This window comes from Spea bombifrons, chromosome 4 (assembly GCF_027358695.1).
Source record: "Spea bombifrons isolate aSpeBom1 chromosome 4, aSpeBom1.2.pri, whole genome shotgun sequence".
Taxonomy (NCBI): Eukaryota; Metazoa; Chordata; class Amphibia; order Anura; family Pelobatidae; genus Spea; species Spea bombifrons.
The window spans coordinates 8,550,997-8,604,794 of NC_071090.1; the positions used below are offsets into that span (position 1 = coordinate 8,550,997).

The window sequence follows — 53,798 nt, forward strand, 5'->3', positions numbered from 1 at the left end:
TCATTATTAGTGTTGTGTAAAGATTACCGGGTATAAACATTGCACATCTATACCCAGATCCAAGCCGACAAAACATCACCTCTAATAACTATACATGGTCACTGGGTGCCAGAGACAACGCTGAAAGCCGAGTTGATGAGGACTACTCCCTATATTTAAAGGAATGCTGGCATATGATGCAAAAGTGTGGAAAACCGAGTCTCTCGATGAACCCGACATACCGGTATTCTCGCTTTCAGTGGGTGTTGGCTGCCTCTTCCTTATAATCACTGTTAGTGCCGGTTGTTCATTGAGAGCTGCAGCCGTGGATGTGCTAACAAGGTGAGAGCAGGAGATCTCTGCTGAACAAAGTGAAGTTGAAGTCACTACCTCACTGCAGTTAGGTAACAAAATGATCTTTTTCTGATGATGTATTATTGTTGGTTTTCTGGATTTTTTTCTTCTATATGGTGCTGTGTCCCAAAATCCTCCCCCACTGTCTGACTCGTATTGTACTTTTGCAATTTCTTTTAATATTTTATAAATTTTATAGTTTCGATTAAGTATGTCTTAATGGAAAATAAGATTAGAGGGTAATACCCACCATCTTTTTCTTTTTAACTAGTTTTAATGTTATTATTATTTAATGTTTTCGGGCAGCCATATATTAACCATAGAAATGTGTTCTAGCTGTGTTATTTTAGCCCGATCTATGAACAAACACCCCGACTCCTTATTATACTGCCTTGTAGTAACCAATAGAATGCTTCAGTGTTAATCGTTCCGACTAATGAAAGTTTATGGAGGAACGGACTTCATTAGCATTGCCATAAAGCATCAGCTCAGTGTGGTGTTTGAGCAGGGAAAGTGGCTCAAAATATCACATGACTGACAACAATGGCGGCCTCCAGGTCTGCAGATAAAGGGAGTTGCATACATGATTTTATGCACAAGTAAAAAATATTTTTGCCATGAGACTCCCCCTTTAAGAAAACCAAGAATTTAAAATAACAAACAACCAGTTAAACTCTGCAATCAGTCCTTGGTCTCATTTTAGATTCAGGATAGCATTATGCCCATCCCATGTATGTTTAAATCCCCTCGCTGGATTAGCCTCTAACACCTCTCATGGGAGGCTGTTCCATGTATCTACCACCTTAGAAGGGTCAATCCATGTTTGAAGAATTACACAAACTCACAGTGACGCTTGCCTTGCAATCCTACTATGAGTGGAAGTAGGGGGCCGTAACACAATAGCCCTACTCTTCCTGCGATTAAATAAATGTCTTGGGAAGAAGTAGCAATTTAAAAAAAAAAGATGTGATAGCAAGATGGCAGCTTCCACATAGAGCACAATGAAAGATAACAGAGATATTTTTTTCTATTTAAATAGTAGTAGTAAAACACCAGAATTACATGTTTTAAAAGGAAGAATTAAAATTTCTGTTTGTTTTTTTTACACTAAACACTAAAAGGAGTTTAGGAATTACGGATCATGAATGAAATGATTATTTGCTTAATAATTTCTTATAGTATTCATCTCAGGAACCAAGAAATAGTTTCTTTCTCACCAAGGTTTTTCTTGGCTTACTTGGCTGCGAATTTAGCACGTTGTTTTCTTCTCGAAGGCCATGAATGACTCCAAATACCATTGAAATGGTAAAAGCCAATGCGTTTCACGATGGGTGTTTATCAATAATATTTATTAAGCAGTTACAGGTTTCAGAGACAGGTTTCTAAAGATGGGTTTCTAAACATAAGAGTAAACATTACATATAGTTAAATATTTTTAAGTAGTAATGTCTCTGCCCCCCCCCCCCCGGAAGGGGTTTGTTGAGTTAACCACAAGTTTCCATCATTTCAAATTGCTTCAAGGGCATTTTGACACAATGACCTCACCACAATGGGCCAACGCCAATCATCTTCTCCTGCAAGAAAGTCAGCGCCGGTCCCGTAATAACACATAGTTATTGGTGGGAGTGAGATTTCTTGAAAGACACCTCACTAATCGAACTATGCATTGTACAGGGCCAACTCGACTCTTCTTGCAGAAGAAGCTCATTGGAGTTGGCTCATCATAGTGAGGCCATTTGGTGGAAAATATTCAGGTCTCCGGCAAACTCATGGTTTAGAAGATGTGGCCATGAGAAAACTTCTTTTACTTGAATGGAACCATAACAGGCCTACATTTTCTCTTGCAGGTTTTTGCTAAACTGGAAAAATGTCGGGTGTAATGAAATGTGAGTAAATCTGCTAATGTTTTTCTAGATTCTAAGCTTTAACGAGCAGGGCCCTCCTCACCATCTGTAACTTCAAATGTGGTTGAAAAAAGATTTAATCCCTACCTTCCCTCCTGACACATTAACCCTTTTATAAGAACCTCTATAGGGTGCTTTGAGCAGGGCCCTCCTTGCCTATTGACTCTGTGAAGTCCAGACTGTTATGTGATTCACTTCCTGTTTACCCATTGTCATTGCCTTCCCTCCGAAGTCTCCGGTTCTCCAGGTCAACACTGAATCCTCCGGTTCGCGGCAGCTGGGTCTTGACAGGCCCTATTCCCCACCCATTTACCCTTTAAATGGGGGTGTATCCCACAATGCGGGAACGCCCAATGACATCGCCCTGATGCCCCAACGTCAGCGGGACCATCCCAAGTGGCAGTCCTGGCTACCTCCCGCAAGGGTAGGCTTTGGGTAGCTTGCTGCCGGGCAAATCCAGCCACTGGCCACGTGCTACAGCAGCAGATCGAGTGATAGTGTGACACTGTCAGCCACCAGCCCACCAGGGATCTGCCTAGTATGCCATATGGCCAGTTGGGGGCCTGGGTTATATCTTATTGAGTGAACGTTGCTAGGTTTGATCTCAACATGCATACTATAATTTTAGAATGAATTGCTTTGCTTAATGAATGTTCCCCGAATGTTCTAGGGTTTGGAAAAGACGACGATAAAGACAAAGACAAAGATAAACACCAAGAGATAAAGGGAGAGGACAAGAAAGACAAGAAGAAAAAGAAAGACAAGAAGGTGAACATATTAACTTCCTAATATCCTATATCCTTACGGGTTAATTTGCTAAATAAACCTGTGAAATGGTGTTTACATTTTAAAATATGTACTTCCTGTTCCCAGGTTTATTCCTCCCTGATTTGTAATATCTACTCCATTGTTTAATCACTGATTTTTGTTGAATGAGGCGGGATAGCGTAGCGGGAAATAATTTTAAGACAGAACATGGATTAGTTTAGCCACCTAGTGCCACAAATGGCAGCTTTCCTAATTTCCTACCTTTAACCAAAATGTCTCCAAAAGGAAGCGTTTTCTGCTGTTATGACTATGAAGCATTTGCGTTGCCTCCTACGCATCTCCAGTGACCATAGGGTGGCAGACTAAGAGGTCATGTGCCTAGATTCTACTTTACTGAAAGGGTACTACTCTACAATAGTACCCCTGGGGGGTTACACATAGCACAGGTTCAGGTATTCTGTTATAGAGCACTGGGGTAAACTACAGAACGGGGCAGTAATCTGATCTTTGCATCTTTTCTTCATTCCCAGGAAGGAGATACGTCCAGTTCCAGCTCAGACAGCGATTCTGATGTAAGATGGTAACTGGCGTTGGTTGGTGTAGCATGCGCTAAATGGGCAACACATTAACAAACCTATACGGAACGAGCTTTCCTACTACCGCAGCCAAATAGCGGCATGGTAGGAAGGTATCTTCTCTGACTCATGGGGAGGACAATACTGGCTATTTCATTTTTTTAACCGACACATTTGGGCTGGCACCGTCTGGCCGGGGGGGGGGGGCAAGCCAATTCAATAGCCCTGTGATATAATTGCCTTTAATAAAGATGGCAAACGATATGTTCAACGCACCCGATCCAGTCGTATCCATAACACTGAAAGCAGGGCCGGCCCTACAATGGAGCCGACTGGGGCAATTGCCCCAGGCGGCACTTTAGAAGGGGCGGCACTTTGCCGCCCCAAGCGCTTTTTTTTTGGTTTTTTTTGAAGCGGAGGAGAGAGAGAGAGGGGCACCGAGTGGTTTTCGCTTACCCGCTCGGCGCCCCTCTCTCTCTCTCTCTCCTCTGCGGCGAGCCTCCCTGTTCGGTCTCGGTGCCAGCTTGTAATGCAGAGCGCCGGAAGTGACGTCAATTTCCGGCGCTCAGCATTACAAGCCGGCACCGTGGCAGAGCAGGGAGACTCGCCGCAGGACTGTTTAAAGGTAAGTACCGGGGGGGGGTTAGATTATGGCGTCGGCGAAGTTTAAAATGAAGCCCCCCCCGGCGTCGGCGCGGGGGGCAGCATTTTAAACTTCGCCCCAGGCGGCGTTAAGTCTTCGGCCGGCCCTGACTGAAAGGATTGTGTGTTGGAATGAAATGCCACAAGTGTATGTGGTCATGGCCCCCAATATGTCCAAATCAGAGCAGCCCAGCCCCTGTTAATGACCCCCTTCTGCTGCAGATGACAAAGACGATAGCAGACTTTTAAACATCACATCATAGTGAGAGATAAAAATATTATTATTATTATTAGTAGTAGTAATATTGATATAATAATAATTATATTGTTACAAAAATGTAACGTAGTGCAGGCTCCCTTTCTGGATTTAATAACAAAAAATGGATACAGCTGTATTAGCCCAAGAGAAAATGGAGTCCAATCGTAGTTGATATTTGGATCAACATAGAAGTAAAGTCATGCAGTAAGAAAAAAAAATATATATAGCTGTATTATTCCAAGAGAAATGGAGCCGTTGGTCAATTGATACATTTTATTAGGGTGAAATAGAAAGGTCTAAAGAGGTCAGATGGAATTGTCCTCAGATCACGTCTGAGGAAGAGACCTCTGAGATTTACGTCACTTATTTTAATATCAATTTCTGATGTATCTTACAGGGAGGAAAGAAGAAAAAAGACAAGCATTAGAAGAACAAAAGTGATACAATGGAGCTGGAACATGCATTTAACAAACCTCCATTATACTTAGTAATGCGCTTCTGCATGTGTGTTTGTAAATGGTCTGCAATGTATATACTGATCTTTACTTAAAGGTCATGGGTTTTCAGAATAAAACCTTAAACAAACTTGTTGAAGTATTCCAATATCTTATGAAATATACTGAGTACCTGTATATATACACTCTATACAATCGTCTACGGCCTAGGGCTGAATATTGAGCAGCACCATAGGCTGGTACAAATGATCTATCAAAAAAAGACTGAGGGATCTATCAGGAAATAACATGGGGGCTCAATATAGAAAACAGAGGGGGGGATATTATAGAAACATTTCCATAAATAAAGGCATTTCACAATGTATCAGAGGGAAGTTCGTGAAATCAAGGAGCTGAAACCACAACTCTCCTGACGAGTCTTCTGTTGGTGAATAACTACAAACAGCAGACTAAAGTAGAGGACTGCATTGGGATGCGGGTCCTGCGGGACCCACCAAAAAACTCGGGTGGTCTTTCGGTCGCTGCGGGCGGTCAGGCACTGTACCTGCGGGTCCCAGCAATCCCGTGCACTCCCGCAAGGCTGCCTTCGCGTTGCTCCCTCACAACATCTCTTCTCTTGTTCCGCCAAAGGAAGTCAGCGGAGTCACGTGATTTTACGTCATGTCACATGACTCTGCTCAGCTCCTGGGTGGAACAAGAGAAGAGATGCTGTAAGAGAGCAACACGAAGGCAGCCTTGCGGGACTGCGTGGAAAATCTGCAGTACAGGTAAGGGGGTGGGAGTGATTGGCCACATATGTTGCAGGAGCGGGCGAGAGTGGAACACACACATTGCGGGAGCGGGCAGTAATGATCACAAAATCAGCGGGATTAAAAAACTAAAGGCCCTAACTCTAAACAGGATGACAAACTGGCTCTGGCACTTGAAGGCCACCAAATAACATTTGTGCAGAGATCAGCAGGTTATGTTTGGCTGCGCGTAACGTTATTGTAGTTTTGAAGTGTGCGGTCTCGCGTATCAATCGGGCAGTCACACAATAGTGGGATATAGGTTATGGCGGTATGGGTAATTATGAGGCCCTATGGGCCACTGGGACACCAGCATTTGCTACCCCCACCCATTGTTTCTATTACCCTTCATTGAACCAGTTCCCCACCTTTGTGTATAGAATATTTTTTGAAGTTGCCAACTTGCTCTCAGGTCCAGGAAACCTTTTATAGTTAAAATCTGCATATTTTTAGGTATAATCGTAACGCAGAAGGAAACATAACAAACCTGATGTACAATTGCTGAGTAAAGATACCACAACAATTAAATAGTTAAAAAAAATCCCAGGCTGAATAATTTATTGGTCTTCCAGCGCCATCTAGTGTAAAAAAAAAATCACTACACAAAGAAACAAATTCATTTTGGAAATTATTGCAATACTGTATTTTTCATATTATTTTGAAAAATGCCAAATTTTGTTCCAGGAGGAATATACAGACTTTATTGCATATCCGAGGCCTTTCAGGCAAAGTTTTTGGGGTAATTCTATCTCTTAGATCGGCAGCAGATCTTTATTCCAGGGACTTTGTTGACATTAAAGACATAAAGCTCAAGTACAGGTAATTTATTGCAGCTAACAAATTGCAACTGGATAACACGGGCTTGTTAGGGAGTCATTGTTGGTCCTTGTGATCACCGAATAAATAGCACTGTGGGTTGTAGTTTTGAAAGCAACTTCCGATACAGCGATGGGCGAGAGGGGCAGTAAAAGCTACTGTCCTTCCACATGTTATTTTATTTTCCAGCAGACCCTACCACTTCTCTGTGGCTTACCTTTGGAGGCAGTTGTTTTTGTTCAGTCCCACAGGCCACGGTTCCAAATAAATATTTCCGAGTAAAGGGACACTTCTGTAGTAGTTGTCAATGTACATATGATACCCATTATTAAGACGGGTTGAGATGAGGTTCCAGGCAATTTTTACCACTTATCCCCACAGAGCCGGCATAGCCTGGGTAATTTAAGTGCAAGTCACCCCCCCCCACCCCATAAATCCAAAAAGAAAAGGAATGTCCGTCTCTTTAACAAAGCTTGTACAGCTTGACCGTTACCTTGCCCTCTTGGAACTTATATGTTGTTTAAATATCAGCTTTCCTTTGTATTACATTAACCCCTTAATGACAAGACTGTACACGTTTGGGCAAAGGCTGTTTTAACATTTTTGCGGTCATTTTGTGCATCCACACACATTATATACACATTATACCACAAACATTACATATCATATATTATATATTTTTGAAAATTAAACCCCAGGGTATTTCAAATACTGATATTTTAATTTTTTCCATGCACACATTTTATCACCAGCCTTTCTCAACATTTGCAGTAGTATGTTTTGTGTTTTTTTCCACACACATTTAGGTATGAATTTGCAGCTCGTGGTATATGTTACTGTCAAAAAACAGCACAATTTGTGTTCAGCAACACTGAGTACAGTGATACCCCCATGCATAGGGGTTTGTTGGGCTGTCTGGGAGGTAAAAGGCCATCTTGGCAAGGTTTGCATTTTTCTTTGAGTTTCAACATCAGTCTGTGCTGCCAGGCCCAGTAGACTTGGTTTATTGTGAATCTAGTGATAAGCCAATATGTGTGTGTAGTAGATACATGGATCGGTTACCCTTTCAGTCAGAAATGGTACGAGGGTGGAGTGGCGAGAGTTAACGGAGTTTAAATAAGATGCGGTGTGAACCCAATGAACCGTACATGAGGTTTACTCCAGTCGATTAGTATCTTTGTGTTATTATGGGAGTCCTTTTGCCTAAACCATTCCAAGTTGGCAGATGTGACACCTCTCCTAGCCAGAAATGCACCGTTATAATCTCAGCCCCTTTTCTACTAAAGGTTATATTTAAAAGATTAAATCTATATTAAGGGATCTGGGGTCCTCATATGTATATTTGAGGTGCCCACATTTTTCCTAGCAGCATGACAAGGTTGGGTTATCTCCAATCATTTAATAGATAAACTAAAGTCTTTTTTTTAACTCTTTCCATGTGATAATGTTTGTGAAGATATAGTGCTAATTTTAGGACTTACTCATATCTGCATGTATATGGAGAATATGGAGGCAGAGACACAAACAGTGTGCCATGCAGTATACATTTATCGGCCAATCACAGTGATTGTATGACATAGGTGGTTGCTAATTGGTTCCTACAGACTGCCTTGGCTATGAGACAGTCTCCTGCAGTGGATTCTATACCATCAATATAGGTTTTTGGGCACAATTTGTGTGTGATAACATAGAACATGATTGATATTGTTACTGTTTAATAACTATGATTAATAACTCATTGTTAACTGAAATAAACTATGTGAGAAGTGGCACGTGGCAAATAGATAGAAAAATAGTGGCTCTCCAGCTGTCATGGGACTATGATTTCCTTGAGTTCAGTCAGTATCTTTAAGGAAGAGAAGCATGCATATGGTCATCTGAGATTATGAGCTTTGTAGTTCTACAACAGCCAGAGGACTGCTGTCTTTCTCAGGTAAGCATACAGCAGGACAATGTCCTTTTCTAAACTTTGCTCATACCTCTTCTACTCTTTGTTTTCTCAAAAACTGTTTTATTTGTGTTTTTCTCAAACACTATCTTGATTATTTTTGTATCCTATAAATTAAATCCAATAATGATCAAAATTACCTGATTCCATAATCTCACTACACAAAATAATCTCCCTTTTTAATGTAAACAAATTGAGTAAATGAGACAAATAAAACCAACATTAGACAATATAGAATTAGAAACTTCACATTTATTTAGAAAAATTAAACAGAATAAGAAACATTTTGCAGTTTCCGGATAAGAACATTAGGAAGTTAAGAGACAACATGACAGTCAGAAATATGGCCAAAACAAGGGCTACATCTGGACTCACAAAGGGTCATCCTTCAGCACTCAGGAGAGGAAAAACCCCCATTATGGAGGAAACCTCTGGGGAACCATGGCATGAAGGACTGCCCTTCCCTCTGGGCTTAAGTAGTTAAATGTAAAATGCCCTTAATTGTTCTTCAATTAAAATTACCTTTAACAGTGTGTTTCTTTCAAATTATTATTATTATTATTATATTTTAGATTCTGCAGCGCTGAAAATTTTACAGATAACGACAAGTACAATACAGCAATTGACATACAGATACAAGAGAAATAAAGGGCCCTGTTCCAGCAGGAACTTACAATCTATGCTTTAACAGAATGGAATTATTTGACAAGTTTATGTTCCCTTCCTTACCATCTGCACCCCCACCAAAAAAACAATAATGGAAGAAATGTTGAGACCCCTTGCAAAAGATTTGTCTACACATGTTGCTGTTATAATCATTTACAACCTTGTGACATAACCACCAACTGACAAGGTCACCAACAATGAAATGGATCTTTTGCAGAGGCACAAATGGTACATGTAAATCTAATCAGCTACAACCCCCTGAGCTAGAACCCTCAAATTGCAAGGTAAGCATAAATAGAAAGGATGTTTGGCAGAGGCACCAGTCTTTAAAAAATGGTACATGAGTCAATCCTCTAATTCATTAGAACATTGTTAGCTAGACTCCTGAATCTCAAGGTTAGCAAACAATGTTGATACCCTTGTCTGAGGCACCATACTGAAACATATAGTACGTTAGTTAATGCTCTAATTAAATAGACCCTACTTAGCTACACCAATAAATCTCAAGGTCTTTGAGAGGCAATAGTCTTACAAAAAACAATCAAGAGTTGCTACTCATATCAGATTTATCCTCCTGAAGTAAGACCTTCAAATCGCAAGCTTAGCAGCAATGGAATCAATCATGACACCTTTTGATGAGGCATTTGTCTCTAATAAACTACATACAAGTTCTAATTTATCAATTAGAACCTAATTTGCTACAGATATTAAATCTCAATATTGGAAGCAATGGAATAACTTATGATACCCTTTGTGGAGGCACCAATCTCTAACAAACAGTACACAAGTTCATGCTCTAATTAATTAGAACCTCCTTAACTAGACCCCCAAAACTCAAGGATAGCAACGATGGAGTAGATATTGATACCCTCTGAGAGGCAACCTTCTCCACCAAAAACAGTATGCCAGTTGCTGCTCCTATCAGGTACAACAATCTGAGCTTGGACTCTCAAATTAAAAGGTAAGCATAAATGGAAGGACTCATGTCATGCTCCAAAAATGGTACACAAGTAAGTGTTCTAGTCATTTACCAGCTCTTTAGCTAGAAACCCTTAATCTTAACGTCAGCAACAACTGAATGAAACTTGATGCCCTTTGAAAGTCAACAGTATTCTCAAAAATGGTACATTAGTTGCTGCTCCTATGAGACACACATCTTGAGGTTGCTTCTTAATGTCAGAAGCAATGGAATGACTCATGATACCCTTTGTGGAGGCATCAGTCTTTAACATAGGGTACACAAGTTAATGCTCTATTTAATTAAAACCCACTAGCTAGTTGTCTAACTCTCAAGGATAGCAACAATGGAGTGGATTTTGATACCCTTTGAGAGGAAAAAGTATCCACAAAAATGTTACAAAGGTTGCTGCTCCTATCAGATACAATGTCCTAAACTAGGACCCTGAAATCTAAATGTCAGCAGCAATGGAATGACTGATGATACCCTTCATGGAGGCATAAGTTTCCAAAAACTGGATCAGATGTTGCTGCTCTCATCATTCAAAACCTATGTAGCTAGAATGCTTAAATCTCAAGGCCAGCAGCAATTGAGTTGATCGGCATACCCTTTGCAGAGGCACTCGTCTCTAATAAATGGCACACGATATGCTGCTTTACTCAGACTAAACCTCCTGAGCTAGAATCCCCAAATTTGAAGATCAGTAATAATAGAAATAATGTTGATAAAGAAGACTTTTGCCTCTGCCAAGGTTAACAAGTGGTACATGACTTAATGATCTAATCAACTATACCCTCCTTAGCTAGATCCCGAATTATAAAGGATAGCAACAATGGATTGGATAAATGGTACCTAATTTGCTGATCTACTCATTTAGAACATTTAGATAGACTTCCTATCTCTCAAGGTCAGAAACAATAGAGTAGATCATGATACCTTTTGGTGAGGCCCAAGTCTAAGACTACTGATGGAGATTGCATTAAACATGGGCATAACATTGAACATGGATATATAATTAAACATGGACATAACATAAGACATGGAGATAGCATTACACATGGACATAGCATTAAATATGGATATACCATTAAACACGGATATACATTAAACATGGACAAAGCATTAAACATGGACATAGCATGGACATATCACTAGACATGGTTATAGCACTAAACATGGACATGTCATTACATGCACATTGCATTAAACATGGATATAACATTAAACATGGACATGTCATTACACATAGAGATAACATAAAACATGGACATTGCATTAAACACGGATGTAGCATTAAACATGGACATCACATTACACATGGATATTGCTTTAAATATGGATATAATATTACACACAGAAATAACATTAAACATGAACATTGCATTAAACATGGACATAGCAATACACATGGATATAGCATTACACATAGAGATAGCATTAAACATAGACACAGCATGACACACAGAGATAACATTAAACATGGACAGAGCATTACACATGGGTTTAGCATCAACTATTAATTATAGCCTTACACATGGACATAGAACGACTTATGGAGATAGCATTAAACATGGATATAGCTTTAAACATGGACAGAGAATTACACATTGACATATCATTACACATCGACATAGAATTACATATGGATATAGTATTAAACATGGAGTTACCATTAAAAATGGAGATAGCATTAAACATGTAAATAGCACTACTAATGGAGATAGCACAACAAATGGATATAGCATTAAAGATGGGCATTGCATTAGACACAGAGATAACATAAAACATGGACATAGCATTAAACATGCACATAACATTACACATAGAGACAACACTAAACATTTAGATAGCATTATACATGGACGTTACACATAGACATAACATTAAACATGGACATATCATTACAAATAGAGAAAACATTAAACTTGGACATAGCATTAAACATGCATTTATCATTAAACATAGACATAGAATTACACATAGAGATAGAATTAAACATGGACATAGCATTACACTTGAAAATACCATTAAACATGGAGATAACATTAAACATGGATATAGCATTAATCATTGACATAGCATTACACATGGAGATAACATTAAACATGGACATAGCATTAAACATGGATATAGCATTAAACATGGACATGACATTCAACATGGAAATAGCATTAAACATGGATATAGCATTAAACATGGATATAGTATTACTCATGGATACAGCATTAAACATGGCCAAAGCACTACTCATGGGGAAAGCATTAAACATGGACATAGCAATAAACATGGACATTACATTAAAAATGCATATAGTATTAAACATGGGGATAGCATAAACCATGGGGATAGCATAAACCATGGACATAGCACTACTAATGGAGATAGCAGTAAACATGGATATAGCAATAAACATGGACATAGCATTAACATAGAGATAACATTAAACATGGACATAGCATTAAACATGGACATAGCATTACACATGGATATTGCTTTAAATATAGATATAGCATTAAACATGGACATAGGATTAAACATGGAGATATCATTAAACATGGATTTAGCATTACACATGGACTTTGTATTACACATGGATATCGGATTAAACAGAGATAGCATGACACATGGATATATCATTAAATATGGACAAAGCATTACACATAGAGAAGCATTAAAAATGGACGTAGAATTACACATAGAGATATCATTGATATAATGGATATAGTATTAAACATAGAGAAGGCATTAAACATGGATATAGCACTAAACATGGACATAGCATAACATAGAGATATCATTAAAGATGGACATACTATTAAAAATTGATATAGCACTACACATGGACATGGCATTAAACATGGACATAGCATTACACATGGATATAGCATTACAAATTGATATAGCATTAAACATGGATAAAACATTCAATATGGAGATAGCATTAAACATGGACATAGCGTTACATATGGACATAGCATTAAATATAGAGATAACATTATACATGGACATAGCATTACACATGGATATAGCATTACAGGTGGAGATAGCATTACACATGGATATAGTATTAAACATGGATATATCATTAAACATGGACATAGCATTAAACATGGATATAGCATTAAATATAGACATAGCACTACTAAAGGAGATAGCATTAAATATGAACATAGCATTAAACATGGACATAGCATTAAACATGGACATAGCATTAAACATGGACATAGCATTAAATATGGATATAGCATTAAATATGGATATAGCATTAAACATGGACATAGCATTAAATATGGATATAGCATTAAATATGGACATAGCAATAAACATGGACATAACATTACACATAGAGATAGCATTACACATAGAGATAGCATTACACATGGATATGGCATTAAACCTGGATATAGCATCAAACATGGTCAAAGCACTACTCATGGAGATAGCATTAAAATGGACACAGAATTACACATGGATATAGCATTAAACATGGATAAGGCCCCTGGGAATCAGCGTAGCTAAGAGGACAGGGAGCATGTATGTGTGTGGGTGAGTTCATGCTTGGGGAATGTGTTTTTAATTGGGGTATGTAAATGTAGGGGCAGGAGTTCCCTCCTCCTCTGGTGAGGAGGCTTTTTCTACTCCCCCTTTTATACGGCACCTGGGGTTGGGGCCCCTGCCGGCGGTCCATGGTCCCTCTGCTGTCCAGGGACATCTCATCTCCCCTCTTTAGTCTGCGCAGGCTGGTGCTGGTGTGCTGCAGGAAGATTTTTTGCTGCGGGGAGTGACTCGCCGACGGTAGTGGACACGGAGGTGGAGGTAGCGGATGTGGCTCGTGGGGCGGCCTACATGTGCTGGTTGGGCCCACTGGGCCCGCACGTGAGGCAGGAGACTAAGAAGAGGATTTGGAAGTGGGAGTTCCTAGAAATGTTCTCCCTTTTGCCATTGGAGGAGGCTACTCCGCCAGCTACGGATATAAGGACCGGCAGGCTGCGGATGTTTAGTTGTAGGGTTTTTCAGAGAGTTTTGTATACCCTTTGTGGATGCCCCTTTTTCAGTTAATTATAGGAATTTGCGTTCTGTTGCAGAGATTCCCGATGTCGTGAGAGAGGTGGAGTTGGGGCGCATGGCGGGACCTTTTGCTGTTCAGCCTTTGGCGAATTTGTGAGTGTCCCCGCTCAGGTTGTCAGTTCGACGGGCAGTTTTATGTTGATATGAGCCTCCCTATGGGTTGTTCAATATCATGTTCTTATTTTGAGTGTTTTAGCACCTTTTGCGAATGGGTGGTGTGGGAGGAGGCAGGTTTGGCCTCTGTCCTGCATTATCTGGATGATTTCTTGTGTATTGGGTCCAGGGATTCCGGGGACTGTCTTCATCTCCTGCGTACTGTGCAGGGTGTGATGCGACGTTTTGGAGTCCCCCTTGCGGTCGATAAGATGGAGGGGTCGACTACTTGCCTGAGTTTCCTTGGAATCGAGACCTATTCTGTGGCAATGGAGTGCCGTACCGAAGAGGGGGTCCCGTGTCTGGTGAAACTGTGGGCCCTTGGGTTGGACGAGTGACGGAGTGGATCCGTGGTTCAGTTTCAAAAGCCACTTGGGGGAGGTATGGTAAGGTGTGGGACGAGTGGGCAGTGTTTGAGGGAGACTGTGGCGGTTTCCCGTCTAACGCTGCTCGGGTCCGCGGTTTGCTTTCCCTCCTGTGGCAGTGGGACTCGGCTGCGATGTCCCCGTTGGCGGCAACCGCTCGCCTGTCGGGTCTTAGTTTTTTATGTAAGTTAATGGGGCTAGCGGATTTTACCAAGGATTTCCTTGTTCGCCAGGCCGTAAAGGGCTGGCGGAAGGGTACGGTGACTAGGGATGCTCGGAGGCCGGCTGGTCCAGTTATGTGCGGTGTTGGGATCCGTTTGTGTTTCGGATTTTGAAGTTCGGTTATTTAGGGCGGCTTTTAGTTTGGTGTTTTTTGGGGTCATGCAGATACGGGAATTAGTTAGCCCTAGTAAGCGTGTGCCTGGTGGAGTTTTGGTGGACGATGTGGAATTCGGGGCCGGGGGTCTGTGCTTTCGCATTCGTCAATCTAAGACGGATGTGTTGGGGAAGGGGGCTTTGGTTCGGTTCCATTGAGGGCTCGCCTATTTGCCCTGTGTCGGCGGTTAGGGAATTTCTGTTGATCTCCTGGGGGCCCGCTTCTGGTGCATCGTGACGGGTCCTATTTGTCGCATTTTCAATTTGTGGGTGTTTGTCGGAAATCGCTGGTGGCCCTGGGCATCCCTGCCGGGTCTTTTGGGGGGCATTCCTTCAGGATTGGGGCAGCCACTGAGGCTACCCAGGTGGGTTTGCCCGATTCATCTGTGCAGCAGATTGGGCGTTGGCGATCAGGGAGTTTTCGGTCTTACATTAGTTTGGATATGTCTGTTTAATCTTCTCTGTTTCTTGTAGGTATGGTCCTTCCTCAAGTTTGGCTCATCGGACATTCATTCGTCTTCTGGGCCAGGAGGCAGGCAGTGGTTCTCCCCTCTGGGGGTTGAGGTGCGGTGGTTTGGGAAGCGGGGGATGCGGTGGGTTCATCTCCTTCCCAAACTGGTTCGGTTATCTAGGCTGTTGGGTTCCCCGTCTGTTCTGGTGACTCACCTTGGGGGGAATGAGCTTGGGGTGGTCCAGGTCTTTAGGGGATATGATTCTTGGGGACCTGGCTAGGATTCTGGTGATTTTCCCGGAAGTCGGTTGGTGTGGTCCGAGGTGGGATCTCGGAATTTTTGGCGGCAGCCCACTAGCCAGCGGGTGCTGAAGCGGTCGCGGGTTAAATTAAATCGTTGGGTTTCTAAGTTTGTGGCTAGTGTTCATGGTGTGCCAGTAAGGCATAGGGTGTTTGAGAGTGACGCCGCTAATTAATTAAGGAGCGATGGCGTTCATCTCAATGATATCGGTTTGGATATTTTTAATTTGGCGCTGCAGGAGGCTATCGGTCAGGCCATGGCTTGTGTTGGTGAGGGCCCCCTCTGATTTAAGGGGTTTGTGGCGGTTTGTGTGTCCTTGCCGGTCTGGTTTTGGTAAGTGATGGAGTTTGGAAGCTGGTGTGAAGGAAGGCTCAATCCTCCCCTGACTTCTTGTGTTTTTATTGGACGTGCCCACCAAGCTTATGGTCGGCTGGTGGTTAGCATTGGTTGCGGGACAGCGGAAGGTAGCTGTCATTTTTGTTTGGACGAGGGGGGGGGTACCTGTGGTCTGGATTGTACAGTGATGAGCGGCCGGCAAGGACAGGGTTAATTCTGTTCCTGTGTTGGTTATGTTTGAATGGATTATGGATTATGTGTTATGTATATTTTTATATTTGTATTTAGAATATATTGTGCGGTTTATTGTGTATTTATGTTTATTGTTTTATGGTGTTTAGGCCAACATAGTGTTTGTGGTTATTGTTAATAAAACATGCGGTGGCCTGCTTTATACAGTTTCAATCTCCGTGTTGTTACCGGGTGGGGCTTAGGTGGTAGTTGGTTTGCGGTGCACGGTACACACTACCTACATGCATAGCATTACATATAGAGATAACATTAAACATAGTCATAGCATTAAAAATGGACATAGCATTTAACATGGACATAACACTACTGATGGAGATTGCATTAAACATGGGCATAACATTAAACATGAATATATAATTAATCATGGACATAACATAAGACATGGAGATAGCATTACACATGGACATAGCATTAAATATGGATATACCATTAAACACGGATATACATTAAACACGGACATAGCATTAAACATGGATAAAGCATTAAACATGGACATAGCATAACCCATGTAGATAGCATTCCACATTTACATGACATTAAACATGGACATAGCATTAAATATGGATATAGTAATAAATATGGATATAGCATTACACATGGATATAGCTTTAAATATGGACATAGCATCATTGAAAAATCACTACACAAACATACTAATTTTTTAGCGTACATGCTGTATAACTTAAGTCTTCCAAAAACATTTAAGAGAATGAAAATGGAAGATTTCTTCCTACCTCACTCTATCCCTTGTCATCCTACCTAATCATAAGCCAAATTAAACAACCCAGTTTATGTTCCCTTCCTTACCATCTGCACCCCCACCAAAAAAAAACAATAATGGAAGAAATGTTGAGACCCTTTGCAAAAGATTTGTCTACACATGTTGCTGTTATAATCATTTACAACCTTGTGACATAACCACCAACTGACAAGGTCACCAACAATGAAATGGATCTTTTGCAGAGGCACAAATGGTACATGTAAATCTAATCAGCTACAACCCCCTGAGCTAGAACCCTTAAATTGCAAGGTACACATAAATAGAAAGGATGTTTGGCAGAGGCACTAGTCTTTAAAAAATGGTTCATGAGTCAATCCTCTAATTAATTAGAACATTGTTAGCTAGACTCCTGAATCTCAAGGTTAGCAAACAATGTTGATACCCTTGTCTGATGCACCATACTTAAACATATGGTACGTTAGTTAATGCTCTAATTAATTAGACCCTACTTAGCTACACCAATAAATCTCAAGGTCTTTGAGAGGCAATAGTCTTACAAAAAAAAACCAATCAAGAGTTGCTACTCATATCAGATTTACCCTCCTGAAGTAAGACCTTCAAATCGCAAGGTTAGCAGCAATGGAATCAATCGTGACACCTTTTGATGAGGCATTTGTCTCTAATAAACTACATACAAGTTCTAATTTATCAATTAGAACCTAATTTGGTACAGCTATCAAATCTCAATGTTGGAAGCAATGGAATAACTTATGATACCCTTTGTGGAGGCACCAATCTCTAACAAACAGTACACAAGTTCATGCTCTAATTAATTAGAACTTCCTTAACTAGACCCCCAAAACTCAAGGATAGCAACGATGGAGTAGATATTGATAGCCTCTGAGAGGCAACCTTCTCCACCAAAAATAGTATGCCAGTTGCTGCTCCTATCAGGTACAACATTCTGAGCTTGGACTCTCAAATTAAAAGGTAAGCATACATGGAAGGACTCATGTCATGCTCCAAAAAATGGTACACAAGTAAGTGTTCTAGTCATTTACCAGCTCTTTAGCTAGAAACCCTTAATCTTAACGTCATCAACAACTGAATGAAACTTGATGCCCTTTGAAAGGCAACAGTATTCTCAAAAATGGTACATTAGTTGCTGCTCCTATGAGACACACATCTTGAGATTGCTTCTTAATGTCAGAAGCAATGGAATGACTCATGATACCCTTTGTGGAGGCATCAGTCTTTAACATAGGGTACACAAGTTAATGCTCTAATTAAAACCCACTAGCTAGTTGTCTAAATCTCAAGGATAGCAACAATGGAGTGGATTTTGATACCCTTTGAGAGGAAAAAGTATCCACAAAAATGTTACAAAGGTTGCTGCTACTATCAGATACAATGTCCTAAACTAGGACCCTGAAATCTAAATGTCAGCAGCCATGGAATGACTGATAATACCCTTCATGGAGGCATCAGTTTCCAAAAACTGGTTCAGATGTTGCTGCTCTAATCATTCAAAACCTATTTAGCTAGAATGCCTAAATCTCAAGGCCAGCAGCAATTGAGTTGATCGGCATACACTTTGCAGAGGCACTCGTCTCTAATAAATGGCACACGATATGCTGCTTTACTCAGACTAAACCTCCTGAGCTAGAATCCCCAAATTTGAAGATCAGTAATAATAGAAACAATGTTGATAAAGACTTTTGCCTCTGCCAAGGTTAACAAGTGGTACATGACTTAATGATCTAATCAACTATACCCGCCTTAGCTAGACCCCGAAATATAAAGGATAGCAACAATGGATTGGATAAATGGTACCTAATTTGCTGATCTACTCATTTAGAACATATTTAGCTAGACTTTCTATCTCTCAAGGTCAGAAACAATAGAGTAGATCATGATACCTTTTGGTAAGGCACAAGTCTCTAATAAATGACACAAGAGTTGATTTACTACTCAGTCTGAACCTCCTGAGCTAAAATCCCCAAATTTGCAGATCAGTAACAATAGATACAATATTAATACCTTTGGCAGAGGCACCAGTCTTCAAAAAATGGTACATGAGTCAATCCTCTAATTAATTAGAACATTGTTAGCTAGACTCCTGAATCTCAAGGTTAGCAAACAATGTTGATACCCTTGTCAGAGGCACCATACTTAAACATATGGTACGTTAGTTAAGGCTCTAATTAATTAGACCCTACTTAGCTACACCAATAAATCTCAAGGTCTTTGAGAGGCAATAGTCTTACAAAAAAAAAACAATCAAGAGTTGCTACTCATATCAGATTTATCCTCCTGAAGTAAGACCTTCAAATCGCAAGGTTAGCAGCAATGGAATCAACCGTGATACCTTTTGATGAGGCATTTGTCTCTAATAAACTACATTCAAGTTCTAATTAATCAATTAGAACCTAATTTGCGACAGCTATCAAATCTCAATGTTGGAAGCAATGGAATAACTTATGATACCCTTTGTGGAGGCACCAATCTCTAACAAACAGTACACAAGTTCATGCTCTAATTAATTAGAACCTCCTTAACTAGACCCCCAAAACTCAAGGATAGCAACGATGGAGTAGACATTGATAGCCTCTGAGAGGCAACCTTCTCCACCAAAAATAGTATGCCAGTTGCTGCTCCTATCAGGTACAACATTCTGAGCTTGGACTCTCAAATTAAAAGGTAAGCATAAATGGAAGGACTCATGTCATGCTCCAAAAAATGGTACACAAGTAAGTGTTCTAGTCATTTACCAGCTCTTCAGCTAGAAACCCTTAATCTTAACATCAGCAACAACTGAATGAAACTTGATGCCCTTTGAAAGGCAACAGTATTCTCAAAAATGGTACAATAGTTGCTGCTCCTATGAGACACACATCTTGAGATTGCTTCTTAATGTCAGAAGCAATGGAATGCCTCATGATACCCTTTGTGGAGGCATCAGTCTTTAACATAGGGTACACAAGTTAATGCTCTAATTAAAACCCACTAGCTAGTTGTCTAAATCTCAAGGATAGCAACAATGGAGTGGATTTTGATACCCTTTGAGAGGAAAAAGTTTCCACAAAAATGTTACAAAGGTTGCTGCTCCTATCAGATACAATGTCCTAAACTAGGACCCTGAAATCTAAATGTCAGCAGCAATGGAATGACTGATGATACCCTTCATGGAGGCATCAGTTTCCAAAAACTGGTTCAGATGTTGCTGCTCTAATCATTCAAAACCTATTTAGCTAGAATGCCTAAATCTCAAGGCCAGCAGCAATTGAGTTGATCGGGATACCCTTTGCAGAGGCACTCGTCTCTAATAAATGGCACACGATATGCTGCTTTACTCAGACTAAACCTCCTGAGCTAGAATCCCCAAATTGGAAGATCAGTAATAATAGAAATAATGTTGATAAAGACTTTTGCCTCTGCCAAGGTTAACAAGTGGTACAGGACTTAATGAGCTAATCAACTATACCCTCCTTAGCTAGACCCCGAAATATAAAGGATAGCAACAATGGTTTGGATAAATGGTACCTAATTTGCTGATCTACTCATTTAGAACATATTTAGCTAGACTTCCTATCTCTCGAGGTCAGAAACAATAGAGTAGATCATGATACCTTTTGGTAAGGCACAAGTCTCTAATAAATGACACAAGAGTTGATTTACTACTCAGTCTGAACCTCCTGAGCTAAAATCCCCAAATTTGCAGATCAGTAACAATAGATACAATATTAATACCTTTGGCAGAGGCACCAGTCTTCAAAAAATGGTACATGAGTCAATCCTCTAATTAATTAGAACATTGTTAGCTAGACTCCTGAATCTCAAGGTTAGCAAACAATGTTGATACCCTTGTCAGAGGCACCATACTTAAACATATGGTACGTTAGTTAATGCTCTAATTAATTAGACCCTACTGAGCTACACCAATAAATCTCAAGGTCTTTGAGAGGCAATAGTCTTACAAAAAAAAAACAATCAAGAGTTGCTACTCATATCAGATTTACCCTCCTGAAGTAAGACCTTCAAATCGCAAGGTTAGCAGCAATGGAATCAATCGTGACACCTTTTGATGAGGCATTTGTCTCTAATAAACTACATACAAGTTCTAATTTATCAATTAGAACCTAATTTGCTACAGCTATCAAATCTCAATGTTGGGAGCAATGGAATAACTTATGATACCCTTTGTGGAGGCACCAATCTCTAACAAACAGTACACAAGTTCATGCTCTAATTAATTAGAACCTCCTTAACTAGACCCCCAAAACTCAAGGATAGCAACGATGGAGTAGATATTGATAGCCTCTGAGAGGCAACCTTCTCCACCAAAAATAGTATGCCAGTTGCTGCTCCTTTCAGGTACAACAATCTGAGCTTGGACTCTCAAATTAAAAGGTAAGCATAAATGGAAGGACTCATGTCATGCTCCAAAAAATAGTACACAAGTAAGTGTTCTAGTCATTTACCAGCTCTTCAGCTAGAAACCCTTAATCTTAACGTCAGCAACAACTGAATGAAACTTGATGCCCTTTGAAAGGCAACAGTATTCTCAAAAATGGTACAATAGTTGCTGCTCCTGTGAGACACACATCTTGAGATTGCTTCTTAATGTCAGAAGCTCTTTAGAAACCCAAAATTATGAAGAACAGAATGGATGTTTATACCCAGCATATGGCACAGGAGTAGTAGTACTATACAACTAAAACTCTCTAACTCTCTAACTACAACCCCCAAATCTAAAAGTCAGATTTTATGTAGTAAACCTTCAAGCTCTCACCCATATCCAAGGATTTCTGTGCTGTGAAGATGAGTATCAGCTCCAAGGGTGTAGGTGTGAAGATCTGTCAGAGACTGTTGCAACAGTAACTATTGGTGACTTCTGTGACATCACAACGTGGTCTCTCTTTGACATTCTTGCTCCAGTCGCAAAGTATAGCATGTTGAACATATTATTAATCTGATAATTACAAAAACAAATAGTTATTTAGATATTTTTTAACAAGCACATTATTTCTATTGTCTATTAGGGTGGAGAAGGTTTTTGATCAATTTTTTAGTTGCATTAGTCTCCAAGAAATGATACACTAATTGCTGCTCTAATCAATTAGGACCTCCTTAGCTAAAACACCCAAAGCCCAAGGCCAGCAGAAATGAAAATGATCTTGAAACCCTTTGCAGAGTCACCAGTCTCCGGCAAATGGTACACGAGATGTGGTTCTAATCATGAGGACCCTCCTTAGCTAGAACCCCCAAATTTCAAGGCCAGCAACAATGAAATAGATCTAGATACAATTCCCAGTCTATAACAAATGTTACAGGAGTTGCTTGGCTAATCCATGAGAAGCTCTTTAGAAGCCCAAAATTATGAAGAATAGAATGGATGTTCATAACCTTTGTTGAGACACGAGGCTTCAGCAAATGGCACAGGAGTAGTAGTACTATACAACTAAAACCTCTCTAACTACAACCCCCAAATCTAAAAGTCAGATTTTAAGTAGTAAACCTCCAAGCTCTCACCCATATCCAAGGATTTCTGTGCTGTGAAGATGAGTATCAGCTCCAAGGGTGTAGGTGTGAAGATCTGTCAGAGACTGAGATGTGACTGAGCACAAACAGAATGTTGCAGCAGTTACTAGTGGTGACTACTGTGACATCACAATGTGTCTCTCTATGACATTCCTGTTCCATGCTGGCACCCAAGTCTAGTTATAACCTCCTTAGTTAGAACCACCAAACCTAATGGTTTTTGATCCATTTTGTAGCTGCATTAGTCTCCATGAAATGGTACACTAATTGCTGCTCTAATCAATTAGGACCTCCTTAGCTAGAACACCCAAAGCTCGTGGGCAGCAGAAATGAAAATGATCTTGGAACCCTTTGCAGAGTCACCAGTCTCCGGCAAATGGTACACGAGATGTGGTTCTAATCATGTGGACCCTCCTTAGCTAGAACCCCCAAATTTCAAGGTCAGCAACAATGGAATAGATCTAGATACAATTCCCAGTCTATAACAAATGTTACATGAGTCGCTTGGTTAATCCATCAAAAGCTTTAGAAGTCGAAAATTATGAAGAACAGAATGGATCTTCATACCCTTTGTTGAGACACGAGGCTTCAGCAAATGGCACAGGAGTAGTAGTACTATACAACTAAAACCTCTCTAACTACAACCCCCAAATCTAAAAGTCAGATTTTAAGTAGTAAACCTCCAAGCTCTCACCCATATCCAAGGATTTCTGTGCTGGGATGACGAGTATCAGCTCCAAGGGTGTAGGTGTGAAGATCTGTCAGAGACTGAGATGTGACTGAGCACAAACAGAATGTTGCAGCAGTTACTAGGGGTGACTAGTGTGACATCACAACGTGATCTCCCTTTGACTTTCTTGCTCCAGTTGCAAAGTATAGCATGTTGAACATTTTATTGATCTTATAATTACGAAAACAAACAGTTATTTAGATATTTTTTAACAATCACATTATTTCTATTGTCTATTAGGGTGCAGTCCCCAAATACTGTTTTTTCTTTCTATCTTACATATTTTTGATATCCATCAAACTAAATCCTTTTATACACTCAATAAAAATGTAAATTGTGTGAACTGTATCCACTATTCCCTCTTGTGGATTTAGAGCGCAACAAAATAAAGCTCATCAAAACTTCTTAGAATTTGGTACTGTTCCTTTACCACCCCTACATAAAAGGTGGAGGGCTGTTTGGGGGTCTCTGGTGGTCAAGGATGGTCAATCATTCAGGAGGGGTGATAAAAGCTCATGGTTCATCCTAACCCAGGGCAAGCAGACCCAAGTCACATCACGATGTCACTAACAACAAATAACCAACTGTCTGCTTTTTACTTACAGCAAATAAAATAATTGTATATGATGTTTTACTTAAGAGAACTCATAGACGTTTTCCTTCAAGCAGCCAATCAGTTGCTCAAAACAAATCCGCATGCGCATAGGGGGGGGTTTATGAAAGCCACGCCGGTGCTGAAGCTGGATAGGGAGACGCATTTGGCCGAGCACACCTCTTGCACTGAAAATAACTGCTGGGCAGGGAAAGGGCAGATACATATGGGGTGATTCTGCTAATGCATCTAAAAGGGGACACTATGACAAATTAAGTGCACCCCGCAGGTTTCATACACATTAACCCCTTCAATCCCCTATAGACGTACCGGGACGTCCAAAAAACGCCTATTAAGAAACCCCTATGGACGACCCGGTACGTCCAGACCTTCTTGCAGCGCCAGGGACACATCCCTGCCGCTGCACGGGAGATCAGGCTGTCGTTTGACAGCCTGGACTCCCCACTGACAGCAGAAGCCGGCATTGCCGGCTTTCTGCTGTCCGATCTCCTGTAACAGCTTCCGGTTGCGATCTCTGTGAGGACCTGCATAGAGATCACAGTGTGATCGGTGCAGGGGGATTGCGGGGAGGGGAGTGAGAAACCATCTCTCTCGCTCCCCCTCCCGTCCTGAAACAGAAAAGCTGAAAAAAAAAACACGTTAATTCATTATTTAAAATAATATTAAAAAATTAAAATAATAATATAAATAATACTAAAAAAAAATTATAATGTGAGCTGTGATGTCATTGTGACATCACTGGCATGTTCAGGAGGTCCCTAGGAGGACCTCTAACCATTTCTGTGTATAAGCTTGAATATAAAAGAATTACAAGGACCAAGTGAGATACTTTACTGAATGGGCAGTAGATAAATGGAACAGCCTCCCATCAGAAGTGGTAGATATTAATACATTGAAGGGATTTAAGCATGCACGGCATAAAGGTCATGATTCTCAGACAAGACCAACGACTGATTAAATTCTGAGTCTCTACATCAGGAATAATGTACAGGCTAGATGGGCTGAAAAGCGTTGATTTTGAAAAACCGAAAAATCCGTTAAGAATAATCTGGCATTTATATGTATATTATGTATGTATGTATATATATATATATATATATATATATATATATATATATATATATATATACATATTCTCCCAGAGTGCACTGTATACATACATGTTCCTGTAACACCTGCACATGTTTGGCTTCCCCACACACATGTAAACAGCCTGCGCCTGCCCCCCTCCTCATTGCAGCCCTTATGAAACCAAAAACATGGGCTGTTTCACAACAAGGGAGGGCAGCCCAGAGACAGCCAATGGGAGGCCACCCCTGGGTCACGTGAGCACACACTTTATGTAATGTTGCCGCACATGTTCTGTCAGGGGCTCTTTGTGCTTCTTCTTCTTCCCACTTTGTCTCTGCTGGAGTCCGGATCCGCTCCGTGCCAAGCGGGGTCTGCCCGCCCATCCATAAGGATCTAACCTCGTCAGAAGAGGAGCTCCGTGACATCTCTTCTCCCCACCTATAGGACTCTGATCAGCTGCTCGCTGTCACTGATGCCGGGGCAAGGACTCCCCTCATCAGCTGCTGTGCGGAGGAGGTTATAGACTTTGTATAATATGAGCCTCTGATTACCCGCCCTGTGCTGTTTTATGTTCTCGGCTTTATTGTTCTTGGGTGGAGAGTTACCCTCCTGTGACCCATGGATGTCTTTAACTGCCCCTCCTGCCAGCAGGCCCTCTGGGACCCTGTAACTGTAAGATGCGGCCACTCTTTCTGCAAAAGGTGCTTGCGGGGGCCAGCAGTGGACAGGTGCCACGTTTGCAAGCAGAAGCTGAAGACCAGGGGTGCCCAGGAGCTGAAATGTAACACCCTTTTATGCAACTTGCTGGAGAAGTGCCTGCAGAGCGAAACCAGACTGAACAGGGTGAGAAGCGACCTGCGCGATCTGCTCTCACTCCAGGACCACGAAGAGGCAGCAAAAGTGGCCTCCAGAGGAGTTGCGATGGGTGAGCTTCTGTAGGAGGTGACATGGGGGGCATTTAAATGTCTATATGTGATCCTCATGATGATATAAGAGTAGATCATATATCACATTATATATGATCATTGCTATTATATACCGGGATTAACTCTTCCATAGCCAGCGTGTATTGAGTTTTTGTAATAGTGTGGACTGTGATCATTATCAATGCGTTTCTGTATTTTAATGGCCTATTGTAGTATTATTATTATTTATTGTTGTATATACCGCCATCGTACTCCGTATCCGTGGAGAACCCTGTATATGCTGCCCAAATGATGTATCCAATGAACATTAAGGACTTTACGCTGGTGGCAGCATGTTAAGCGCCCGCCGCCGTCGCAGAGGACGCCATCCTGAGATTGGAACCTAAAAACCTTTTTTGTTATATAAAGTATTTTTTTCTGGTGGTTGATCTGTGCCCTCCTAAGATTAGATTGGGCTTAGAGGGTCTTTCAGGTATTGAAATGTCTGCCCAGAGCCCAGCAATGCATTAAAGTGCAGAACCTTCTTAGATGGAGAGGGGGAAAGACGGAGGTAGAGGCGCATGTCCAAGACTGGACTCATCTCTGATAGCCTCAGGTCAGTTGATGTAAGGAGCCTCCACCAGGCCTTGTGAACCATCAGACGTGACATCAGTGCCTGTTAGGCGTACCTTGGAGAGCTTCCTTAGTCAGCTGACACTGAGACTCTTTAGGTATTAACACTTTATTAGCACGTCAAGAAGATTCTTTGGAGTGATTCGCCAAATTGCTCCAATATCTGCCCGAATGGAAGCCATGACTTGCCATTTTTTTAAAGATACGCTTAACTGAGTCACCTGCATTCAAGCAGGGATATCAACCATAACATATTGGTATCAAAAGCACCAGGTAGGGGTCTTATGTATGATCACAGCAGTGTAGAATAGGACAGAGTCCGTTCCAGACCGGGTGATCTGGAGATTTTGCTCCTTCGTCCGGAGACGCTGATATTTGGGCAACAAACCGTGGACTCCGGGTCAAAGCCTAAGAGTTCCCAGCTAGGCTCTTACGAGAATTATGGAGCTCACGTATTTTTTGGTGCAAAATTGTACGTTTGGGTGGGAGAGGGAAAGTTCCTTCTCTCTCACCCTGCTCTGCGGACGCTGACGTATTTAGATTTACGTATGTTTGCCATGTTGACATCATAGCTACCTGGGGAGTAGGAGGTACATAAACCAGTTCTGGGCGGATCGGGGAGCACCTGTGAACGCTGTGTGTCTGCTTATGACACGGCTGGAGTAATAAGCAGCATTTAACGTTAAGTAATTGGCGTGATCTTTAACCTGAGCGCTGTTGGTAGCTATTGAATACTTCAAAGCAGTCTGGTGACACTTTCCCGAACATCCAAGAGGGAGTCGCTGGGGTCTGTCTATTAAACGCATATAGTGCTACATGTAGTATGGGAGATCAGACCTACTTCCACATACTGACATCATTTTCTGGGTGACAGATGGTGCCCTCCTGTGGCACCTGGACCCAGAGCCGGAGCTAGCTCCTTTTGAACCCGAGGCAAGAATGGAAAATTGTGCCCCCCAGCTATTTTTTTTCTACAGAGGTTGTCTTATTTACACTGCCCTTACACACACCTGTCCATAAACACACAAATACACATACATGTTGCCTTTACACACACCTGTCCATTATCATGCATTTACGTATACACTGCCCTTATACACAACTGCCCATAAACACACATATATGCATACGCTGCCCTTATACACAACTGTCCATAAACACAGATACACATACACTGCCCTTACACAAAACTGCCCATAAACACACATATACGCATACACTGACCTTACACACAACTGCCCATAAACACACACATACAAATACACTGCCCTTACATGTGACTGCCCTTGCACACACCTGCCCATTAATACGCATATACACATATACACACACACCAGCTTACAAACATACAAATACCTGCACTGCCCTTACACACACACACACACTGTCCATACACATACCAGCTTACATATATACACATACACTGCCTTTACACACACCTGTTCATAAGCACACAAACACGCTGCCTTTACACACAACTGCCTTTACACACACATACACACACACCAGCTTACAAACATACAAATACCTACACTGCCCTTACATACACACACACACCTGCCCATTAACACATGTATACACATACACTGCCCTCACACTCCTCTGCCTTTACACACACACCAGCTTACAAACACACAAATACCTACACTGCCCATACACACACACACACACACATGCTGCCCATACACACATGCTGCCCATACACACACACACACGCTGCCCATACACACACACACTTCCCACACACGCACGTTGCCCATGCACACACACACGCTGCCCATACACACACACGCTGCCCATACACACACACACCGCCCATACACACACACCGCCCATACACACACACACACTGCCCATACACACACACTGCCCATACACACACACACGCAGCCCATACACACACTGCCCTTACAGCTGCGGTGGGAGCTCAAGGTGTGACACTCCAGGCCTCTGCTTGACGTCATATCCCGGCGCTCTGCATCATTTGCCGTCGCATAGTGGTTAGGGAGTGCCTCACTCGCCTCACCCTTGCTACAGCCCTTCCTGGACAAGGAGAATGCCATAAAATATGGTGTCCTCCAATGAAAGTAGGTCCCAATGTAATGTAAGAAAATGCCCGCAAGTAGGTCTGACCCCCCCACACTAGGGGCCACAAAAAAGACCCTTAATGCCTGGACATACACAGAAGAACTCTACATTGGCATTGAGAACATTCGGACCGGCAGCTGTGTTGCTGAGACGGCTTTTTATGATCAGGCAGCTCTTTACCGGTCTGGAATAATAGGTTGAGTGAAAATGGCAAAGCACTTAATATCCTCTCTAAAATGTACATATCTTATTTTCCTGTAGCTCCTGAGGATGTTCCCTTGAGAATACTCCGTTCCCAAATTTATTTGGCTTTAAAGCAATACCCAGAGGCTCTACGGGAAGCAGAGGTGATATGCAATTTACAGAAACACAATCCAGAGGTGAGTCTATTACGGCTTAAGCTACCATTGGCAGAAGGAGGGGGACTCACTGAAATACACGGGCGTTTATTTAACCGCGGGATTGTATTTTCTGTGTTTTATTCCTTCCGTAAACACAGGTGCAAATTTAGTCGAGTACCCAGCCTAACGGCAGGAATCTATTCATCTCACGAACTAACTTCTAAATGTTTGCCGCTGGGATTTCTTGCAGTGACAGTTATGTGAAACCAGTCAGTCCTGTTTAGATGATTCCATTACTAGAAGTTATAGAGAGTTATTCAGCAGCGTATTTCTTTCTGTGGCTTATTATGGATGTGTAGCGTGGGAACCACATGCAATGGAGACTGTGTGGGTTTGGCACCGTCCTCCATAGCGTAAGTCGGGCAGTCAGAGATCTCCTTTGTTACTGGCCTACACCGTGTGATAGGTGGTTTGGTGTAGAACCCTGCGCGGGACTGCTTTTTTAATCCCGCTTACGCTGATTTTTTGCCCAATCCTGCCCGCAATGTGGGTGTTCCACTCCCGCCACATTTGTGGCCAATCATGCCCACCTCCTTACCTGAACTGCAGATTTCCCGCGCAGTCCCGCAAGGCTGCCCTCGAGTTGCTCCCTCACAGCGTCTCTTCTTGCGGAGCAAGAGAGGAGACACTGTAAGGGAGCAGCGAGAAGGCAGCCTTGCAGGACTGCGGGGGATTACCGGGACCCGCAGGTACAGTGCCTGACCGCCCGCTCCCGCCCGCAACCCCAGCAAGACTGCCCGCCCCCGCAAGTATTTTGGCGGGACCCACCTCCCAATGCAGTCCTCTAGTTTGGTGGACAAGGGGCTTTTGACCCCCTGAACATGAAGCCCTACGCTAGGTCGGTCTAGCCAAGTATATGCCACTGGTGTTGTGTACAAACATTGTTGTGGAAGGGTTGAATAATCTTATCACCATAGCGACCAATAGACTTTGCCAGTCAGCAGAAACATTCTGGTGCAGCGTGGTAAATCTTGTGCAGTCCACATAGCAACCAATGGAATGGTCTTGTCAGCAAGAACATACCATTGTTTGTTAGTGTGTTAAGATCACTTACTAATCTTTCTACAAACGTATATAGCCTTAGATTATGATTTTTCAGGATTAGTTATTGCTACAGAACTCTTTTACTCTTACTCGGTAAACCAACTTATCTGCACATTTATAGAACCCCATAGAACAGACATCCTGTCAGACTATTGGGTGCTAATTGTGCAGCACTGCAGAATATGGTGGTGCTATATATATATATATATATATATATATATATTTATTTATATATATTTATTTATATATATTATAATATTTAATATGTTGTTCAATTGAAAGTCAACAATGTGACTCCTGGTCTTACAGAAGCATATGACTTAGAATAAACTGATGTGATGTGAGCCCTCTAGTGGTTATAAACTGTAATTACACATTCAGCAGGTACATACAGGAACAATACTAAACACAGCTACATAAAAAATACAGAATACTGAAGCATAACATTTTAACCTTATAAACACATTGGTTCAGTGTAAATCACACTTATTTTATATTTCAGTCATTTTTACCATTAGTGAGTAAATACCTTGTGTAGAATTTATAGTATAGGAGACTGACTTTATAGGCATAAAGTATAGGAAACTAGTTTAAAAAAAAACTAGTTTTTCAACATCAAGCCTTCATTTTATATACAAGAAATTTTATATTTCAAGGAAATAATCATACCGTGGACAGAGCAGATAAGAAGAGGTCACTTAACAAACGTAATAGCTTTTTTTGGCAAGAGAGGGTTACAATAAGTATTTTACTGGTAATAATATTTTAAAAACTGTTGATTGTTTTGACAATTTGGCATGTGTTCAAATTTGTTGTTGTTATTATTATATTATCTGGATCCATACAATAAGGGATATCAGGAAAGGATGAGTATTGGTGTTTTCTTTCATCCTTACTATGTAATTCTGAACGGCTTATTTATTACTAGCCTTTTTTTGAGCCATGTATCTGGGGGAGAAAGCATTGGGGTGTTAAAATGCGCAGTGATTACTATCTTCTAGGTGATGAATATCAGCCACTTTTAACGGTTTCACCTATGTACCTGTTTCAGCTTTGTGTCACTAAGAATGCATAAACTGATCTAATAATGTATGTGTATATATATATATATATATATATATGTATATGTATATGTGTGTGTTTTGAACAGGGTTTCTACAGAAAAGGAATAGCTCTGAACCATATGGGAGAAAAGAAGGCGGCTCTGGCCCAGTTCCATTACTGCCTGGTGTTAAATCCACAGTTCTCTGCAGCCCAAAGCGAAACTGAGCAGGTGACGAAAACATCCTCGCTCTATGCTAATAGAAGCTGTGACTCTTACCTTGCCGTACCTAGTCTAAAAGGTGTTCTGGTCAACATTCTTCTAGCTTAGCCGTAGCTTAGCCGTAGCTTAGCCATAATGGACTACATACATTGGGAATTAAACAATTATATTGCCATAGCAACAATTAATAATAATTATTATTATTATTCAAGAATTATTTCAAAACTGTATGTATATTTAGTTACAAAAGTACCGTATTGGCCCGAATATAGGCCGCACTTTTTTCCCCCACTTTAAGTCTTTAAAGTGGGGGTGCGGCCTATATTCGGGGTCTAGTGCCGGGCAGGCTGCGGGGTTTGGATACAGATCCCCCACAGCGGTGCAGGGGACCTGCATCCTACTGTCTGATACGCTCAGACAGCCTCCCCTGCCGGCACTTTCCACGGGGGGAGTACCGGCACGGGAGGTTGTCTAAGCGCATCGTCCGAACGTCCGCACGATGCATTTTACACACACACCCCCCCGACTTACCAGAGCAGACTCCCGGGTGTCTTGCAGGGCCGGCGGAAGACATCTACGCAATACGCGTATACAACTTCCGGTGCCGGCACTTCCGCTGAGTGCCGACACCGGGAGTTGTATACACGATGTGCATAGATGTCCCCCTCCGGCCCCGCTCTGCTCTGGTAAGTCGGGGGGGGGAGAGGACAGAGTGGCAGCATATCTCGGGGGGGGAGGACAGAGTGGCAGCATATCTTGGGGGGGGAGTACAGCGTGGCAGCATATCTTGGGGGGGGAGGACAGAGTGGCAGCATATCTCGGGGGGGAGAGGACAGAGTGGCAGCATATCTCGGGGGAGGGGAGAGGACAGAGTGGCAGCATGTGTTTTGGTGCTTTTTTTAAAGAAAAAACTTTTTCTTTAAAAAAGCACCAAACTTTTAGGGTGCGGCCTATATACGGGGGCGGCCTATATCCGAGCCAATACGGTATATTGAGTAGAGTACGTTGAATATCGACACATGTAACGTTTAATGTAATTATGTTGTAGGCGCAACATATTAAACACTGGCTGAATTTTCCTCCATATAGCTGCTTGAAGATCTTGGTTTTCCGGTGCCTTCATCTCCTGAAGAGCTGTTAGACGAGGTCTCTCATTACTTGAAGTCGTCCAGTCCAGACGCCGCTACCCTCATAGCTCCTCTAAAAGCTGCATCCATTGATTCATGTGACACAATAGCGAATGTGAAGGTAACGTTACGTTTTGGTATGATTGGGATATAGCCATTGAAATACTGCAGGTTTACCTTACCAGGAGACATACGAAAATCATAAACAGTAGGAACCAAATTCATAACTTACCTCTGGCTCAGGGGGCATAAGATTGAAATGTTGAGATAAATCTGAAGTCATCAATACAATGTGAGCCAGGAGAAAGAGTCAGAGCAAGATAGAAAAAAGAAGCATATAAATCCGTAAACAATTAACATTAATCACATTATCATTTATTTATAGAGTTCCAGCAACTCCAAAGTACAATTAAAATAAGAGAGTAAAAATTATCAATGAGATTAAAAACTACAATACCATTAACACATGTAAAGACATACTGCTATAGAAGAAGTAAAGGACCCTACTCTTGGCTAACAATCTATTAAGAGGTTGAGGGTAAGGGACTGCTTGGACGAAGATGATTGTAGTAAGGGTGGTGTGAAGAACTGGTTGAAAACAGAGGTTTTTAATGAGCGTTTACATTTGGAATAAAAAGGAGAAGTCTGACAGAACGATGTAGGGAATAGGTACAACATGTGTGGAGTTGGAGCATTTGGTAACAATTTGGAGATGAGGGCAGAGAAATAGGAGTTATTAAGAACTCGATAGATAAAGGGCCACAGTTTAGTTACATAGGGTATGGAGAGCTAGTGGAGGGACTGACACAGTGCGACAGCTAATGATATGGTAGGGACCCTTTTCCAAAATTACTAATACTCATTGTACCCTGATCAAAAGAGATAACTCCAGTAAACACAAAATGCAGTTTTTAAATGAAGATTTTATGTATGGATGGAAAAAAGCTATCCAACCCTACCTGGCCGTATGTGAAAAAGTAATTGCCCCTCACTAAATCAACTAATTAACAGAACTGAATAGATAATTGGGTTCAATTTCACTAAAAACACCAAGACATGATTACTGCCAGTCCTGCTGAATCTAAATATCAATTAAATAGAATGTTTTTTGCAAAGTGAAGTAGGCTTGAAGGCCTCAAAAAGCAGCACATGATGCCACGATCTGAAGAAACTCAAGAACAGAGAAGAAACAAAGTCATTGACATCTATCAGTCTGGAAATCATCCAAAGTAATTTCCAAGGCTCTGGGACTCCAGCAAAGCACCGTGAGAGCCATTATCTACAAATGGAGAAAACGTGGAACAGCGGTGAACCTTCACAGGAGTGGCCGGCCGACCAAAATTCCTCCAAGAGCGCATCGCCGACTCATACAGGAGGTTACAAAAGGACCCAGACTAACGTGTAAAGAACTGCCGGCCTCACTTTTTGCCTCTCAGTGTTCACGGTTCCACAATAAGAGACTGCAAAAAATTGCATCCGTGGAAGAGATGCAGGGCAAAAACCACTGCTGACCAAAAAGAACACAAAGGCTTGGCTCACATTTGCCAAAATACATCTTGATGATCCGCAAGACTTTTGGGATAATATTTTTGAATGACATGGGTCCTGTTACATCTGAAGTAAATCTTAACATAGCATTCCATAACAAGAACATCATACCATACATCATACCACGGTGGTGGTAGTGTGGTGGTCTGGGCCGCTTTGCTGTTTCAGGACCTGGGCGACTTCCCATAATTGATGACGCCATGAATTTTGCTCTCTACCAGAAAATCCTGAAGGAGACTGTCCAGCCATCAGTTTGTGACCTAAAGCACAAGCGCAGTTGGTTATGCAGCAGGACCATGATCCGAAGCACATAAGCAAGTCCACCTCTTAATGGCTCAAAATAAACAAAATGAAGGTTCGGTGCTACCAAGTCAAAGTCCTGACTTAAATCCGTAGGTAATGCTCGAAAACCTTCCAATGTGGCTGAATTAAAACAACTCTGCCAAGAAGAGTCACCAAAGTTCCTCCAGCGATGTTTGATTGCAGTTGTTGCGCCAAGGATGGCAACCAGTAATGGCATTATTTTTTCACGTGAGTGATATAGGTTTTGATGAACTCTTTACCTTCAATAAATGAAATAATCATTTAAAAGCTGCATTTTGTGTTTACTCACATTGTTTTATATTAAAACTAATTTGGTGATCTTAAATATGACAAATAATCAGAAAGGTAATCACTTTTTTCGAGCACTGTACGTTGTCCTTTGGATTTCTTCAAATAAACCCAACTTGGAAGTGAGATCTGTTCTATATTTGAAACCATTTGCTTTTTTTTTTTCATTATTCTGTAGCTTGAAGATGATGAAGAGATAAAAAATCCACCTGATCTTCCAGAGAAAAAAACAACATCCTCCTTGAGCCAAAATCAAAGGAAACGTAAGGAACCCGAAGACCAAAGTCCCCCAGCCAAGGACAGAATAAGTAAGCATTTAAAATTAAAAGGTTAGTAGTAAGATGAGAATTAGAAAATTAATTTCTCTATTTGACCACCCTGATTATAAGATGACCCCCCAAAATGTGAATATTAAGGAAAGAAAGAAAAAGCCCCAATATAAGGCTACCCTATAGGAAAAATATTTTGCTAGTAAATATTCATTCACATGCAAACGATATTTTTTTCATATTTATTTTGGAATTTTTTTATTGGGTTTTCAAAGAGAAAAAAAAACAAAAACAAGAAAACCAGGGTACAACATAATAAGAAACAAGTTGCATTGCAAAGTGACACAGTACCCCAGTAACGTCCCCCAAATGACCATCAAAACTATGATGGAGAAATGTTTTACCTGCTGTAAGGACCTCTAACCATGGAAACTGTTCGGCCCAAATCCATGGACAGCTCAGTTGGCGTCGAAACACCATCCCCAAGTATGACGCTGTAGCTGAGTGACAACGTAGGTAAACTATTGGCGCGTTCATTGTTGTTAATGTCTTTGACAGATAATCCAGGGGAAGAAGAAAACATGACATGTGTGAAGTCGACCACTTCATTGCGGGACCTCATCAGCCTCTCTGACCTTGAGTGTTCTTTGTGCATTAGGTGAGTAGTCCAAAAATCAATGTACAAAACAAAATAACATTTTAAATCCAGGGTTCAATACTAAAATTTACAAGACAGCTAGGGCAATTTTGTAATCTAGTAAGTAGTTTTTCTCACTAAAGTATACCGTATAACTGTGGCAGGGCTGGACTGAGGGTGACTAAGCGGCTCTGGCACTTTAAGGCCAGTGGCCACCCTGCTGCACCTTTATACTGTTTTAGAATTCATCCTTGTGTATCCAACCAGCAGCCACACACTGCAAGACCTTATCTGCCACCAAAGTGTCATTATCGTTAGTTATGTGGCCCTGTCAGCCACCCAGAGTTCAGAAATTACTTCAGCCAAGCAGGTACAGCACGTCATCCATATTTCCATGATGCGAGGAGAAGAAACACAAAAGGGTAGATCTGCTAAACAAGATTACCTTTAAGACACGCTGCACCACCTTAATAATTTGTGGATCATATGAAATTGCTGGACACCTCCTATTCCTGTAAAAGCATGTTAGTTCTTAGGTCAGGAACATAACCCTATTTATATCATTTCTACCTAACTATTAGAAGATGCATCAGTTCAATTTTCCTTTCCTGAAACCAAACCTGGTGTAAGTGTGAGAGTTCCCTGAATGGCTCTCAAAGTGATCTGCATTATGAATCTGGTTGTCTTATTTATAAGGGTTGCTAACATATGAGTCGGTTATCCTCAGTGCCAATGAAAGTGTTAAAGGTGGAATAGCTGATGGAGATACCTTTTAATAAAGTGAGTCTGCATTTGGAAGCTTTTCAGTCTATTTAGAGAAACAGTCAGTGGGATTCTGAAAGATTCAAATGTTTCCCTGGAAACTTGAGGCTTTTCATTGTTGCTAGAAACACAGTCGGAATCCACAGAAAGTGGGAAACCATGGGGAACGTGCCCTTTTGTACGGCCGTCTCGCACCTCGGAATGTGACACAAAACAATTATGGTCACCGAGTTCTTGACTTAACCTTAGAAATGTTTGCAGATACACAGTATCTCACAAAAGTGAGTACACCCCTCACATTTTTGTAAATATTTTATTATATCTTTTCATGCGACAACACTGAAGAAATGACACTCTGCTACAATGTAAAGTAGTGAGTGCACAGCCTGTATAACAGTGTAAATTTGCTGTACCCTCAAAATAACTCAACACACAGCCATTAATATCTAAACCTTGACAACAAAAGTACACCCCTAAGTGGACATAACCAAATTGGGCCCAAAGTGTCAATATTTTGTGTGGCCACCATTATTTTCCAGCACTGCCTTAACCCTCTTGGGCAAAGAGTTCACCAGAGCTTCACAGGTTGCCACTGGAGTCCTCTTCCACTCCTCCATGACCACATCAGGGAGCTGGTGGATGTCAGAGACCTTGCGCTCCCCCACCTTCCATTTGAGGACGCCCCACAGATGCTCAATAGGGTTTAGGTCTGGAGACATGCTTGGCCAGTCCATCACTTTTACCCTCAGTTTCCTTAGCAAGGCAGTGGTCGTCTTGGAGGTGTGTGTGGGGTCGTTATCAGGTTTGAATACTGCACTGCTGCCCAGTCTCTGGGAGGGGATCATGCTCTGCTTCAGTCACAGTACATGTTGGCATTCATGGTTCCCTCAATGAACTGTAGCTCCCCAGTGCCGGCAGCACTCATGCAGGCCCAGACCATGACACTTCAACCACCATGCTTGACTGTAGGCAAGACACACTTTGTCTTTGTACTCCTCACCTTTTTGCCGCCACACACGCTTGACACCATCTGAACCAAATAAGTTTATCTTGGTCTCATTGGACCACAGCACATGGTTCCAGTAATCCATGTCCTTAGTCTGCTTGTCTTCAGAAAACTGTTTGCGGGCTTTCTTGTTCATCATCTTTAGAAGAGGCCTCCTTCTGGGACGACAGCCATGCAGACCAATTTGATGCAGTGTGCGGTGTATGGTCTGAGCACTAACAGGCTGACCCTCCACAACCTCTGGATATGACACTGAGCACGTGCACTCAACTTCTTTGGTCGACCATGGCGAGGCCTGTTCTGAGTGGAACCTGTCCTGTGAAACCGCTGTATGGTTTTGCCTACCGTGCTGCAGCTCAATTTCAGGGTCTTGGCAATCTTCTTATAGCGTAGGCCATCTTTATGTAGAGCAACAATTCCTTTTTTCAGATCCTCAGAGAGTTCTTTGCCATGAGGTGCCATCTTTAACTTCCAGTGACCAGTATGAGAGAGTGTGAGAGCGATAACACCAAATTTAACACACCTGCTCCCCATTCACACCTGAGACCTTGTAACACTAACACCGGGGAGGGGAAATGGCTAATTGGGCCCAATTTGGACATTTCCGTTTAGGGGTGTACTCGCTTTTGTTGCCAAGGTGTTAGGCATGAATGGCTGTGTGTTGTTATTTTGAGGGGACAGCATACACTGTTATACAGGCTGTACACTCACTACTTACATTGTAACAAAGTGTTATTTCTTCAGTGTTATCACATGAAAAGATATAATAAAATATTTACAAACATGTGAGGGGTGTACTCACTTTTGTAAGATACTGTAAATGTATGACTGGGTCTTTCTTACAACAGCAGAGTGATTTCCAGGTAGGCATCATAGGGATTATCTTTTAAAGACCAAAAATAACCCAGAGCTAAATTGATCCAACTACCATCAGCTAGGTGAAAATCTAACAATGTAATTACTTTAGTGTTTTCTTCCCATTTTCCAACCATGTTGCCACCAGGATATACCTGAGATGATAATACTCTGGCTATTACCATTAATGTCTAACACCTTGTCTGCGTTACATTCAGGCATCAAACGCAGAACTGGAATAAAGGAAAAGACTTGAATGTAAAGCAGACATTGCTTGCTTTTTCAAATCACATCAATTCAACTCTTTTGAGCGGACGTGATGCAATTGTTGTTTTTTCCGAGTGCAAATGCTAGTCAGCAGTAGTGAATCTGTGAGTTGGTCATTCTTTAGTGCATAAACCTCATTAGCTTTTATTTTTCCGTTGCAGAATGTTCCTGGAGCCCGTCACCACACCTTGCGGGCACACCTTCTGCAGAGAATGTTTGGAGCGCTGTATGGATCACCGGCCTTATTGCCCCCTTTGCAAACAAAGCCTCCGGGAGGTATGAATGACTACTAGTCTAGCTTGTTGCTAAAATGCTCAAACTTTGATAGACGCTACACTTATTTTAGGACATACTGCATGTTGATGTTTTTTGATGTGCTGTTTGGGCACATGGACCTGTCACCTGAAAAAAAGAACCTTATGTTAATTATTAAAGGGACAGTTAGGTATAACTTAAAGAAGCATCATTCCAAATACTGAATTCCCTTACTGTTCCCACAAATAATTATTTTATTAAGTAAATGCCTTATAGGTTGTTGCAAAAGAAACTGAAAAAGCTTCTTAAAAGCTACTGTTTGTATGTATTTGGTTAAACCTTTGGGTGAAAGAATGAAAAGACAGATTGGCTAAGGTGTATTTGTGTGTCATTCTAGCTTCTTTTAATGTGTTTTGTTTTTTGTTTTTTTTTTACTAACCATGCCTATGTGAATTGATATCTTGCTTATTTCAGTACTTGAGGGTTGGCTCCTACCCAGTCACTGCCCTTCTTCAGGACCTCATGTCAAGAATATTTCCTTCAGAGATGGCAGACCGGAAAGAACTTCATCTCACAGAGATTGCTGAGCTGTCTAAGTATGTCATCGTTCAGTTGGCTACTTGTCAGTACAGCCGAGTGGCCCCAGCCACCTTGCCCTCCCTAGCAAAATGCATACTAGCACACGCACCCACTATTATACACACTAACATTAACACATTCACTCAAGAATAGTACTCATTCGATGGGCTTACTGAGAGGTCATGTGCTAGTGACTTGGTGGGATCCAGGGCAAAAAAACTTGTAAGCGATGCCTTCTGCCCTGGTGGAAAAGGATATGATAATTGACAAAAAAAAAACTAGTACCACTGCTACCTTGTCTGGTGGGCAACATCATAGTAAAGCGTGGGGGGCGTTTGGGACTGTGGCAGATGAATGCACTGCAGGGTGGGAGTTCTGTCGTAAGGTAGTGAGCCAGGTAATGTGAAAAGACATCTCACTAATTCTGGGAGGAATCAACACGCCACAGTGCAGCTTTGCTTCAGCGGGGAAACAGGCAACAACCGCAATCCCACAAGAGCTGCCGCCGGCATCAGCTGCCAGAGCTAAGAGTGTGGTGAGGCCTCAGCCTTCTCAAAGAGTGTGATTCGTTTCCAGAGATGGGTGGGGCAGGAACATCCATCAACCTACCCTTGAACACTTTGGGGCTTTCCATCCAAAGGGACATCCATGTTTGAGAGGGAGCCCTTTAAGAATACTACCTTGAAGGTCCTTTTTTAATCTTACTCTCTAAATCCCTAAAATTATCTTCTAGGACACTCCATCTTCCTCTTACTATGTCATTGGTGCCAATGTGCACCAAGACAGCTGGATCCTCACCAGCCCCTCCCAATAATCTATCCACTCTGTCCGCAACATGCCGAACCCGGGCATCCGGGAGACAGCAAACCATGCGGGAGCTGTGATCAGAGCCACAGATTACCCTGTCTGTTTTCGTAATTATATAATCCCCTACCACCACAACCTGCCTTGGCTTCCCTTCCTTCCGGATCCCCTGCACATTGGATGAGCTGCTCTCCCGGCTGGTAAGGAGAACAGCTTTTTCTAGAAATCCCACCTCTGAGTCTGTCTCCCCAACGTGCTCACTTAAATGGGCAAATACGTTGGGATGGAGAAACTCTGGACTGGCTTCCCTCTTCCTCTTCTCTCCCCCCACTGCAATCACCTCTTACTTTCACCCAGTTATGTGCCTGACTCCCTTCTGACCGATCTCCTCCCTCATTGCTAGGGGCACCATCTAAACTCAGCTCATTGAGCAAGAGACTCCTCTCAAGATTGCCAATCTCTCTCAGTGTTTCAATGTGCCTCTTCAGAGCTCCAACCTCAGCTTCCAGAGAGGCCAATTGTTCACACTTGCCACAGCGATACGGACCCAGGAACTGCTGTTCCAAGCATGCATACTTATGACATGATATGCACTGAGTGAGAACTCCAAGCTTGCTCATACTTTATGGAGGGACGTGCGTATTTACAGAATTTAAACAATATCTAGCTTACCTTACTTTCTCTTTACAACTCAACTGATGTGGGTCACTTACAGAAAGCAAGTCACATAAACAATGCAAGCCCCTTACTATGAGCTTAACCTTGAGTGAGTGGTCTCTAGAGAGTTAGCGGCTTGCAAAACAATCCATTTTACGTTTGGATACAAATGTCCTGAAAATCTCATTACGCTGAACATTTAATAGTATAAGTTACCTGTTCCATGTTACATTTAAAACATGTATACTTAAAAAAAATAAAATAGTCTATGGACCTGGAAGAACAAATAAAAAATGTGTATGTGCAGATATTAGTATAGATACGTGATAATTAAAGCAAAGTTTAATCGTGATGTCTGAGGTAATTACTTGTCTGCTGACATATGCACAGAGTAGGCGGAACGAGATTTTTCTGCTGATGTTGGATAATTAAAATTGTCTAATCTAATAATTTATACAAAATCCATCACCACCGTCCCAGTGACATACGCATAAATATAAAGTTTGCAAATTTGGTGGAAATTTGTAATGGATTTGTAAATATAATCCCACAAACAAGTTAAATGAATTTGTAAACTAAGCTAGTACCTTTTCCTGCACGCTTTTGGGGAAATGTTTGTGGGAAATTTGGGGCAGCCACCATTATGTTTTGATTTCAGTTTTCATGCATATATTGATTTATGAAGTTAGATGTTTTTGGGATGTAACATACAAATACCATTTTGTCTTCCCATAGCCTGGTCAGGAACGTACCGATATTTGTTTGCACGATGGCCTTCCCCGACATGCCCTGCCCGTTGCATGTCTTTGAACCACGTTACCGTCTTATGATGCGACGTTGCCTTGAGACTGGAACCAAGAGCTTTGGCATGTGTATCTACGAAAGCGGAAAAAGGTACTGATTGTTTAACAACCGCTGAACGATCTTTTGAAGTCCGTGTTAACTACTTTGTCTACTTTTTTAATCTACACTCATTTAAGCAATGGTGACCTAAATACTTATAATCTCCCTGATTTTACTCCTCTACTGTTTGTCCCTTCCTAGTTTTGCCGACTACGGCTGCATGTTAGAGATCTTGAATCTGGATTATCTACCAGATGGGCGCTCACTGGTGGAGACTATTGGGAGGAGACGTTTCCGAGTACTAAAGAGAGGGCAGTTGGATGGGTACCACACTGCAGAGGTAGAATATCTAGTGGACAAAAGACTGGAAGGTGAAGAACGGCAAGAAGTTGAACGTCTACATGATATGGTCTATCAGCAACTTGAGGAATGCTTTTCCCAACACCACCGTGTCTTTTTGCCTCATCGTACTCTACCTCCCAAAGACGAAAATATGCAGGTTAGTTAAATGGAACGTCATGTGAGATTAATCAGAGAATTTTAAAAACATAGAAGCAGAGCCTGATGGTAGATAAGAACCATTTAGCCATCTAGTCTGCCCATTATCCTGAGGTAGAGACTCAGATCTTGATCAGGCCTTGGTCTTGTCTTGGATATAGGATAGATTTCTGCCTATCCCATTCATGTTGTAATTCCCACACTGGATTAGCCTCTACAATTTCTGATCAGAGGCTGTTTGATTTATCTATCAACCTCTTAATTATTGGAAATCAAACCTAGGCGAATACTTAACCGACTGTGATAACTCATTATCCAGAACACTTTTCTAGATTCTGAAGGAGAAAAAGAAATCCAAGCATATTAAAATCTGAATACAGGGATACATTATTCCACATTAGCATCTATTAAACCTACATGGGTTGGACAGAAGGTCCATCTTGACCGTAACACAAGGCCAGGCAAAAATGGAAGACTAGACTATGGATATTACCTGCGGTAACATTATTTGTTTTGTATCATTGTTGTAGACGTGAACTCGGTAGCGGCAGGGTTAATGGCAGCCGTGTGTGTAGGTAGTGCTCCTTGCAGCATCTCTCTCTGAGGACATACTGCCGTCTCTCTCCCCACTTATACTGGTGGGTTTGGAAGTGAGATTAATGCTTCTATCCATTAAGAGCCGCCAGGTGCTTCTCGAAAATGTTCTTGGCACTAAAATAGCATATTTAAAGACCCCAATGGGACTATTCCCTAAATAGAAGATCGTAAGCTGCTGCCTTTTATTTTTTAATGATCTGGGAAGAGAAGGAGAATACATGTATATACTTCATACTCTTTTTTTTAACACAGTGCACAACACCGTTCCTCTATAAAACAAGGGCTCGCCATATCTCGCGGCTGAGGTCTCTTACCATAGGTGGGACCTGCTGGGTCTGGGTCTTTCATGTATGGTTTTTAACAGCTAGGATCTCACGGATATGTTACAGAGGCTACACAATAAAATGGTGATAAGCTACACAAACCTAACATTTTAGTTGTGTGGCCTGGCATCCCCTTGTGAGTTCTAAGCTAAAACTCTGAAAAACTGTGTTCTCTCAACATCGGAAACACCATTAAAAATAATGGGAAAAGACACCCAGACTCTACGCGTGTTTTGTTGAGGTTCTCTGAGAGAACTTGTCTAAAATAAGTGATCATTATATATGCTTTTCCTTTTTTTGTTTTGTACAAAGTATTTTAATGCAGAACCTGCAAGGCTCATGAACAGCCAATGAACTGTGGGGTTACTGAGGCAAGTTACTGATGCTGAAATGTAATGGTTTCTTTGCATAATGCATTTTTGAGATTACCTTAGATGGGTAATTGGATCAGCCCTGTTTCCGGCAGTATGCAGTATCTAAAAAAAAGAAGACTTAAGATTTAAACACTGTGTTAGTAAGATATCGTAGTGTAAATCTGTTATCTTACTGGCTTTACCCTGAAAACATAACTTGTTACCATTTCTACTTTTTTTGCAGGCATCTCCAGATGGTCCATTCTGGTGCTGGTGGCTTCTGTCTATTTTACCGCTAGACCCAAACTACCAGCTGATGATCTTTTCCATGACGTCCTTGAAGGACAGGCTTTTACAGCTGAGACAGATTCTGTCTGTGTTCCAGAGCCGGTCATAGTGCGATCAATAATTGCTGGTAATTGTCCTGTAAAAAAACAAAACAAAATCATGAAGCACAAACACAGAGACATACATTTTTAGGTCTCTTTAGATAAGGAAACGGGAGGAGCACAAGCTGTTTTAATGTGTTCTTGCCCTAATTCACACCTCCCAATTTTTTACAACCAGTGTATTTAAGATGATGATTTTCAAAAGAAATCAAGCAAAAAAACATTAACCTGTTTCTACGGGAAGGAGACAGTAACTCACAATGACGTTTATTGCCGTCCATTGGAAAGATACTTTTGCCTCAATCCCCAAATTTTTAATTCCAGCATTCTTACTATTAAGCAAGTTTAAGTATCGTAACAGAAATGATCATGGGGCTAGTGATATATTGGGAAATTTCTCCTTTTTTGCGTATCTTTTATTGGCAAAGTGTGTGCATTTTGATGGTAGAAAGATGTTTCTTGAGTTAAATTAGACTTCATGAACCTGATTTTCAGCAGACCACCAGGTCAAGTTTTTGCAACAATTATATGGAGTGCTGTGTTAATCTTTGTTGCTGCTCCTAGGCCTAAACCGCCAGCCGCCCCATTCCCCACCAATATGCTTCTTCTGACCGCTTCTCCCCCGGACCTGCCACTCAAGGCCTAGTCAGCCGAGGCCAGAATTGGCCAATGTATATGAGCTAAACCTCGTGGACTATAAACGCAGAGCATTCTAGCCTTTGGAAGGCTGTGATGTTGCATTTCGTGGGGCCAAGTTTCTCCTCCTGGAAACACAGAGCCATTTTGGTGTAAGGAGATAAAACCTCTATAATCAACCATATGTTACCTCTGGCTTGGCACAAGCCCAATAAAAAGATTCCCCTACAAATCTACGTTTTAGAGGAAGTGTTGATGCCGTACAGGCCTAGCATAATGCCAGCATCATCCACTCCAGCAAATCCCTCACTCACTTCGAGTGTTCACCAACAATCTCCTGCTTTTATTCATTCTCCATCCACATGCCATCCATACCCCATCCTGGAAGCCTTTCATTGCATTTTATGTGAAAAGGAAGGGTGCCTTAAGTTTCTGGTGCACTCAATGGCTGAGCATAATGGGCATTTTAGTCCATAGGGCGCCAGCTGAGTAAAATGCCAGCTCCAGTCCTGTCTGGCTTTGGGAAGGCCCAGGCTTCCCTGAGCAAGATCAGCGTGGTGGTGGTGAACTCCACAACTGGACTGCCAGACGTTGCCTATCCCTTCCTTCAGCTGCCTTCAGTGGATGTTTATTCCTTATATACGCATCATGTTTCTAATGCTGCTTATTTAGTTTCTTCGGTTTACCGTAAAGTTGGTAGACAATTAACTCATGGACTTGTTTACAAAAAAAGTAAACTATAAAATATATTGTTCACTTGAATGAAAACTGCACCTCCTCCAGTGCCATAAACCCAGATAGCCTGTAATGTACAGGTTACTTTTATTTATTTTTACTATACCTAATGCATTACAAAGGTAATGGTCTGGTTTAATTTAAAAGGCAAATTAGCTACAATGAGGAACTGACCCATGACCAGCACTGCGGCTCACTGCGGAGATAATCGAATGCACCAAGTGTCTTAAAATGCCCGCAATAACATTTGATGTTAAAGATAAGTAATATGTTTCAGTTCAGAGACTGACAGCTAGGGGGCGCTGTATACGCCTTGCACCATGGTCTGATTTCTATGGGTCTGCCTGTGCTGCAGTAAGTTGTCGTTTCATTTGGTCCTAAAGTGTCTGGCACCCTCGTCATCCACCATCAGCCTATGGGTCGTGCGACCCAACCTTTTTTATCTATTTCATGGTTTTATACCAGCTGAATATACATATATATAATTTTTTTACAGGTTGTTTCTCAAGAAGGGACATACATAATCTGCTGGATAAGTACATACATATGATTTAAAGATGCTGTTCCACCAACTCTTTTGAATTTAATACTTATGACGCTAAATGCCACCTTGTGATTAAAACGTCATAGTCAAGAACTAAAAGAGCACCTTTAAATGAATTGATTTTTCTTTTGGCTCTAGAGGATTTACAATTAAAACCATCACATATAAGGTGTAAAAGCACTGAGCTTTAAAATAAGCACAACTTTGAGCTATAGGGTGAAATAAAATCCCTTTGCACTATGTATGGGTCAAAGTACTCGTATGTAAATATCTGCCTTATTTTGATTAGATCTGTGGTATCTATGTATATAAATACTAAGCAAAGTTCTTTGGCCTTTTGGAAAACGAAGAGCTACACTTAAAGAATTCCCAATAATTGGCATTATATTATCTCGCTCACTATTACTCGCAGGTCATGGAACGCAGGGTATTTATTATAAATGGCACATTACGCTTCGCCACCCTTTTAATTACATTATCTAAAGAAGTGCTAAACTTTAAGCAGGATTTTGGCTCAACACCCAGAACACTTTTTTTGTCCTTATTATTAATAATTTATCTGACTCCGATTGATTACAGACTCCCTTAACTCTCATTCAGCTGCTGGTACTGGGAGTTGAAGTCGTATCCGACAAATGATCTGACCTCGATATATTCTGTGCATTTTGGACAAAGCGTGGGTTGCGTTGACCTGTAGATTTTTGACAGGGTAGGTCTCTCTTATTTTTAAATCAATATTCAGATAATCAAAAAGTAGTAAAATATTTGTTAAGAGAAAAAATAATTCATCTGAAGAACATAGGTCTGAATGCCTGGGACGAATGGACATCAAATAACTCCTTTACGTATGTTAATGTGAGCATTGTTATGTCAAAGGAATAGATGGAATTTCTTGGATGACTCAATATTTTTGAAACTTGTCGTCTCCAAAATGACATTGTTTCGTCGGATCTGTGAACCAAGGAGCAGCTTACAAGTCACCGCTTTCTGTAATAGCAAGATGTAAAGCATTGGATCACTGCTATAAGCACACCATTGCTGAGGCTACTAGGACTCCTTATATATCTAAATATCGTGGCTTTTGACTTCCCGTTCTACTAGAAGAATAGTAACAGGATGGTAATTAAACAGATCTGCCACTTTATTAACCTCAGCATTAAAACAGCACAGAAACTTGAGCCTTTTCTGCTGCTAAGACGTACTTTTTCAAAATGTATAAATATGTAGGATGTATATTTTTAATTAAGCCACCTCCTCTTAATATAATGATTTAAGTAAGGGGGGATGAGGTCTATCAAGGTGATGAGACACCACCTGACGTCTATCCAGCCATCTGGAACGGTAGCCTTCAGGATCTGCTCCATCAAACACCAATCTTTTGGTCAATGGGTCCTAGCCGCCTAAAGATAATTTTGTTTGTAAATTCTTCCTTGTAAATAGTTCCAGTCCCAATAAGAACCCACATTGAAATAAAAAAAGTCCTTAGAAAGTTAGGTAAATTGCAAAACTTAGAGTAATGTATCCATTGGGATAAATTGGGTCAGATTAATATCGAACTTTTAAATAAAAAAATGTTTACCAAAACTGTCAGTTTGTGGCCAAAATCTACCTGGGCAATATTTTATTCTGTGGAGCAATAATTACCTAACTGTGACTAAAGTTTTGCACTTTTTACATGAAAAATGATGTAATATTGGAATAAAGGAAATTTTCGACTTTGCTTTGTACAGCTCTTTAGGAAACATTTCATGAACCTCAGATTCATGTTTCCTTGTGTTTATTTAGAATAAGAAAATGCAAAATGAATAATAAAATATGTTCTTAAACATTAGTATTGTTTATTGACTCGTATATTTGATGACCTACAAAGACCACATTTCTTTCAGTCCAGCACAAAAGTCACATAATTGCAATAGGAAAAAGGCAAACCAAAATACGGTACACACGTATCAACGTCATATAAGGCATAGAAGGTACATTTTTTTTAATAAGCAAGGTGCGGTCGATACAGGTACAAGAAAAACTCAAAGGGATCGGGTACATAAAGTGCAGAAAAGCAGACAACCCAGACGGTAGTAGGGAGGTAAAATACACGGGTATCGGCAGCATACAAGGCACAAAAAGCACAGGTATAAAAATCGTGAAATGAACTGCAGCGACACACAATCCCGACATGAGCTATCAGAACAGCCGCCAACTAAAGAGATAGGCTTAGAAAGGCGAACGGGGAGCTAATAAGGACATGGGAAAAGAAGACCGAATAAAACATAGAAAAAGTAAGTAAACCTGTGAGAACTCAGCCCCAATACAATCCCTAAGACTCTACTCCGACCGTAGCCAGAGCAGGTCATAACCCTGGAGAGGACCCCTTCAGCGTCTGAAGGCAAAACCAACCAGTGGATCTAAACACGTTGTAGAGAGCTTAATGGAGTCATCCATAACAGCAATGAAGGAAGACGGATTTAGGCTTCACTTCACCATGCATGGTGGCTTCCAGCCAGTCCAAGTGAAAAATGCAATGTAACCGGCCCACAGCCATGTCAAGATGTGGCGGGGTAGGCTGTGTCCACTGGGCCAGAATAGCTTTTTTTTTTTTACTAACCGCTGATATGGTAATCAAAAGAGTTTTGTCTCTGGCAGTAAAAGAACGGATACCTAAAGGTGTTAAGATTCCTAAAAGGGCCCACTCCACAGTCAAATGAAAAGTAATACCTAAAACACTGACTATATATCTATGAACGTCTTTCCAAACGTTGATTATGTAGGGGCAGGCCCAGAGGCCATGATAAAGATCCGCATCGCCTGTCGCACATTTAAAACAGAACAATCGCCCAGTCCAGCAGCTACATAGAGCTTCGGAATCATGTACGCTCGATGGAGAATTTTCAAAAACATTTCACTATGGGAACGAGACACCAAAAGTTTAGAATTTAACACCGTGGCTTCAACCAGTGCGTCCAGTTCTATATCTGGGAGATCTTCCTTCCAAGCGGGCAGGCCCTGCCTTAGGGATCCCCAAGTGATAAGCGGTCAAATGTGCCCGTAGAGAAAGGACATTGTAAGGGGGCCAGGGGAATTACGGAGTGTCAGACTGTCGAGAGGATTGTTGTGATCTCTAGGCGACAACATAGCCAAAACACCAACAACAAAACTGCGAAGTTGTAAATAATGTAACCGATGCACAGAAAGGGAAGAGAACTTCTCATGAAATTGTTGCCAGGTAAGGACATGAGAAGTAGTTGGACAGAGAAAATCAACAACGAGGCGACCCCCTTCGATCTCCAGTGTCCCGAAAATGGGAGGAGAATTACCATGCTGGAATCCGGGATTACGTACCAAGGACATATATTTAGTATGCAAAAATCCCAATCCCAAACATTTCCACACCTGAGTCAAGCGGCCACAGGTGTTTAGGTAGATGCAGGAGAAAGTTGTGACTTCAACCCAGTTGTAGCAAAACGGTGTCTATTGTGGTGTGTATTTTGACACGCTACCCATACTGTTACTGTTTTGCTGGCTGCTGCATAACTGCAATAGAGGTGGCCTAGGATTTGTGTGGTAAAGCAAAAATCTATTTATTTTAACATAGAGGTATTGCAAGGATGAGTCTTAACGGCCTGGGTCTGGCCCTTAATAAGACATTAGCTTGCTGAGCATGGACAGGTACCTGCAGAGTTCAATCCCAGGAAAAGTAAAAATGTAGAACCTGCCTGCCGAAAAGACCCATTCGCATACCTGGGAACTTCTTGGCTGCGGGTACCCGGAGCCTTCCCTTGCGGAACGCGGCCAGGTCTGCACACTAACGTCGGTGGGCGGTCCCGATGATGTCGGGGGAGTTCCCGTTGACGTTTGTGGGCGGTCCCGCTGACATTGGGGGCGGTCCCCCTGATTTCAGGGGGAACACCCCCGTGTAAATGAAAAAAAAGGGGCGAGGAGCGGGGGCGTGTCAAGACCCCGCTCCCACGACCCGGAGGATTTGGGTCTTGACCCGGAGAAGCGGAGGAGCAGCGCTCACCCGGCAATCTCCGGGTCAAACCCAGAGAGTTCCCAGGTATGCCCATTTGGCCCAATCTAGTATGCCTTTTTTCCTGCTGTAAATATTAAAACCTTTATTAGTCCTTTGTCTTACATAGTTAAGCAAAATAAACCCTACTAATGTCACCTGAAAGGGGAAAAAAGTTGTTTTCTCTGAAATGGAAGCTGTTATAGCTGCAAAGGGGGGACCAAGTACATGTTAATGTCTATGTATTTAGAATGTGATGTCATAAAAGTCCCTGTTCGTGTAATGGTCAGGTGCCCCAATAATTTTGTCCATATAGTGTGAATAATATTTGAACTTGCAATGGACACGCCTTTCCAGAACCAGATATCAATATCAGAAACTATGTAGAGCCTTGAGGAATAGACAGCTTTGGAAGCCACAGTTAGGTAGACCCAATAAACTCTACAGACAGAACTTAGTTGATTAGTAGATTCATAAACAGGTAGATCACAAAGATAAAAATAAACATACTATACATGATAAGCATATTATAAAGGAACATTTTTGCAAATCTTCTCCTTTACTATAAAACCTTTGTTGGAGCCTTAAGTAAATCGCCTCCCTACTTATTGCTGCATCGGCAGTTATTTGTGGGGGGAGAGTAGGAAATGTATTTCACCTAACTGAATTAAGATTGAAAATATATATAAGATCTGAATATCGATAATTATTCACAAAATCCCATTTTCTCCTTTCTGCTTGATTTATCACTATGCACCACTTTATTCAGTTTCACCTTAGTGTCGAAATATCGTTGATTCATTAAGATTTCATGAACACACTGAAAATCTCGATATGTTTTGGGACTGATAACATATAATGACAAAATAATAATATAAAACAGGGTCTATCGGATGTATCTTGGTGCCTACTCTGTCTTAGATTTAAATGAATGTCAATTTATCATCATCTAATCTTGAGATCATCCTACACCCCTGTCTGGAAAAAATTCTCATGAGCGTTTGCAAAGAAGATACACTGGGAATCGAGTAGAGATATATATCAAATTATGTTCCGGAAAGGAAATTATATTGGTTGCACTGAAAAACACATTCTCCCACGAGCCGTAGACGGTGTTTTCTTACAGATCAAATACAAAGTTTACTTTTAGGTTGGCAAATATCTTTAAAGCTCAATTAGCATTTTGGGTGGTTTTAGGCTAGATTACCTTACACATTCCAAAAACGGTTGGGTAGGTGGGCCGTTGGAAATAAGCATGGATAGCGCAGGCAAAGGATGTGTGGCACATTATTCCTCAAACTCAAGGGTGAGCTCAGGGTTAGGTGCAGTATTTCTTCGGCACTCTCTCAATAGCTAAAACACACACACACACGTTAACTCACAAACTCGTTCTAACACCCACTCACTTTAATCTATTCTCTCTTCCACAAGCCACTAACCCTAGGCTGATCCCAGAGACTTTAACACTGCTGACACACTCATGCAAACACCATACACTAATACACACACCCTTCAACACCATTTTCTGGCACACACTCTCATACACACACATATGCTAACAGTATACACTTACACATCACATGCTCACGCACAATACTAATACAGGCACACCCTATCACAATACAGTAATACACACGCACCGCCATACACTTACTCACGCTGTCCAACACCATAAGCTTAACATTCACTAAAACACACATACTCTGCCTCTCCCATCTCCTGTGCAGCTTACACAGCTTTCCCTCTCTTACCTCGCAATGTGATTATATTACAACTTATATTGGAGCCTGCATGTCTTTAATTCGGAAAGAGGGTGATATGTAATGGTGTAAAATATGGTTTGTGTTGAAGAATTTCAATAAATATTACCACCCCCAAGGCCTTAATAATTTAAATAAATCTACATGCCAGTTTCCAAAATCATATCATTTTAAAGCCTGTTACACACTACACAAGCTATTTTGTAGAGCAGCTTTGCAATATCTCACTGCACCCACTAGGTGTCAATGCAGAACCTTTACTCACCTAAATAGACCATTGTAACCCAGAAGGGGGATGCAGTGAGAACAAAGGGTTAGCATCAAATTAAAGGCATAAACTAAAATGCCAGAATGTTCACCCTTAAGTCGATTTACTACCAATGAAACTGGTTAATTCGATTTGATTTAAATAGGATTCCATTGTCTTTATTTAGAATATTACTTTTTAGAATATTATTATTTAGAATGTGTAAAATTGCACTAGTATTTGTAGTTGGCTGTGCCACGTAAGAGGTATATGAGAGGTGAATAGTAGCAATGATGGAGGTGTCAGTAGCGTTACCTGCCTTGCCTGCCATGACAGATGATTGCTGAGACTTTAGGGCAGACTTTGGATCTCCCGCCTAATTTCTTGCCCCTTTCATCTCCCAGCCTAGCCACACCACCATACCTGGTAACGTCCCAGGAGCCCTTCTTCTAATGGTGAGCAGACATAGCCACATGTGTAGGTGAGGTTCAGGCCTATATTAAATGTTGATTGGACCCCGGACGAGCACTTACTTACCTTGTGTCCCCCCCACCCTGCAATCCCTAGCAGCATGGATAGATGGACCAGGCTTGCTTGCTGGTGTGCCACTTGCCCAACCACACTTTGTATTTATTTATATAATATGTGGCTCTGTGACTGGGGGGCTGTGTATATTGCTGGGGAGTGCAATGAATAGTGCAGGTCCTGCTAGTGACCCTAAACGGACATGCGATCCTCTCAGGTGTTGTTGAGGGCTCAAGGTGCAGCCGCCTGGCTACAAGGATTCAAAATGCTGCCGTCCCACCAAAACCATGCTCATCAAAGCGATGCCAACATCCATTATGTAATATCATGATTATATCCTGATTAATAAATTTACTCATGCAGATGCTGGTGCTCTCACACCGTTTATTTTTCTAATACAAAAGCTTGGCAGCCATACTACCCGACCAGCAATTAGAGGGGGTTGGAGGAGCCCTCACTAGAAGTAGCATCACTAGTCTTCTGCTATGTCTCGATGACGTCTGCGAGCTGAGACCAGACGTGATCTTGCAGACGTGATCCAAGAGCAACAGGTGGTTAAAAAAGCTGCAAACCAGGTTAAGAGAGTGCACCCTGAAATCAATTCATTACAATTTGTAATGAGACCCCAGTGCCATCTTGGCCCCAAACAGCTTGTCAGTGCCATCTTTGTCCCCAAATAGCCTGTCTGTACGTCTTTGCCCAAAAAAAGGTTAGAGCCCCCAAACAGCTTTTCTTTGCCATATCTGTCTCCCATATTCAGCCCATCTAGTCTGCCTATTTTTCACGGTGTAGATACTCAGACCTTAATCAACCTTTGGTCTTGTCTTTAATTCTGGATAGCTTTATGCCTACCCCATGCATGATTTATTTCCCTCACTGTATTAGCCTCTACCACCTCTAATGAGAGGCTGTTCCATTTATCTACCTCTGAAATAATGCAGTGAGAAAATGTCAAGAGGCATGGGACAGACATAAAGATATCCTGGATATAAGACAAAACCAAGGACTGATTAAGGTCTGGGCAGATTAGACGGGCCAAACAAGTCTTATCTGTCGTCAAATTCTATGTTTCTGTAGTTCTACTTTCAGGGTTCTGGAATTTTTGTTTTATGTAGCAGGAAGCTAATGTGCTCTTATTAAAGCTCTTTCTGCCTCAACTCCACTCTGCCCTTTCATTGCAAAATGTAACCTTTCACAAGCGAAAGTACAAAAACATCTGAGCCTTCGAGAGATACAATAGAGGCAATGCGAGGAAACATCTCCCACACAAATCTTGAACAATATCAAGACCGCTGTGCTGACTTTAATAACACTGTAGGCTTGATTGGATATCTATAATTACTCCCATCCTGCTGGGTATGGAGGAACACAAAATGCAGATACCCACACGCGCACGAAAAAGCATAAAACGGCACGCAGCAGATTTCCAGCAGAAATAACGCAAGGTCCAAAATACCTATATGTGTGCTAATATATGGAATTTAAAGAGCTTTGGCCAAGGCTGCATTCTATCCCTGTGTGTATGAGGATGTCATACAGGAAG

At 41.5% G+C, this 53,798-nt stretch overlaps 1 protein-coding gene and 1 long non-coding RNA gene across 3 annotated transcripts; both read left to right on the forward strand.

Moving 5' to 3' along the window:
• The first annotated feature begins 235 nt into the window (after window positions 1–235).
• LOC128490472 (uncharacterized) lies at window positions 236–5,066 on the forward strand. Its single transcript, XR_008353951.1, has 5 exons — window positions 236–383; window positions 2,181–2,219; window positions 2,908–3,005; window positions 3,536–3,577; window positions 4,879–5,066. It is a non-coding gene; the product is annotated as an uncharacterized LOC128490472 (long non-coding RNA).
• Window positions 5,067–25,414: 20,348 nt separating this feature from the next.
• Window positions 25,415–43,835, forward strand: LOC128490466 (LON peptidase N-terminal domain and RING finger protein 1-like). Of its 2 annotated transcripts, none has more exons than XM_053462353.1 (11): window positions 25,415–26,014; window positions 28,977–29,095; window positions 31,311–31,433; window positions 32,514–32,672; window positions 34,890–35,040; window positions 35,539–35,638; window positions 38,669–38,783; window positions 39,237–39,358; window positions 41,538–41,696; window positions 41,847–42,144; window positions 43,661–43,835. In XM_053462353.1, the coding sequence occupies exons 1-11, from the start codon at window positions 25,708–25,710 to the stop codon at window positions 43,811–43,813; spliced, it is 1,806 nt and encodes a 601-aa protein (XP_053318328.1). In that variant the 5' UTR covers window positions 25,415–25,707; the 3' UTR covers window positions 43,814–43,835. The 2 variants fall into 2 exon arrangements, with proteins under 2 accessions (XP_053318328.1, XP_053318329.1); XM_053462354.1 differs by having other exon boundaries at window positions 34,890–35,019.
• Window positions 43,836–53,798: the final 9,963 nt, after the last annotated feature.

Bases quoted from the DNA above. Each gene is read 5' to 3' on its own strand.
- LOC128490466 (XM_053462353.1), top strand. From the start codon at position 25,708: ATGGATGTCTTTAACTGCCCCTCCTGCCAGCAGGCCCTCTGGGACCCT. The intron at 32,673-34,889 runs GTAACGTTACGT...ATTATTCTGTAG, and splicing joins ACACAATAGCGAATGTGAAG to CTTGAAGATGATGAAGAGAT. The intron at 39,359-41,537 runs GTATGTCATCGT...GTCTTCCCATAG, and splicing joins GAGATTGCTGAGCTGTCTAA to CCTGGTCAGGAACGTACCGA.